The 72089-nt window shown below is 36.9% G+C and overlaps 1 pseudogene; it reads right to left on the bottom strand.

The window, feature by feature from the left end:
- Nucleotides 1–30583: 30583 nt before the first annotated feature.
- On the bottom strand, nucleotides 30584–33220 carry LOC138155061 (receptor expression-enhancing protein 6-like; annotated as a pseudogene).
- Nucleotides 33221–72089: the final 38869 nt, after the last annotated feature.

The following is a 72089-nucleotide window of genomic DNA, read 5'->3' as shown; positions in this document are numbered from 1 at the left end:
AATTTAGGAGAATTTAGGTAATTTGACTGAGATCATACAGATGATTAGCCTCTGAAAAAGGACTAGAACCCAAGTCTCCTGATTCTAAAGGCAGGTAAGTAGTATGGTAGATATAGTGCTGGGCCTGGAATCAAGAAGACTGGAGTTCAAATTTGTGTTGGATACTTACTACTTGTGTGTCCCTGGTCAAGTCACTTAACCTCTATCTGTCACAGTTTCCTCAACCATAAAATGGGGATAGTAATAGTGTCTACCTCTCAGAGTTATTGTGAAAATCACATGAGCTAATATTTGTAAAGTGTTTAGCATAGTGCCTGACCCATAATAGGAGCTTAATAGATTCTTATTTCCTTCCTTCTAAGTTTGCACTCTGTAAAAGATGTCCTTTTATCTAAGAATCCCTTGCCTTGCTTTAGAAATATGACCTTTTGTATGTAGGTTGGTGTTGAGGCACAGAAGGGAGATGGTAACAGTCATGATTTAGTAAGATATTGCCTTCACAATAATCCACATTGATCATTTCCAGTGAAAAGGTATCACAGTTCAGATGAAGTTCATATCTGGTGTGAATATTCTGGCCTATCTTTGGAGGGGTTGATGCTGAAAAGTTTCCCATCTTTTTTCTAGTCTTTTTCATTTCCACATGCAAAAAAGAATCAAATAAAATCAACATATAAGGACTAGAAGAGTAAAAAACTAATATAAGGAATGGTCCTTTAAAAAGGAAACATTTTCCAATGTTCCAATACAGCAATTAAGATTTCACGACAAAATAGAAAGCACCCTAACATATTTAACTGTAAAGGACCTCAGAGATGAATGATTTGGACCTTCTTCTATTTGTTCATTCATTTCTCCACTTTAAATATGAGGCAACTCAGGCCCAAGAAGGTAAAAAAAAAAACAACACACGCCTCAGGTAAAACTGGTAATAAGTAGCAAAACGGGTATTCCAATATTCCTCCTACTATATCACATGGATGTTCCGGGGTGATCAAAAAGACATAGGAGAGGGGCAGCTAGATGGTGTAGTAGATAGAACACCAGTCCTAGAATGAGGAGGACCTGAGCTCAAAAGTCACCTCAGACACTTGACACTTACTAGCTGTGTGACCCTGGGTAAGTCAATCCCAAATACCTTGCAAACAAAAAAAAAAGACATAGGATTTTAAAACTGGAAGGAAGAGGTCTATTTTTTTTAAGAAAGCTACTTTAGCTTGGCATGAGGGTAATCCATTACAGTGATATGACAAGGGGCTAAGTCTTTGTCCTGGTTAATGAAGAGATCAGGGCCTACCACCTTTGATATTTGTCAGTAAAAGAACCACAGTTCCCTGCACAGAAACAAAGCAATATTTACCATCTTGATATGGCCTTGGCATACTTCAATTCAGTAACACATTAAGGATATTTGCACACATGAATATTTTAATAAGGTTGAGATCTGGCTATTTCCAGGTACTACGAGGTTGTGGTTTTTAGTTCCCCCTATAAGTAATGTCTTCCTGGCCTCTGTCAGTCAATAGCAAGACAAGACAAAACATGCATCCACAGACAGAGAGACTAAGGTTCAAGTGGCCATCTCTGTAATATCATATTTCTGGAGGCCTTGTTTTTGTGGTGTTAATTTTTATACATCATTATAAAATCTTTGATTTTGGGCCTTTTTACCTCACAAATGGTTGAAGGGGTCCCACATCTGAGATATTTTCTTTATCCATCTCTCTCCCCTTGGAGATTAATGCCTTGGTTTTTGGTGCATACAGTTGGTTGAGAGTGAAAGAAAGTAGACCCTACTCATGGTTACCAATGAGAGCATATAGCAGAGATGTAGGACTGGCCTATACATCACGTTGGAGTCATTTACCATCTCATTCATGCACCATATTCTATAGGGTAGTAGAGGAGGCCTTATGTGGTAAGGACTCCTAATAAAATCTGGACATATAACAAGTGTAAGCAAAAATGACATTATACATATATGTGGACCTCTGTCCATTCATATATCTTTGTGTGTGTGTGTATTTAGGGAGAATTACATATCTACATATATCTACACACATATGAATGAAATATATGATATATGCATATATGTGCACATATATGTGTGTGTGTGTGTCTATCTCGCCTTTTTAAAAGAAATAGAGGGGAAAATGTAGATTCTTTAGGGAAAATAACATTTTCCCACCCATTTTAAAGTATTAGGACAAATGAAACCCAAAGAAGTCGGAGCATTGTAAGTTTAATTTTCCATTAAATTTCATAGACCTCCCCCAAATAAGAGTTCAGCTAGAATATTTATATCTATGCAACATATTTTCAAATTTCACCAAAGAAAGCAAAAATTCATCCTATTTTTTCTTCTGTATGCTATTGATTGAATTTTTCTTTTTAATGAACTCATATTTCACAGTCACAATCTAGTGATCTAGGGGTTTTCTCTCTCTGATAGTCAAGAGAGAAGAGATTCTGTTAAGTAGAATACAGCACCCATTCTTTTTGGGGGTGGTTACTGCTCAGAATTTACAGATGTTATACTTAGAAGGATTTTGCTCTCTGTTATGGGTTTAGCATAAGACTTGGAGTTACATAAAATATAGATTATTTCACTAGTTATTTTCTTTTAACCTTTAGAGAGGCAGAGTCATTTGGAGGAAAGTATACTGGGGTTGGAGTGAAAAATGCTGGGTTGAAGTCTTGGCTCTATAACTGTAACTCTGTTATCTTAGTCAGATTGGAATCACTTCAACTTAATTCAACAATCATATTTTAAGCATCTATGAAGTAAAAGTAACTGTGCTAGACACAGACATTATAAAGATTAAAAAAAATTAGCCTCTGACTTAAAGGAGCTAGGAGAAACAGCATGTACATAAGTAAATTATACACAATATATGCAAAAATACAGTTTTATCAAAGCACAAGTAAAACATAAACAATTGGTATATCAGGAAAATTTTTGCATAGGAAATAGTACCTGAACTGACTCTTGAAAGGACCTAAGGACTCCAGTGAGTTAAGGCAGAAAAGTAAAGCATCTCAAATAAATAGGACATGACCCAGAGATAGAATGAATAGTGTAATATGGGGACCAATAGGTAGACAAATTTTAATTGACAAATTTTGAATTAAATTAAATTTTAAAATTAAAATTTAATTTAATGCATGAACACAGGACAGATCAGAGTGTAAAATTAAATTAGAAAGAATCTATGGAGTCAGATTGTAAAAAAAGCCTAAATTACAAATGAAGAAGTTTGATTTGGTCCTAGAGTCAATAGGGAGCCCCTGAAGCTTCTTGAGCTGGTAAGCTATATGATCAGATTCAAGTTTAAGGAATGCCAATTTAACAACTCCAAGGATAGGCAGGGACAGCTATGTGACATAGGGGATAGGGCATTGGGTCTAAAGTCAGGAAGACTCATCTTCCTGAGTGCAAATCTGGCCTCAGTCTCTTAATAATTTTGTGTCCCTTGGAGTCATTTAATCCTATTTACCCCAGTTTCTTTATCTATAAAATGAGCTGGAGAAGGAAATGGCAAATCACTCCAGTATCTCTGACAAAAATATCCAAATGGGTTCATGAAGAGTTGGACATGACTGAAATGACTAAACAACAACAACAACACAGATAGACCAGGGAGTGGAGAGCCTGACTTCAGTGGTTGAGGTCCACTATTAGAAATAAAGGGACTTCAGGGAAGATGCAAGCAAGCCAGAGAATGAATGTTCTGATGCTGTATTGGTGGAATCCAAAAGACTTGACAAACTAGTGAATATGAAGGTTGAGGGGAAATGAAAAAACAATAATCACTCCAAAATCTTAAACTAAGGGAGAGGTAAAGAGTTTGGCCATGATAAAAGATCATTTTAGATGCCTAAAATATCAGGATTCTTGCCACCTATTGATTTGCAACATGCTATGTAGTTAACTGCCTAAAGTGCAGCAAAGTGTGTGTGTGTGTGTGTGGGGGGTATTACTAAGGAAACTTCTACATTTTTACAAATTTATGTATTTCAAATGTCAGAAAACTCTTCTCTTTGTGGTATATACTTATCCATGTTTAGATTAGTCAAGTCACAAGTTATATTGAAGTCTCAGGGCCTTCAGAAGACAATGACCGACCTTTAGAAGAATATAACATTAAAAGAAAATCTGTTTATTAAGGATTACCCTAGATGATTTCTTTTAGAAATCTCTTAAGAATTATCTTTAGATGATGTGAGCACTCAGTGCTCCCAAAAAGTCATAAATGCTTCTGTAAATTCTTTTTCCTGTTGGGATCTTTTTTCTTTGTGAAAACAAAGAAGGATTTCAGATTTCTGCAGAATATAGTGGGTTATTAAAGGAGAAACTTATGCTTTTCATCTACAAAATATTGTGAACTTTCTCCTTTTATTATCTAGCACCAGCTATTGCTGAGTGTCAAATAATTATCTAAGTACTCTTTCTCATGTTGGCTCAACAACCTATTTTATACCACCATCATTTAGCTCATTTCCATTTCTGCCAATAAAACCAGATAGTGCCAAATTGGAATATTTATTTTGGCCATCATATGATGAATACCATTTCTATATACAAACTTATATGGGAGCTAAATGAGAGAGGTATTGAATTTGTGGATGGGGGGATGGTGTTCATTTGAAATCATTGCCCTCTGAATTATTTATGTAATAGGAAAAATTAGAAAAAAATACCACCACTTTTTCATATTACTGGATAGTCACTTTGGTTGTAAAATGGAGTTGAAACAACCACTTGGTGCTAATTTAGGAGAGAGAAAAAGATGAGACAAAAAAGAAGAATCATTAAGCTTGTAGCCATGGGAAAACTTAACTAGATTAGAATAATAGTTTCTCTGAGTTAGAAGAGACATCAGAGGTCATCTTATCCAATAGCCTCCTTATTAAAAACTTCAGAGAGGTGAAGATTCAGCCTCCATTCTAAGATCTCTTTGAAGGCCACTTTTCTAATATTCTGTTGATCTTATACCCTCCAAAAGATTGGCTTCACCATCATAGACTTCTATTTTTCTAATCTTCAATCTCTCATCTACTGATCCATTTCCTCTTGTCCACAAAAATATCTCAGTCACCCCACCCTTAACAGACCCTCATTTGATCCTCCTATTCTTTCCAGGTATTCTCCTGTATCTTTTCTCCCTTTAACGAATTCTTGGAAAAAAAGCTTTCTACACCAAATTCAACTTCCTTTCCATTCACTAATTTCTTAACCCCTTGTAAACTGATTTCTGACCTCAATACTGAACTAAAACTGCTCTCTAACTAAGTTTGCAATGATTTTTTAAATTGTAAAATATGATAGCCATTTCTCCATCCTCTGTCATGACTTCTGCAGGATTTGACACTACGGACCACCCTTTGTTTCTGTAACACCATTATTTCTTGGTTTGATTTCTACATTTCTGATTGCTCCTTCTCAGTCACCTTTCTTGAATCATCATTCATATCATGTTGCAGCAAGAATTGCGAGTTGAGACCATTAATCAATTTAAATGGTGTTTATTAAAATGGGGACTGCAAGGGTCCTGTACCCCAATCATGCAGCCCTGAGACATACACACTTAGAGTTTATATAGACCAAAACCACAACACGATGGTAGCTAGGGGAAACTACAACTTAGAGCAAGCAGAAAAATACAGAAACCAAAGGATGGCATTGATTAATCGACCTGTCAGTTACTCAAACAGTAAAAGTCCCTTGATTGGTTCCTAGGTAAGGGTGAGGGGCTGTGGTGTTCTGCTTGGTGGGTTTTTGTGGCAGTTGGCAGGCCTTTCTGGTGGGCTTGGGCAGGCCTGACTTGGGCAGCCTTTCTGGCAGTTTAGGTCTATTTTGTTGGTGAGTCTCCTAGCAGACTGGGGGTACAAGTGTATCTTCATGGGGAGGGGGGTTGGGAAGTGTTCCTAAAATGGAGGTTACCACAATCATATCCCCTATGTGAGGGTATACCTCTGAGCTTGTGCCATAGGTCTTTAAAAAAAATATTCCATATTTCTGTAGTCTTCATTTGATAACCCATTGACCTCAGATAAGTTTAATTATTACCTCTATAAAGAAGTCTCCAAGATATGCACACGCACACACACACACACACACACACACACATTCTGTCATAATCTCCCTACTAAGTCCCAGTCCCAAATCACCAATTGCTTATTAGACACTTCAATATGGCTGCCTATTAGCTCAAACCCAACATAGGAACTCACTATCTTTTCTTTCAAGCCCATCTTTCTTCTGGACTTTCCTTTTCTTATTTAGGACATCATCATCCTTTTAATCATCCAGTTTTGCAATATCAGTGTCATACTAAACGCATTATTCTCTTTAGCCCCCGACATTAAATTAGTTGCCATACCTTGTCATGCAAACTTCCATAATCTCTCTTTAGTGACTAACTTCTCTTTACTCACATGGTTTCCTCTCTATTTTAGGCCTTCATAACTTCTCATTTAAACTAATGCAATCACCTTGTAATTGGTTTTGTTGATCTAGGCTCTCCCTTTATAATCCATTCCACATATAGCTACTGTGGCAGTATCCCTAAAGTATATGTCTCACCATGTTACTTAACTTCTCTTAACTTCAGTAGCTTCCTATTGCCTCCAATATAAAATACAAACCCCTACATTTGTATTTAAAGTTCCTCATAACCTCGTTTGAGCATATCTTTCCAAGCTCATTTAATATTGCTTTCCTTTTCACATCCTTTGGCCTAGCCAAACTAGTCTTTTGATTATTGTACCACTAATTCCTGTGACTTTGCACAGGATGACCTCTCCTGCCTAGAAAATATTCCTTTTCTCTCCTTTGTGATTTGGAATCCTTAGTCTAATTGAAAACTCATCTCAAGCTTGACTTCCTTCAAGAGATCTTTCCTGATTCCTGCAGCTATATAGACCTCCATCCAAACTGTCCCACAGTTATTTTGTACATACCTATGTTGCACATGAGATATAGTTTCCCCTTACAGAACATAAACCCCTTGCGGGCAGAGTCTGTTCCATTTACTTCGTTTTTTTTTTATCTCCAGTATCTAGGACAGTTCTTGGAACAAGCTTAAAAATGCTTATTTATGGTTGAGTAAAAGCAGGAACTTGCTTGAGCTACTGTCCCCCAATCACCTCCAAATACCAAAAAAAAATGACTCTAGACAAATTTTAGAGCTACAGAACCCACAAAATGACAGTGAAACATATCTCCAGCTGTGGACAACCAAGCAGGCAAACAGAAAGGGTCTATCACACCTGACTGGAAATGGAGTGCAGTCCCGCAAGGGCTGCAGCAGCACAGACCAGGCCAGAGCAGGCCTCAATCACTGGCAGTTGTGGCAGTTTCCTGACTTCTCAAATCACAAACTTCAAAAACAAAGTAAAAGATCAGTGGGGAAACTCTGTTGCACCTGAGTGAGAGAAGACAGTGGTCTGGCCCCAGCTTTTGGGTGATTGGAGGCAGCAGCTGCAGTAGCAACAGCAGCAGCAATGACTGCTTCCTGAGCTTCAGGCCCATAGATGGTAGGAGGATCAAGTGGTTGATCAGAGGGCAATTTCAGATATCTCTTTGTTGGTGCTGAGGCAGGATTCTCTTCCTTTGCCCTGCTTAGATCTGGGTCATAGTGTTGGGTGGTGGTCCTGGGGTGAGGAGGAGGACTGGCATGGCAGAGCTTGTGGCAGCTGTGGAAAGGGAGTGCTTCTCGTAGTTATGAGACAGAAAAGATTGTTTGTGGTTACTCACAGACCAGATCATGGGCCAGGAGAGGAGTAAACACACTTCCTTTGATTATATCACCTTAGAAGAACTGAAAAATTACTGGTGCCTACCAGTGTCAGAGTTACAGCAGGTATGCAAAACCCCAGAAATTTAGGACAGAGCACTCTCCACTCTGGAAAGAGTCCTACTTTGTCAAAGAGCTCAAAAGTAAAGTAATTGACTGGGATAATGAGCAAACAGAGGAAAAAATCAGACTATAGAATATTTCTTTGGTGACAATGAAGAACAAATCATAAAACCAGAAGAAGACAACAAAGTCAAAACTCCTGCTTCCAAAGCCTCCAAAAAATATGAATTGGTCACAGGCCATGGAGGAGCTCAAAAAGAATTTTGAAAATCAAGTAAGTGAAGTAGAGGAAAAATTGGGAAGAGAAATGAGAGTGATGTGAGAAAATCATGAAAAACAAGTCAACAGCTAAAGGAGACGAAAAATTCTGAAGTAAACGACACCTTAAAGAAAAGACAAACTCAAATGGCAAAAGAGGTCCAAAAAGCCAGGGAGGAGAAGAATGCCTTAACAAGCAGATCTGGCCAAATGGAAAGGAGGTCCAGAATCTCACTTAAGAAAATAAATCATTCAAAATCAGTATGGAGCAAATAGAAATTAATGACTTTATGAGAAATCAAGATATTATAAAACAGATCCAAAAGAAAGAAAAAAATAGAAGACAATGTGACATCTCATGAGAAAAACCACTGACCTAGAAAAATAGATCCAGGAGAGATAATTAAAAAAAATTGAACTACCTGAAAACCATGATAAAAAACATCATATTTCAATAAATTATCAAGGAAAACTGCCCTGATATTCTAGAACTAGAGGGTAAAATAGAAATTGAAAGAATTTACTAATTGTCTCTTGTAAAAGATCCCCAAAAGAAAACTCCTAGGAATATTTTAGTCAAATTCCAGAGTCATCAGAACAAGGAGAAAATATTACAAGCAATCAGTAAGAAACAATTCAAGTATTGTGGAAACACAATCAGGATAACACAAGATCTATCAATTTATACATTGAGGGATCAGAGGGCTTAAAATATGATATTCTGGAGGTCAAAGGAGCCAGGATTAAAACCAAGAATCACCTACCCAGAAAAACTGAGTATAATACTTCAGGGGAAAATATGGATATTCAATGAAATAGAGGACTTTCAAGCATATACATATATACACATATGTATGTATGTGTACATACACATATACATGTGAATGTAGACATACATGTGTGTATATTTATATGTGTGTGTATATATGTATGTAGGTGTATACATTTATATATGGACAGAGGGCACAGGGTAAGTTCAATATGTAGGGATGATATCTAAAAAATAAAATTAAAGGATGAGAGATGAATATATTGGGAGAAGGAGAAAGGGAGAGATAGAATAGGGTAAATTATCTTGCATAAAAGAGGGAAGAGAAAGCAGTTACAATGGAGTGGAAGAACAGGGAGGTGAAAGGGAATGATTCAACTCCCATTGGATTTGGTTTAAGGAGGGAATAACATACACACTCATTTGGGTATCTTACCCTACAGAAAAATAGGGGAAAGGGGATAAGTGTCGGCGTGATGATAGAAGGGAGGGCAGATTGGCAGAGGGGTAGTCAGGAACACTTTTGAAAAGGGACACAAAGGAGAAAATAGAATAAATGAGTGGGTGGGATAGAATGGAGGGAAATATAGTTAATCTTTTACAACATGACTGCTGTGGAAAATGTTTTGCATAACTACACATGTATAATCTATATTGAATTGCTTGTCTTCTCATTGGAGGGTATGAGGAAGGAAGAAGAGAGCAAATCTGGAACTCAAAGTTTTAAAAACAAATGTTAAAAAAAAGTTTTATTTACATGCAATTGGGAAATAAGATATACAGGCAATGGGGTATAGAAATCCATCTTTCCCTACAAGAAAGTAAGTGGGAGGGAGAATGTGGGGGATAGAAGGGAGGGAAGACTGGGGGAAGGGGTAATCAGTATACTTGCCATCTTGGGGTGAGGTGTAGGGGAGAGTTGGGGAGAATATTTGGAACTCAAAAATCCTGTGGAAATGAATGTTGAAAACTAAAAATAAATAAATTCTGGGGAAAAATAAAAATAAAATAGCAATGTAAAAAATCGTATTTATTCATTGAAATAATGAGCAACTCACTATGTCTTGAGCTTGCTCAATCCACTTATGCACTTATTTTGTATTTACCCAGTATATATTTGGTTCATACATAGTTATTTGTATGTTCTCTCATCAATTATAGTATGAATTTTGAGAGCAGGGATGACATTTTTTTCCTTCTTTTACTTTTATTTTTTTGCCTTTCTTTCTATGTCTGTTACTTGGAACATAGAAGGTGCTTAATAAATGTTTGTTGCCTAGATGATTATAAGTAGAATTAGAAGTCAATGGAAAAAAATAGTCAAAGAAGAACATTTTTTGTTGTTGATGAGTATCAATAAGGCAACTCATCAGAAAAATACAGAAATTTCTTTAAAAATAAATTTTAAATTATTTAAAAAGAAATTGTTTTTTTTTTAAAGAAATTCTTTAAAAAGCATTTTGAAGACCATTTTTGGGGTGTACATGTCTGTAAAAATAATGAATCATTTAGGAATTCCAGTCTCCAAATTGTAAGTCTCAATGAAAGGGGCCTTGTTCATATTATAGACTTAATTAGTAATCATAATAGGGCATTCAATGAGACAATCTGTCTCAGATCTCTTCATTGTTTGATGCTTGGAAGGGATTAAGGTACTTCATTAGTATAGAAAGGAAATACTCTCCTGGAAACAGGGAAAAGGGTAAGAACTAATGACTGGACTGGGTCAGGAATTTTTGTAATAGAAAGGTAAGCCAGATTGGAGTGTAGAGTTTTGATTCAGTGGCCTGTGTTGGTTGTTGTTCTTCATTCTTGAAGGACCAAAATGACATTACTATACTGAAGTCAAGGTACGGTGTGTCTGATCATGGCCGATCAGACAAAATATGACCACAGGTCAGGCACAAGTAGTTGACATGAACATTTGGAGTGGAGATGTTTCTAAACTTGTCGATCTATCACACATTTCTTTTGATCTGCTGCTATTCTGTTTCGCTTATAGAGCACAGCACCTTCTTTGATGTGAGCACACCATAGTGGCTTATCCTTTTCTAGTATCTCCCATGTCACAGGATAAATTCCAAAATTCTTCAGAGAGACCTTGAGACTGTCCTTGTATTACTTCTTCTGACCTGTCTGTACACTTGCCTTTTGTGAGTTTTCTGTAAAATAGTCTTTCAGGCAAACAAACATTTGGCATTCATACAACATAGACAGTCTGTAGGAGTTGTTCTCTTTGTGGTAGAGTTTGAATGGTTGCGAGTTCAGCTCAAGAAAGGACCTTAGTAGGGGTGGCTAGGTGGCTCAGTGAGTAAAGTGCTGGCCCTGGAGTCAGGAGGACCTGAGTTCACATCCAGACTCAGACACTTAACACACAAAAAACTAGCCATGTAACCTTGGGCAAGTTACTTAATCCCAATTGCCCTCCAAAAGGAAAAAAAAAAGAAAGGACCTTAGTGTCCATTACCTTATCTTGCCAGGTAATCTTCAGAATCTTCCTAAGATAATTGAAATGGAAGTGTCTCAGTTTCCTGGCATGAAAGAGACCTCTTTATGTAGAAGGGGACGCATTACCAGAAATGTCAGTGAAATCAGTGTTGGCCTGACATAATTTTTCTTCAAAAGTGTCATCATTTTATTGAAGAGTTAAATAGCCCTTATCTCCATTTAAATTCAATATGTAGGTCTATGGCTATGCAAATATTTGTGTCAATACCCCATATATCCCCACTGCTTTAGTGAGAAAAATGACAAAGATGTAACCAAGTAATCATAGTTCAACTCTGTTGAAGAGTACTCTATTCTTATGTAGTAAAAATAAAGTTTAATTTTTTTTCAGGGCTGATATGAATCATAGAAGTGACGTTCTGCAATAAACTCATTAGAATTTGAACTACTTTCTGGCTCTGCACATTGATTAAACTGAATAGAGCTATAAATAGCTTAGCTTTGAAATATGAGAAGGATCTTAATGATCAGGATTTCTGTTTAGATGCAGTGAGGTTTAAAGAGAAGGGGCAAAAGAATGCCTCACATGGAATCAGTGACAACTCTCAATCTTTGTATTATGACGTAGGACTCTTGTGTGCCACTAGTAAAATTACACCTTTAAAAAATCTATTACTTTCAAACCAAACCCACCTTTCTTCCTAACTTCTTTTATTATGTTGAGCATCTTTCCTCTTAAATCATCCAGGTTCATAACCTCAGAGTTAGCTTCAACTTCTTGCTCTCTTCTTCCCCTTACAATCGTTAGTTTGCCAACTATTAACAGTTCCAGCAATACCACACCACTCATACTAATCAGTCAACCAGCAAGTTTATTATTACATTCCTACTATAAACAAAGAGTATATTATACCTTGGGGATACAGATAGAACAAAATAGTCCCAAGGACCTTGCATTGTACTAGAGGAGACAAGTAAATATATAAATATGAATAAATGAATAAAACTTGTTTTAAAGAGCTTACCATGCACCAAACACCGTGTTAAGAACTGGGAATACAAAGAGAAAATAGAGTCCCTGATATCAAGGGGATAACATTTTAATAGGGGAGATAATACATATGGAAATTTTCAACTCAAGACAGATGGAAAAAATCCCATGGTCCTTCTTTAATGCCACTTCCATCGACAAAATCAAAAATGTACAGTATAAATACAAGTTTAATAAATACAAATGTAGACATAGTAGCTAAATACAAGGTTGTTACTTTATTTTTGTTTTGTTTTGTTTTGTTCTTAAGGAAGGTGCTAGGTAACTTCATGAAAAAGATGATGCCTAACCTGCAATTAAAGAAAGAGAGGGAATTGTGCATTGTAGGCATTTAGGATGGCTAGTGCAAAGGTATGAGAACAGTAAGTGAATTATTGTTTATGAAGAATGGAGAAAAGGTCAATTTGACTGAATTGCTGAGTCTAGGAGTAAGAAAATTGTCCCATTGGACTAGAAAGACAGAATTTGATCAGTTTTTGTAGGGCTTTAAAAGCTAAACAGAGAAAGTTTATATATTATCTTAGAGGCTATAGAAAGCTGCTGAAACTGAGTCAGAGAGATACGTTGCACCATTAACAACTATTGAGTCTCATCATCCAACCCCTTTAAATTCTACCAATTTTATTATTGTCTTACATATTCTCTAAAAGAATAGTATAAAGTACTTTATCAAAAGTTTTGCTAAATAAAATTTATGTAAACTATGTCAAAAGTCATCTCCTCATTTACTAGTTTAGTAATCTTGTCAAAAAAGGAATGATCTTAATGTTATGACACATTCTTTTAAAAAAAATTTTTGGTCTTTATTAATTTGTTTACATTTAGTTTACAAGATTCATTACCACAATTCCTTGAGTTTCAAATTTTCTCTCCCTCCCAACTCACCCCCTCATGGAGGCATACAATCAAGTATAGTATATGCAAATACTTTCACATTAGGCATTAGTCAGGTTATAGAGAAGGATTGTATCAGATGGAATGAAGAATTGGAAAGAGGAAACAAAACCAAACAAGAAAAAGAAAAAGGGCAGGTAGTTTGCTTCAATATGGGTTCAAAGTTCTTTCTCTGGATGTAAACATCTCTCTCCATCATGAGGCTTTTGGGGTTGATTTATGACTCTGGATTGCTGAGAAGAGTCCAGTTTATCAAAGTTCGTCGTCACACATACAGCATGTCTGTAATTGTGTACAAATTCCAAGCCTCTCCAGGTAAATATGAAGCCCATCTGCTCTTCGTTTCTTATTGCACAATAGTATTCCATAACATGTATATACCACAGCTTGTTCAGCCATTCCCCAATTGATGAGCAACCCCTTAATTTCCAATTCTTTGCTACCACAAAAAGAGCTGCTATAAATATTTTTGTACATATGAGTCTTTTTCCCACTTCTATGATCCCTTTGGGATACAACGCTAGAAGTGGTATTGTTGGGTCAAAGGGTATGAAATTATTTATAACCCTTTGGGCATAATTCCAGATTGCTTTCCAGCATGGTTAGATTAGTTCACAACTCCACCAGCAATGCATTAGTGTTCCAATTTGTCCACATCCTTTCCAGCATTTGTCATTTTCCTGTTTTGTCATTTTAGCCAATCTGACTGGTGAGATGTAGTACCTCAGAGTTGTTTTGATTTGCATTTCTCTAATCAATAGTGATTTAGAGCATTTTTAATATGCTATAAATATCTTTAATTTCTTCCTCTGTAAACTGCCTGTTCATATCCTTTGACCATTTATCAATTGGGGAATAACTTGTATTCTTATAGATTTGACTCAATTCTCTGTATATTTTAGAAATGAGTCCTTTATCAGTGACATAGGTTGTAAAAATTCTTTCCCAATTTTCCACTTCCCTCCTAATCCTGGTTACATTGGCTTTGTTTGTACAGAAGCTTTTCAATTTAATGTAATCAAAATTATCCATATTGCATTTTATAATGTCCTCTAATTCTTGTTTGGTCATAAAGTCTTCCCCTCTGTACAAATCTGGCAGGTAAACTATTTCTTGCTTTCCCAGATTGCTTAGAGTATCAGCCTTTATACCTAGATCATGCACTCATTTAGACTTGATTTTGTTATATGGTGTTAGATAAGGGTCTATGGCCAGTTTCTGCCATACTATATTCCAGTTTTCCCAGCAGTTTTTGTCAAATAGTGAGTTCTCATTCCCAAAACTGGGTTCTTTGAGTTTATCAAACAGTAGATTACTATACTCATTGACTGCTGAGTCTCGTGTACCCAATTTATTCCATTGATCCACTACTCCTTTCCTCAGCCAGTACCAAGTAGTTTTGAGGACTGCTGCTTTATAGTACAGATTAAAATCTGGTATAGCTAGTCCACTATCCCTAGAATTTCTTTCTATTAATTCCCTTGATATTCTGGAACTTTTGTTCTTCCAAATGAATTTTGTTACTATTTTTTCTAGCTCTATAAGGTAGTTTTTTGGTAAACTGATTGGTATGGCACTAAATATATAATTTAATTTAGGTAAAATTGTCATTTTTATTATATTAGCTCGACCCGGCCACAAGCAATTGTTGTCTTTCCAATTAGTTAGACCTAACTTTATTTGTGTGAAAAGTGTTTTGTAGTTGTGTTCATATAGGTCTTGGGTTTGTTTTGGCAGGTAGATGCCCAAATATTTTATAATGTCTACAGTAACTTTAAATGGGATTATTTATTCTATCTCTTGCCATTGAATTTCATTAGAAATATATAGGAATGCTGAGGATTTATGTGGATTTATTTTATATCCTGAAACTTTGCCAAATTTATTTAGTCTCGAGTAGTTTTTTACTTGATTCTCTAGGATTCTCTAAGTATATCATCATAACATCTGCAAAGAGTGATAGCTTGGTCTCTTCTTTGCCTAATTTGAATCGTTTGATTTCTTTTTCTTCCCTAATTGCTACTGCTAAATTTCTAATACCAGACTGAATAAGAGGGGTGATAGTGGACATACTAGTTTCACCTCTGATCTTATTGGTAATTCTTCTAGCTTCTCCCCATTACATATAATACTTGCTGATGGCTTTAAATAGATACTACCTATTATTTTAAGGAAAGCTCCATTTATTCCTATTCTTTCTAGTGTTTTTAATAGGAATGGATGTTGTATTTTGTCAAAAGCCTTTCCTGTATCTATTGAGATAACCATGTGGTTTTTGCTAGTTTTATTGTTGATATGATCAATTATACTGATGGTTTTCCTAATATTATACCATCCTTGCATTCCTGGAATAAATCCTACCTGATCAAAGTGTATTATTCTTGTGATAAGTTGCTGTAGTCTTTTTGCTAATATATTATTTAAAATTTTTGCATCTATATTCATGAGGGAGATTGGTCTATAATTTTCTTTCTCTGTTTTAACTCTTCCTGATTTAGGCATCAGTACCATATTTATGTCATAAAAAGAATTTGGTGGGATTCTTTTTTCACTAATTTTCCTGAATATTTTGTAGAGTATTGGAATCAATTGTTCTTTAAATGTTTGATAGAATTCACTTGTAAATCCATCTGGCCCTGGGGATTTTTTCCTAGGGAGTTCACTGATGACTTGTTCGATTTCTTTTTCTGAGATGGGGTTATTTAAGTAATTTACTTCCTCTTAAGTTAATTTGGGCAACTTATATTTTTGTAAATATTCATCAATTTCACTAACATTGTCAAATTTATGTGCATACAACTGGGCAAAATAATTCCTAATTATTGTTTTAATTTCCTCTTTATTGGTGGTAGGTATACCCTTTTCATTTTTGATATTCATAATTTGGGTTTCTTCTTTCTTTTTTTTCATATTGACTAAGGGTCTATCAATGTTATTTTTTTTTCATGAAACCAACTCTTAGTTTTATTTATTAATTCAGTAGTTTTCTTAATTTCAATTTTATTAATCTCTTCTTTGGTTTTCAATATTTCTTTTCTAGCTTTTTCAATTGCATGCCCAATTCATTGACTTCTCTTTTCTCTAATTTATTCATATATGCACTCAGGGATATAAAACTTGCCCTAAGAACTGCCTTTAATGCATCCCACAAATTTTGTTATGTTTGCTCATTATTGTCATTCTCTTGAATGAAGTTACTGATTGTTTCTGTGATTTCTTGTTTGACCCACTCATTCTTTAGGATTAAATTGTTTAGTTTCCAATTAGTTTTTAGTCTGTCTTTCCATGGCCCTTTTTTGCATATGATTTTTATTGCATCATGATCTGAGAATGATGCATTTATTATTTCTGCACTGAATTGTGAGTTTTTTATGTCCTGGTATGTGGTCAATTTTTGTGTATGTGCCATGTAGCACTGTGAAGAAGGTATATTCCTTTTTATCCCCATTCAGTTTTCTCCAGAGATCTATCATACCTACCCTCTCTAAAATTCTATTAACCTCCTTAACTTCTTTCTTGTTTATTTTGAGGTTGGATTTATCAAGTTCAGAGAGGGGGAGATTAAGGTTTCCACTAGTATAGTTTTGCTATCTATTTCTTCCTCTAATTCCCTTACCTTCTTCTCTAGGAATCTGGATAGTGTACCACTTGGTGCATATATGTTAAGTAATGATATTGCTTCATTTTCCATGGTGCTTTTTAGCAGGATAGTTTCCTTCCTTATCTTTTTTAATTAGATCAATTTTTGCTTTTGCTTTATCTGAGATGAGGATTGCTACCCCTGATTTTTTTTTACCTTAGCTGAGGCATGATATATTTTGCTCCAGCCTTTTACCTTTACCCTGCATATATCACTCTGCTTCTGATTTCTTTCTTGTAAACAGCATATTTTAGGATTATGATTTTTAATTCATTCTGCTATCCACCTCTGTTTTATGGGAGAGCTCATTCCATTCACATTCACAGTTATGATTATTATCTGTTTCTTTCCCTCCACCCTATTCCCTCCCTTGTTAATGCTTATATATTTTCTCCCCTTCTCCCTTCTCCTCCCTAATAGTTTTCCTTTTGACCACCACCTCCCTCAGTATTCCCTTATCCACCCCCTTCCCTTTTCCTCCCCTTCCCCCTTACTTCTTCCCTCCCTTCTTACCACCCCCCCCATTTGTAGCCCTTCCCCCCTCCTACTGGCTATAGGATATTTTTATACTTAATGAAGTATGTCATTTCTTCTTCGCACCAAGAGTGATAGGAACAAATCTCATGCAAAGCTCCTCTCCCTCCCCTCTTTCCCTCTAATATGATATGTTTTGTGTCTTTTCTCCATAGAGTCCTATGCTTAACTGGTTGTTATTCCCTCCTTGCACCAGACCCAATGAGGGAAAAGCTCATATAATACTCATCTCCCTCCTTTCTTTTCCTTTGCTATGTTGTTTTTATGCCTCTTTGTGTGGCATAATTTACCCTTTTCCACTTCATTCATTCCTCTTCTTCCATTGCATTCCCTTTGTAGCCCTTAATAAGATTTTTTAATCATCATTTTGTGTAATTTATACTCATATCCTCTACTTGTCTATAAACAGTTTGCTCTTATTAAATAACAGTGTGTGTGTGTGTGTGTGTGTGTGTGTGTGTGTGTGTTTTCCTTGTTTACCTTTCTATGCCATTCTTGCATCTCATAATTGGAGGTTGAATTTTCCACTGAGCTCTGGCTTTTTCATCAGGAAGGTCTGGAAATCTCTTATATCACTGAATGACTATCTCTTTGCCTGGAAGCATATGATCAGTCTTGCTGGGTAGGTGATCCTTGGTTGCAACATGAGCTCTTTTGCCTTCTGGAAAATTGTATTCCATTGCCTCTGATCTTTCAGTGTAGAGGCTACCAAATCCTGTGTGATTCTCACTGTGGTTCCTCAATATTTGAATTGTTTCTTTCTAGCCACTTGAATTATTTTCTCTTTTATCTGGTAGTTCTTGTGTTTGGTCACAACATTTTGAGGACTTTTCAGTTTGGGATCTCTTTCATGAGGTGTCCAGTAGAGTCTCTCGATTTCTATTTTACCCTCAGGTTCTAGTATCTTAGGGCAGTTTTCCTTAATGAGCTCTTGGAGAAGAGCTTTTTTTTCATCATAATATTCTGGTAGGCCTATGATTCTCAGATTATCTCTCCTGGATCTGTTTTCCAGGTCAGTTGTTTTTCCATTGAGATATTTCTCCTCTTTTTCTGGTTTTTCATTTTTGTTGTTTTGTTTGACTAATTCTTGGTTCCTCATAGAGTTATTTGTTTCAATTTGGTTGATTCTAGATTTTAGCGAATCATTTTCCTTGGTTAGTTTTTGGGACTCCTTTTCCATATCATACACTTTTCTTTTTAAGGAGCTGTTTTTTTTCATTATAATCTTTTTCTAATTCTGCAATTTGGATTTTAAGAGAATTATTCATTTTGTCTTCTGTCTCTCTCATTTGGTTTTCAAAGTTCCTTTTGAGCTCATCTAGGAGAGCATTCTGTGCTTGGGACCTTTTCCCTGTTGATGTTTCAGCTGTGGGTGTCGAGTCCACATTGTCTTCCTCTGAGTTTGTTTCCTCCTTCTGAGGTTAGTAGGACTCCAGAGTCTTTGTGGTCTGCTTTCTACCCTTTTTGAGATAGGGCGCTAGCCATGCCATTCCTCTAGGTTCCCCAAGCCTTTACTATTGAGGGTTTTGCCCTGGTGCAATAGTTACTGTGTTTTCAGGGGCAGGGGTTGGAGCAGGCGGGGTTCACTCTGCCATCCTGGTCCTTGGAGGTCCTGATAGGGGCTTTTTAAAAAAATTTCTGGGCTATGGAGTAGTCCCAGGAGTATTTGCTGTACTGGACAGCGGCCCTGCATTTGTTTCTTACCTTGCTTTTTCCAGTCCCAGCCCTTTGGTGATAGGCCTGGTAGTGGCCCTTGTGGTTGGTGGGATGATTTGCCTCCCTCCTTGATCAGGCCTCTGCCCGCTGCCTTCCTGGCCTGCCTCTGAGGGTTGTGCCTTCGCTTCCCAGCCTGCCTCTACCATGCCTTCACTTCCTGGCCTGCCTCTGCACGCCACATTTTCGCTTCTGCGCCTGCCTCTGCAGGCTGGGCCTTTTTGCTTCCCAGCCTGCCTCTGCGTTCTGTGCCTTCACTTCCCCAACACATTCTTAATGAAGACATTCTGTATATATGTAATAATCACTTCCATATCTAGATCTTCATCAACTATCACTTTGTTGATCCAAGCTAGAAATTTCAAAGGAGTCAAGTTCACTATTCACATCACAATTTCTAACCTCTCAATTGTCTCCCAGGCTATCACCCTTGCACTAGTCACTCTCACCTCCTTTTCCACTCTTGGCCACTTGGTAAATCAGTTCAGCTATATGTTATCCTCTTCATCTTTATCCTAACCCCTTATCATAGTGTTGATTGTGCCCTGCCAAGCCTCAGTCTTGGATTACTCCAACTATCCACTGCCTTCAGCTCCAAATATATGCTGCTGAATGAAGGTTGGGAAAATCATGCAACTATTCTGACTTGAGTCCACTATAAACTTATGTTTTATTATCTCGACTGGGCCATCACTACTGCTAGACAATCCTTCCACATCTCCCTTATCAACGCACTATCACTCTCTATAGCAGTTCTTACAAACCTTTTTGACCTAACACATCCTATAGATTCCCCTGTACTCTTATCCTCTCAATGAAGAACCTTAGCTCCTATTTAACTGGAGAAATGAGGCCATTGACTGAGAGAGCTCTTTGTCCTTCCTTCCTCCCCTTCTGATATCACTCAGATGACTTCTGGCATTATCTCCTCCTCTACTCCATCTCACATGAGGCGGTACCCTTGTACTCCTTGCTTCCAAGGCAAACCCTGAACAAAAAATCTGAACAATTGATTCCATTCCATCCTATTATCTCAAAAATTTTGCCCTCACTTTCATGCTTCTCATTTAGCTACAATCTCTCCTTGTCTACTGACTGCTTCCCTACTGCTTGCAAACATGCCCATGTTTTCCCCATCCTAAAAACAAATAAACAAAAAAACTTACTTGATTCTTCCATCCCTGCTAACCATTGTCCTATTCTTTGCTTTGTGGTTAAACTCCTTTGGAAATCCATAAGCAGTAGATGTTTTCATTTTCTCTACTTGCATACACTTTTTAACTCTCTATGATCCAGCTTCTGAGCTCATCATTCAACCAAAACTGCTCTCTCCAAAGTTAACAACAATCTCTTAATTGCCAAATCACATTACTTTTTGTCATGACCTTGACCTTTTTGCTGTCTTTGGCATTGCAATTACCCTATTTTCCTTGATACTCTCTTCTCCTTAAGAAACCATTTTCACCTGGTTGTCCTCCTTTGATTACTTTCTCAGTCTCTTTCATTTGATTTTCAACCAGGTTAATCTACTTAATGGTTAATATTTTACAGGGTTTTGTTTTAAGACTTTTTTCCTTCTATATTTGTTCACCTGATAATCTCATTAGCTACCATGGATTTAGTTTTTATATTTATGCTGGTGATTCTCAAATCAACTTATCTAGTTCTAAACTCTCTGCTGACCTCCAGTTTTGTATCTTCAAATGCCTTTCAAATATCTCAAACTGGACTTCTTAGGTTTAATATGTCTGAAATAAAACTCACTATCTTTCCCCCCCAATTTTCCCCATTTCCAAACTTTCTTATTGTAATCAGGAACACCACTATTCTCCCAGTCACCCAGGCTAACAACATAGATATCCTGAACTCCTCACTATCTCTCACATCATAACCTATTACTTGCTAAGATCTGTAGATTTCCTTTGTAACATGTCTCAAATATGACCCCTCCTCTCCTTTGATACTGCCTGGTACAGGTCCTCATTTCCCCTCACACCATAATTATTGCAATATCCTGCTGATTGGTCTGCTTACCACAAGTCTCTTCCCACTCCAGTCTAACTTCAATTCAGTTGTCAGTGATTTCCCTACATCTTAAGTCCAACCACATCTCTTCCCCTCTCAATAACATTGTACTGGCTCTCTATCACCTCTAGGATCATACACAAAATTCTCTGATGTTTAAAACGCTTCAGAATCTAGACCCCCTCAGTGATCTCCCTCCCTTCTACTCTTTTTTTTTTACCAGTGACATTTGTCTCTTTGTAATTCTTCAAAGAAGATACTCCATCTTGGGCAAGGAATAGTTTACCTGTCAGATCTATGGGGAAGGGAGGAATATATGACCAAACAAGAGATAGAGAACATTATGAAATGCAAAATGTTTAATTTTGATTATGTGAAATTAAAAAGGGTTTGCACAAGCAAAGTGAATGTAATTAATATTAGAAGAAAAGCAGAAATCTGAGAAACAATTTTTATAGTCAGTGTCTCTGATAAACACGTCATTTCTAAAACATATAGAGTACTTAATCAAATTTATAAGAATACCAGTCATTCCCCAATTGATAAATGGTCAAAGGATATGATCAGGCAGTTTTCAGATGAAGAAATTAAAACTATAGTTATATGAAAAAATTCTCTGTATCACTATAGATTAGAGAAATTTAAAGTCAAACAACTCTGAGGTACTACCTCGTCCTTTTCAGATTGACTACTATGACAAAAAAAAAAAGGAAAATGATAAATGTTGGAGAGGATGTGGAAAATTGGAACACATGCATTATTGGTGGAGTTATGAACTGATCCAACCATTCTGGAGAGCAAATTGGAACTATGTTCAAAGGACTATAGTACTGTGCATAATCTTTGATTCAGCAATATCACTACTGGGTCTGTATCCCAAAGAGATCATAAAAATGGGAAAATGACCCACATGTACAAAAATATTTACAGCCTTTTTTTCCTGGTGGACAAGAATTAGACATTTAGATGTATTAAGTTCAATTGGGGAATTGCTGAACAAGTTGTAGTATATGTATGTAATGAAATACTATTATTCTGTAAGAAATGATGAGCAGATAGATTTCAGAAAAACCTGGAAAGATTTATGTAAACTAATCTAGAGTGAAGTGAACAAAACCAGGAGAACATTGCACATAGCAACAGCAGCATGGTGTGATGACCAACTTTCATAGACTTAACTCTTCTCAGCAGTGCAATGATCTAACACAATTCCAAAAGATTCACAATGGAAAATGCTATCCACATCCAGAGGAAGAACTATGGAGTCTGAATGCAGATCAAAGCATACTATTTTTTCACTCTCGCTTTTCTTTTTTTTTTTCTTTCAGGATAATATTTAACTTTGCAGGGTATGATATTTTTTTTAATTAATTTGTTTCCTTTTAGTTTACAGGATTCAATTCCTTGAGTTTCACATTTTGTCCTCCTCCTTCCCCTCCCTCCCATGGCGGCATATAGTCAAGTATAGGATCTGTAAATACTTTCACATTATACATTAGTCAGGTTGTAAGGACGGATTGTACCAGCTGGAATGAAGAATGGTAAAGAGGACATAAAACCAAATAAGAGAAGGAAAAGGATCAGGTGTTTTGCTTCCACCTGGATATAAACTCAGTTCTTTCTAGTTCTTTCTCTGGATGCACATATTTCTCTCCATCATGAGATTTTTGGATTGACTTATATCACTGTTTTGCTGAGAGGAGTCCAGTCCATCAAAGTTGGTCATCACACATATGTTGTGTCTGTAATTGTGTACAAATTTCTCCTGGTTCTACTCTTCTCACTCAGCATCAGTTCGTATAAGCCTCTCAGGTAAATATGAAGACCATCTGCTCCTCGTTTCTTATAGCACAATAGTATTCCATAACATGCATATACCACAACTTGTTCAGCCATTCCCCAATTGTTCAGCACCCCCTTAATTTCCAATTCTTTTCCACCACAAACAGAGCTGCTATAAACATTTTTGTACATATGGGTCTTCACTCTAGCTTTTCTTTCTCATGGTTTTCCCCTTTTGTTTGGATTCTTCTTTCACAACATGACTAATTGTGGAAATATCTTTTAACGTGATTGTACATGTATAGCCTATCTCAGAATGCTTGCTGTCTTGGGGAGGGGAAGAGAAGGCATGGAGGGAAACATTTAGAAGTCAAAATCTTATAAAAGTGAATGTTGAAAGCTATCTTTATGTGTAATTGGAAGAAATAAAATACTATTAAGTGCAAAATCTTTTTTTAAAAAAAAGAACACCGTTCATCTCATGACTAGATGTTTCCTCTGTCCCCTATGCCTGTGATGCTTTTCCTCCTTATCTCTTTCTCCTGGCTTCTTTTAAGTACCAGACAAATTCCTACCTCCTAAAGGAAACCTTTCCCAGTAAATTTTTAATCTAGTGTCTTCTTGCTGTTGATTGTTGCCTATTTATACTGTAAGTGGCTTATCTGTATTTTTTTTGTCTCCCTTATTATGAGCTCCTAGGGCAGGGACTGTTGCTTGTTCTTGTTTATTTTCTAGCATTTAGCTAGCACAGTGCCTGGCACACAGTAGGTGCTTAATGACTGATTGAACTATGGCTCCCTGACTCTTCGGCTTCCATTTTTGAAAATTAGGACAATATTTTCTCTTCACCATTTTTATGCTATCTCTGTTTTCCTTGATTTTTCAAATATCACTGATAGTGCTTCATTAATTATATCTGCCATTTTTTTCAGTACTAGATCTATAGTTTATCTGGGACAGTTTACTTAAATTCATCAAGGACACTTACATGCCCTCTTACAGTTCCCATAAACTGTCTTTTAAATAAAATTTTCTGGAATTTTTCCAGGAATCAGAGTAAAACTAATTAATCAGTCTACAACAGGAGGACTCCTTTCTAGGAGGACTAGATCTGTCATCAGCCTGATTACACCACTCTCTTGCACTATGGTTGTTCAAATATTTTTAACCTTTGTTTGGTAATTACCTGTCAGTTCCTATAGCACCTTAATATTTAGTTTATTATAGCCAGGTAGAAAATAAAATAAACTTGAGTTTTCTTAATATTTCTTCACTTATCCTAGATTTCAAGTGCTTGTTAAATATTTTAGTCTTATTCTTTCTGTCCCCAAAACTTGTCACCTTTGTGGACAAAACAGAAGCAAAACAGGAATCATGCAGTATAGCCTTCTGAACATTACCCATTATCAGCCTATGTATCTTGGTCAGTGTCCTGATTCCTCCTTTTGTGTGTAGGAAAGACATGATAGACACCTTTCCTAGCTTAATGAATATTAGTTGAAAGGCTGACTTGTATCTTTCCTGTCTGCCATATAGGTACAGGCATCTTTTTGTTATCCTTAGCTTATCATGATTCCCTGTAATGTTTAGTCTAAAACATGACTGTCACTAAAGAAAAGGAATGGACTGCAGAGGATAGAGGGATTTATGTATTTTTTATATATTTTAAAAGTTATTATAAGACTATTCTGTGATCAAATGATTAATGTTTATCTAATTATTCTCAAAATTATCTCATGATAGAAGATTAAAAAAATAGATATATCTGAAAATTCTTCCAGTTTTCAGGGTATATCCTGCTAGAGGGTGTAATTTGATGATATAGTCTCCAAGAACCCATAGTAATTTCCACTCCACATTAAGTAACTGGAGTATGAATTATGTAACATTGCCAACTGGAGTTAAAAATGATAATCATCATAATAATGATGATGATGCCAAGAAAAAATAACCACATAAGAAAAAACTTTGCCTTATATAGATTTAGCCAATATGCTTTTCCATTCATTTTACATTTTTTAAACATAGTTAAAGAATCAGATGTGAGAAGGGAAGACATGAATGAATTTATGATCTACAGCAATGGGAAGTGTTCAAATTGATATTGAAATAACATGGAAGTAGTGAACTAAAGAAAAGAGAGAGAGAAAAAAGTCAGTAATGAATGAAACTCATACATTGACCTATTTAGGGGATTTTGTATTGTTTTTCATGCTATAAAATTTTGGAAGATTTTAATTGATTTTCCTCCCCTCCACCCCTGAAGGAAATAAAGTCCTGTTTGATTCTCTAAGACTCATTTCCTATAATTATTTTTATAACCACCAATCACAAAATTTCCTTCAAATGAGCAGGAATCAGCTCATTTCCGTTTATATTAATCATTTTATTTGGATGTAAAAAGGGAAAAATAAGCTGTTAATGATTGACAAGATACATAGTGATTCTTTTTGGTTGTTCTCTGTCTCTCTCTCCATCCCTCTGCAACCAAACAATACTGTAGATCTTGAATGAATTTTGTATCAATGAGACTTCACATACTAATCATTTGGTCTGGTTTGCTAATGCCAATGTTTATCCTTCATTTATTTTTATACTGAAAGAGATCTTTTATGATTTTCACATGATATGTTAGGATGACTTCTGGGACTGTAAGTCATATTAGTATTAGAATATAGAAGCCTGTGACAAACTAACTCAAGATAATAAGTCATATATTCAGTAAAACATCTATAGTGACAAATGTGAAATGAATGGAAGTTATACCTCAGCCACGCAAATAATTGATTGTTTCCTAGTTTTTGATCTTTGAATTTTTACAAATTTTTCCTCATTACCAGGTACCGCATTACTTAACTCTCTAATTCTATTTTTGGGGGTTCCATTTCATATAACTTTTCATACTATATATATATATAATGAAAGAAGAATGTACAGATTTGTGTTGGAAGTGATAGAAAAAAAAAAGCATAGGCACCTCTACTGAGAATTATACAGAAATCAAGTGAAAATAACTATTTCATTTGATTCCAAAACTTACACAGGGAAGATCAGTTGGGAAAATAAATACCTGTCATGTTAAATTAGTGAATGTTTTAGTTAGGGCAGGACACGTTGTCCATATTTTGGACCATTCTTTTGGTAGTCTTCTGTGGCCCAACATTCATATTTAAAGGGTTCTTATTTGTAAAGTCCATTACTTTGAAGAAATGACCATCACAATTCACATAATCAAGCTTCATATAACTTGTCAGGTTATTTTTTTGATGTTCAAAAATAACATAAATCTTTGGTTGATTTTTTTCTACAAGGTGAATTTACTCAATGAATTGGTCATTACATGCCCAACAAAATGGAAGATGTAGGACCACTCAGCCAAGGGTATATAGTAAATGCTCAATAAATTTTTCTTGGCTTGATATGAATATTCTCTACAATCTCTCCTTATTTCTTAGGTTCCCCAAAGTCATTTGATCATAAAGGAGCTACTGTGGCAGAACCTCCATGGAGTCTTTTGAATATAAGCTATGAAATACAGTATAGTACTGCTCTTCTGGCCAACAACCCTTTTCTTTGCCAATCCCCCACTCCATAACCCCCTTCTCACCTTGCCTTAATAAGTTCTATTGTTCAGGAAGCTATTTTTGTACACAATAGATCTTACACAAGCCTGTGCCATTGCTGAACTACCGGTGTCTAACTGGAAAGTGCTCTCTAATTAACTTTGCTTGAGTAGCTGGGCAATTATGCTGCAGGTATTTTTAGAACAACTTGAAATAGGAGAAGTCTGATTAAACATTACTCTTTGGAATGAGTGGTATCATGTGGAGATGAGGGCATTTTCTCCCCCTTCATTTTTTTTAAAGGACCTTAATATGAGACTGCTAATAGATGTCTATGAATGTTAACATCTGTTTACATGAATTGTTCATGGTTTTAAGGCTGGCCTAATTCTCAACTGAATAAACAAGACCTATCTGGCTTTCCTTTTCTTAGTGGAATTGCATAAGAATTGAAATGAGGCATAAGAGGATTAAAACAACAACTTAAAAACAAAAACAATCCCAAACCAAGCATCCTTGGTGAGTAGCTTTAAGAAGGCCCTGTCTTTGGGGAGAAAGCTAGAAAAAGCTGATTATGTTTCCAAGGGCCTATGCTCAGGGTCTAATTGCTAGCTGTGCCTGAGTGCAACTACAAGCAAGTTCATGATGTCAATAGACTTTAATTGCAGCTTCTCAACATATTGGCTTGAAGAGGCCGACACAGAAGAGAGCTAGGAAATAGCAAATGCAGACACTATCCCTGATTATTAATTTCAACTAGTTAAATTTCTATGTAAGCCTTTCTTTCTGTCACTGACTTTATAATGGCTCAAAATTCTCCTGCATTAGCTCAGGAATTGGGCTTTGTTGAGTAGCAATGCTCTCCCAATTTAAAGAGTGCCATTTGACATTTTGGGGTTACCTAATAATGGAGCTGGCCAGGCAATCAGTTTTAGTGTGATGCATTTTGCGAAAGAAAAGGAATGAAATCTTAAAGGACAGGCTGGCTGAGTTTAATGTCATTGAGCATTAGCATTTTTTCCCAAAAGGGAAGCAGTATTCATTATGGTAAGCAGGCTAAATCAATGTTGGTGTGTTAACAAGCAAAGGTATATCTCCTCCACCCCCACCCTAAGGGACAGCTATACTCACTAAAAGATCAAGCTGAGCAAAGTAATAAAATAGTCTTGTTCTCTGCCGCTCTTTCTCACTCTGAATTGGATTCATTAGGAGAGGAGGGAATCATGAAAGAATTACTGACATTAAAATGAAGGGCTGGAAAAGAATCAACTGTAGCTGTGTAGGTGAAAGAATGAAGGCTTCCTCATTACTGCGTGGCACAATGATGAGAGAGAGGGAGGAAGGGAGGAACATTGCAATGGGTTATAGGGCATATTTTGAGTTGGGAGTCGGGGGCAGGGATAGCTGGAAGTGCTAACTGCTATCAGTCATATCAATCATTTTAGCCTATTCAGAAAATTTCACCTGTTCATCCTCACTTAAGATAACTTATCCCATAGCCTTTCTGTTTTGATTGTTAATTGTAAGTAGTAACTAGGAATGTGATGCATGAATTCAAGAAACTCTTCTCCAGAGGGTTAAAGTCTCTTCACCATGTCAACTCTGGCTCACATGTGAACCTAGACCCTAGAGAATGAGGTCACACTGAGTTATTCCTAGGGGAATTTGTGGAGGGAGAAGCTAAGTTACTAAGTAACTTAGTATGACCTAGAGAGTTGTCGTCAGTGAAACATCAGCTCAAATCCTACCATAGATACTCATAAGCTTCAATGACTACAGGCAAGTCCCTTAGCTTCCCTTGGCCTCAGGTTTCTCATTCATAAAATGGGGATACAGTGTGGTTCTGAGGATCAAATGAATTAACAAATAGAAAACATTTTACATACCTTTAAATGCTTTAGATATGTGATTTTTCCCTCTGAAATTTGACTTGTGATCTGATTAGCACATTAAATTCCTAGATTAGGAATTTAACCAATGTAGTATAGTTTTAGAAACAATGGGATGACACTGAAAGGTTACATGATTTGCTCAGCATCTCACCACTAGTATGTTTCAGAAGAACTTGAATCTAAGTTGTCCAGATTTTGAGACCTATTCTATATCCGCGTCAGACATATGTGAAATTTGTTCTTTGTTTTACACAGCAATTGATGACTTCTGAAGCATGAGCCATTAATTACATTAACTTAATAGCCTTGTTAGTTAGACTTTATTCTTAAAGCTCCACTTTTATGAGTGTGCATAAATGTCATTTAAGAAGCAACGCCTGCCTGCCTGCCTACCTCCCTACATGGCACATTCAGAGCAAATTGTCAACATCTTCTGGGTAACAGATTTTTGACCTTTGTTGGATCTGACACCGTCTGTCTGTGTGGTCTTTACTCATTCCTTTCTGTGAGGTACCACATATAATCAAATTCAGATTATATGCAGCAAGGGAAAAGAAACAGAAGTATAGGTAATCCATGACAAAATATAATGTAAGAATATTTAATTTTACATTGCATTTTATTATTGGGGAGGGGAGACTGTCCATTTTCCTAATTGTGTTGGTTTTAGGTTATCACTGAAATTAATTAACTTTCCCTGAGCACACATACACAGCAATTGGAGGGAAGAGAAAGGGAATGAGAGCAGAGATAGCCTGGAAATGTACTGGGTGGGAGAGAGGGGAAGCCCAAGCTAGGGGTATAAACTAGCTGCAATTAACCCACAAAGTCAATAATCCATATGCAGAACATTGATAATTTGCATTTGGTTAAACTCAGGTCACTGGGTTTCCAGAGGAAATTCTCTGAGCGCAAGGTAGAGGAGGGATATGAGGGTGAGGAATGTGGGGTAGAGTACTATAGTGGAGTCAGAAAACTGATTCAACTCCTAACTTAGTCACTAACCAGCTGGATGACTTTAGACTAAGTAGTTTCATTTCTCACAGCCTGATTTTCATCATGTCTAAAATGGGGACAATAATATCTGCTCTACAAATTTCATAGGTTTTTTTGCATAATGGGATCATGAGCTCATATTATTTAGAGCTAAAAGAGACATTGGAGGACAGTAAGTCCAATTCCTGCATTTTACAGATGAAGAAATTGTGGCCCAGAGTGGTTAAATTACTTGCCATGGTTTTACACAACTAGTAAATATCTGAAGCAGGTTTGGAACTCTGGTTGTTTTCTCCTTCTCCTCCTTCTCCTTCTCCTTCTCCTTCTCCTTCTCCTTCTCCTTCTCCTTCCCCTTCTCCTTCCCCTTCCCCTTCCTCTTCTCCTCCTCCTCCTTCTCTCTCTCTTCCTCCTCCTCCTCCTTTTAATATTTCAACTCATTATTTATTTTTAATATCATTTTCTTTTTAAATTTTGAGTTGCAAATTCCCCCCTCCTTCCCATAACTCACTGAAAAGGGCAAACAATAGGATGTCAATTACATATGTGAAATCATGCAAAACACATTTCTGTATTAACCACATTTTCAAAATAAAAAAAGCAAGAAAAATAAAGTGAGAAAATTATACTTCAAATTGAACTCAGAGTTTGTAAATTCTCTCTCTGGAGGTGGGCAGTATTTTTCCTTCCTTCCTTCCTTCCTTCCTTCCTTCCTTCCTTCCTTCCTTCCTTCCTTTCTTCCTTCCTTTTCAAGCAAGTTTGACCTGTGTAGGACTTCTTTTTAATACATGGGCAGCTGGAATGACCAGGGCACATCAAGAGTCCTGTAAGAGGCTAGTGGTAGGTGGAGGGGGCCAAAGGCAGATGGTTAATGGTATATTTAGAACAGTCTGAGTGGCAGCAAGGCCCCTTAGCACATGATGGTAGAACCTAAATGGGCGGAGGTCCCCCCTTGCCCATCCCACCTACCAGCCTAGGGAGACTTCTCTAATGCCCTGAAGCCCAAGAAAGTGGAGTTGGTTGGAGCTGTACAGCTGGGAAGGGTCAGTTTTTGAGACATGGGTCAGGATTGGGAGCCAAGGTCCCTTGATGCTGGGTGGGGGGGTCCTGGGAGAAGGGTGTTCAGTCATTCAAAGCCTCTGGCTCTGGAGTGATCTCTTCACTTATTCTTCTGGAGGCAAATCATGCCTGCCTTGGTTGCTTCCTGGGTCATATTGACGGCTGTGTCTAGGGCTCATCCACTCAGGGAAGTAGTCACTGGGCTGTCCATGGAAGCCTGGTGTCTCAAGAAGATGGAATGGGGGGCAGAGTCAAGATGGTGGAATAGAAACAGGACTTCCGTGGGGATCTGGCTTCCACCTCCTCCAATTAATGTAAAAGGTGACTCTGAACAAACTTTGGAGCTACAGAATCCACAAAATGACACAGAGAAGATAACCTCCCATGGAGGAGAGCCTGCCAGACTGGCAGGAAGGGGCCAGCTCATCACTCTGGGAACCAAGTCCAGCCCAGCCCAGCGGGAGCCTGAGGTTTTAGCCTCAGGGCAGGTCTGAACAGCTACCTGGAGAGACTTCAGATCACCAGCAGCTGTGGTGGTTTCCAGAATTATCAAACCATAGAAGCTAAGGACAAAGTGAGAGGTCAGTGCAGTGTGGACTTTGGGATCTGGCAGTTTGGGAGTGTGGTTGGCCTTTATCCCCTAGAAGGAGAAGCCACACCGTGGCCATACAGCCACTGCCTCATAGCAGCTTCAGTTCCTAGCCTGCAGATTGTAGGGGGACCAAGTGACAAGTATGAGGGGTAATAAAACAATTTGAATATTTTGGAAACACAATCAGGATAACTCAGGATCTGGCAGCTTCTACACTGGGGGATCAAAGGGCTTGGAATGTGATTTTCCATAGGTCAAAGGAGCTAGGATTAAATCCAAGAATCACCTACCCAGAAAAACTGAGTATCATGTTTCAGGGGAAAATATTCAGTGGAATAGAGGACTTTTAAGCATTCTTGATGAAAAAAACAGAATTGAATAGAAAATTTGACATTCAGACACAAGAAGCAAGAGAATCATGAGATGGTAAACAGGGAAAAGAAATCATAAGGAACTAACCAAAGTTGAACTATTTACATTCCTACATGGAAAAATGATAATTGTAACTGATAAAACTTTTCTCACTATGAGAATGGTTGAAGGGAATAGAAAGGTATACACACACATATACATACATACAAACATACATACATACATATCTCTATATAGGAGGGTATATGGGCATACGAATACATATGTGAATGTGTGTATACATAGATAGAGGTATACATAGATAGAGGGCACAGGACCAATTTAATAGGAAGGGATGATACCTAAAAGGTGAATTTAAGAGGTGAGAGAGGAATTTAATGAGAGTATATGGGGAGAGACAGAATGGGGTAAACTATCTCTTATAGAAGAGGCGAGGGAAAATGGTTACAATGGAGGGGAAGAATAGGAAGGCAAAAGGGAATTAGTCAACCTTATTCTCATTGAATTTGGCTTAGGAAGGGAATGACATACACACTAAATAGGTATCTCACCCAACAAGAGAGTAGGGGGGAAGGGGATGAGAGGGGAGATGATGGAAGGGAGGGTGGACTGGGGGGTGGAAGGAAATTTGGAAGCACCCACATTTGAAAAGGGACAGGATAAAAGTAGAGAACAGAACAAAAGGGAAGTGGGACGGGAGGGAGGGAAATACAGTCAGTCTTTTACAATATATCCACTATGGTGATGTTTTGCAAAGCTACACATGTACAACCTATATTGAATAGCTTATCTTCCCAGTAAGGGTGGGTGACAAGGGAGGAAGGGAATGAATCTGGAATTTAAAGTTTTAAAATAAAATTTTTAACATATATATGTATATATACTGTTATTAATATTATTTTACATGTAACTGGGAAATAAGATATATAGGCTCTGGGGCATAGAGATCCACCATGCCCTATTGGAAAGTTGGAGGGGGTATGGGAGAATATATGGGAGAGATCAGATCGGAGGAGGGGATATACTGTGGGACTGCTATTTTGGGGTGGTGGGTAGGGGAAAAACAGGGAGAAAATTTGTAACTCAAAATCTTGAGGAAATGAATGATGTAAACTAGAAGTTAATAAAGCATCTAATAAAAAAGGAGAATCAGAACAAAGGGGAAAAATAATGAGAAAGAAAAGACAAAAAAAGAGCAAATAGTATGCTTCAATCTGCATTCTTGATGTGGATAGCATTTTATATCATGAGTTCTTTGGAACTGTCTTAAATCATTGTATTGCTGAGAAGAGCTAAGCCTATTAAAGTTGCTCACAGCACAATGTTGCTATTACTGTGTAAAAAAAGAAGATGGGATGAATCAGGTGATGGTACAGGATCTGGGATCCATTTTACTGGAAGTATGCACAATAGCAAGAAAACATACTTTCTTACATAATAGAAGGGGAATCAGAAAAGGAAGATGTCAGAGAAAAACTCAGTCAGACTAAGTATGCCATATACCACCCAGTAGGTTAGCCAGATGGTATCATCATCTTTTTGGGGGCTTTCAATAGCTTTGATGTAGGTATATGCTGGGTAGATGAATCCGATGAGATAGCAGAGAAGGGAGGCCCCATAGCCAAATATGAGATAGAGGACCAGGAAAGCGATGGAACCTGTAGCCAGGTAGTACTTTTTGACACCAGAGACCTCCTCCAGCTTCCCAAGGACATTGGTGACAGTGTTTTTCTGCTCCAGGAACTACTGTGAGCACTGCCTCAAGCTACCCATGACTCTCGGGACCAAGGGGGTAGGAGAGAGGTGGAGGATGACTGGACCTGGGTCGAAGGTGCAACCTCTAGGTCTTCCTTGTTGCTTTTCAGCAGTGCTGGTGGCCAGCATTTTTTTTTAACCATGAGTCCTTTGGAATTTTCTTGGATCAGTATATTGATTAGAGTAGTCAAAACTTGTAGTGTGATCATTGTTACAACATTGCTGTCACTGTGCACAATGACCTTCTTGTTCTTATCACTTCACTTTGCATCAGTAATTAATAGTTCTTGCCATGTTTTTTTTCTAAAATATCCCCCTCATCATTTCTTGTAACATAATAGTTTTTTTATCCCAATCATAAGCCACACATTTTCAATCCATTCCCCAGTTGATAAGTATCCTTGCAATTTCCAATTCTTTGCCACAAAAAATAGCTGCTTTTAATATTTTGGACATATAGGTCCTTTGCCTTTTTCTTTTATCTCTTTGGAATACAGAATTAGTAGTGGTATTCCTAGATCAAAGGGAATGGACAATTTTATAACCCTTTGGGTCTAGTTCCAAATTGTTCTCACGTTGTTTGGATCAGTTCACCCCTCCACCAGTTCATTAGTATACCTACCTATTTTTCCCTCATCCCCTCAAATATTTATCATTTCAGATAGGTATGAGGTGGTATTTTAAAGTTGCTTTAATTTGTCTTTCCCTAATCAACAGTGATTGAGAGAATTTTTTTCATATGGCTAAAGATAACTGATTTCTTCTTTTGAAAACTGCCTGTTTATATCCTTTGATTATTTATTAATTAGGGAATGAACCTTATTTTTGTAAATTTGACTCAGTTCTATGTTCAGTATATAACTGAGAAAGAGAACTTTATCAAAGACACTTGCTGTATTTTTTTTTCATATTGCTTCATTGTCTACAGTACTTTTTGGCATAATATAGTTTCCTTGATTACCTCTTTTAATTAGATCTATTTTTTGTTTTTGCTTTGTCTGAAATTATGATTGCTATCCCTGCCTTTTTTACTTCAGCTGAGGCATATTAGATTCTGATCTAACCCTTTATTTTAACTCTGTATGTGTTCTTCTGTTTCAAGTGTGTCACTTATAAATAATATATTTGTGGATTCTGGTTTCTAATCCATTCTGCTATCTGCTTCCATTTTATGAACGAACTTACCCAATTCACAGTTATGAATACTCCCTGTATGTTCCATCTATCCCACTTTTTTCTATTACCCCCCCACCCCTTTATATACTGTCTCTCCTCAAGAGACTATTTTTTCTTGAAACCACTGTCTCCTTTAATCTGCTCTCCATTTTATCATACCCCAACTGCTTTCTCTTACACCCTTCCCCTCCTTTATTAGGCAAGTTACATTTCTAAAAACAATTCGGTGTAAACACACACACTGCATTCTCTCTCCTCATATACATTATATGTTTATTCATTTATTCCCTTTTTGAACCAAGTCTGATGAAAGTGAAATTCACGCATTGCCTATAGCTACCCCCAAATTTCCACCTCTATTATAAAGAACTTTTCCTCATGTTCCTCTTTCTTTCCCATTCTCCCAGTGAATTTCTCTTTCTCATTCCATTTTTTTTTGGAGATCATTTCAACATAATTGACTTACACCTGTACTCTGTGTCTACACAAACTCCTTTTAAATGACCTCAAAATGATACAGTTCTTAGGAGTTTATGAATCATCTTCCCATGAATATAAACAGTTCAACTTTACTAAGTTCCTTATGACTTTTCTCTTTCATGTTGACCTTTTTATGCCTCTTTTGGGTCTTTTGTTTGAATGTCAAATTTTCTATTCAGCTCTTAGCTTTTCATTAGGATTGCTTGAAATTCCTCTATTTCATTTAACATGTATTCCCTTCATCGCTCCCTGAAATGATTACACTAAATTTTGTTATGGGCATATCATTCTTGGTTGTAATCCTAGATCCTTTGCTTTCCAGAATATCATATTGACCATCTGCTCCTTTAATACAGGAGCCACTACATCTTGTGTGATCTTGACTGTACCTCCACTATATTTGAATGGTTTCTTTCTGGTTGCTTGAAATATTTTTTTCTTTGACCTGGGAGTTCTGGAATTTGGCTGTAAAATTCCTGGGACTTTTAACTTTGGGATCTCTTTCCAGAGGTGATCAGTAAATTCTTTAAATTTTTATTTTGCCCTTTTTTTGTATTTTGATTCATGTGTAAATTAGATTTAAGTGAGACAGAATTGCATGAAGTTGTCAGCCTCCTTCTCTCCTCCAGAGTCATCATAGTCCAATAGCAGGATAGCATCAAGATGATTGATGATGGCTCAAGATACAGTGGATAACCTTGGCATCGTCAATGTCTAACCAAGCTCTAAGCTCTCCATAGCTCCAGCTTCAGCTGCCTTTGTGGCCATTGGAACAAATTGTTTTCATGCACCCATTCTACCAGGGGAAGTCTTTGTATGCTTGGGGTAAACACCCCCATTAACTCAACAATGGGTTTGAGACCCCCTTGATTACCCTCAACCTGGTTTAGGCCATATGACAAAACAGTTTACTGGGGTGTGGCCGGTGCACATACTACATCTTCCTGGAGTTATAAGTGAGAGTTGGGTAGAACAGGTGGACACCAAAAGGTAGAAAGCAGCCCTGAAAACCACTTGGCAGCCATTAGACCAGAGCTATCAGTCCTCCCTGAACACACCCTACACCCCAATTTATTTTATCCTCTGGATCTAAGATATCAGGGCACCTTTCTTTGATAATTTTATTGTAATATGATGTCTAGGCTCTTTCTTTAAGCCTTTCAGGTAGTCTAATAATTCTTAAATTATCTCTCCTCCATCTATTTTCCAGGTCAATTATTTTTCCAATGAGATATTTCACATTTTCTTCTATTTTTTCATTCCTTTGACTTTGTTCCTTTGATTATTGATGCCTCATACAGTCATTAGTGTCCACTTGCCCAATTCTGTTCTTTAAAGAGTTCTCTTCAGTGGATTTTTGTACCTATTTTACCCTTTAGCTAATTCTGTTTTTAAAGTGTTATTTTCTTCCATTTTTTTTGTCTCTTTTACCAAAAGGTTAATTCTCTTTTCATAATTTTCTTGCATCACTATCATTTATTTCCCTAATTTTTCTTCTATCATCCTTATCTATTTCTTTCACTCTTCCAGGAGTTCCTGTTGTATTTAGGTTCAATTAGCATTTTTATTTGAGGCTTTTTTGGTGCTTATTTTCTTCTGAGTTTATTTCTTGGTCTTCCCTTCCACCATAATAGCTTCCCCCCGCCCCAGTCAAATTCTTTTTCTTGTTGTTTGCTTATTTTTCCAACCTAATTCTTGACTTTGAACTTTATGTTAAAGTTGGGCTCTGCTTACATTGGGGTGGGTGGGCACTGTGCCTAGTTTTAGACTTTTACAAGATGCTATTTTCAGAGCTTGTTCTCGGTGTCTGTCTGCAAGTTTTTTTTAGTGCTTCCAAGTCACTGCTCTTCTGGTCTGTGCTCTGAATCTTTACTCTAGAAGGGTCACTGGTCCCCTGCAGCTGCAAGAGCTAGGACTCCTCTTTGCTTTGGAACTGTGATCAGGGCCTCTGATCCCTTGTGACTCACCACCAGCACACCTTTCTGCCTTGGAACTGTGATTCAGTGTATTTTTTTTTCCATTTTGTCAACTGTATTTAAAAATGTTTCTTCTACCTCTCTTATTTGACTTTTAAATTTCTTCCTGTGCTCTTCCAAGAGGTCTTTTGGGCTTGAGAGCAGTTCATATTCCACTTTGAAGTTTTGGATGTGGGTATATTGACCATATTGTCCTCTCCTGAATTTTTGTTTTAATCTTCCATGTCACCTAGATATTTCTCTATGATCATTGATTTTTTTATTCTTCTTGCTCATGTTGTTTGACTTTTTTTTACTTTTAAATTTGATGTCTGCTTCTGGGGCCCAGGGGTCACTGTCCCAGACTTCTTGTGCTTGGGAATAGGGGCTTGTTTTCTATAGTGGGATCTCAAGTGCTTGCAGTTTTATGTTGTAGTGGTCTGGTATCTTACCCAGTGCTGAGCTAGAGACAATGGGTGCCTGGTGGTGGTAGTTGCCTGCTCTTCCACCCTGGGGCTCAGGGTGGTCCACTGAGGTGGGGTCTGATGCTGGCCTGCTGAGACATCTCCCATGTTTTACTGGTCCCCTTGAGCCACAGCAAGAGGGAAGTTTCCCATTCTCCCAAACTAGAGCTGAAAGACTGCTGAACATTGACTTTCTGCTTCCTCCACTATTCCAAGGATTTTTCCTGGGGCAATATTCTCTGGGTTTTGCAAGGTCAAGGGTGGGTGAGAGCAACTTACTGTTTATTCTGTTATCTTGGCTCCCAGAAGTTTAAATTGGTGACTTTCAAACATTCATTCTGTGGATTGATAGCCCCAGGAGTAGCTGCTTCTGCCTCATTTGCTGGGCCCCCAATCCACCCCCTTCCTGCCCTGTAGGACTAGGTCTATCTCTCACCCATCTCCAACAGACCCCTCTCCTGTACTGAGAGGTCTGGGAGTTGCCACTGCTGCCAGAGATTCAGTCCACTGGGGTCTGCTCCAGACTCACTATGTTCAGGTCTGTGCTGGTGTAGCCCCTGAGCCCTGGGCATTTCTCCCAGACTGGTGCAACAAATCCTTCCTGTCGACTCTCGAGGTTGTTGTGGGCTGAAAATCTGCCACACTCTGTCTCTGTGGATTCTGCCATTCTAAAATTTTTCGGATTTACTTTTTAGAGGTATCTGAAGGACTCTGTTGGGGAGTTGAGGTGAATCCCTGCTTTCACTCAGCAGTAGCTGTTGCCATTGCCACTTGTACGGACTTTGGACAGGCTTCCACCCTGGTGTTACAGATTTCTTTTTTTTTTTTTTTAAGCAATCGGGGTTAAGTAACTTGCTCAAGGTTACATGGCCAGTTATTTCTGGGTGTGGTGCTAAGTATCTGAGCCCAGATCTGATCCCAGGTCATCCCGGCTCTGGGGCTGGTGCTCTTACTCACTGTGCCACCTGGCCACCCATGGTGTTATAGATTTCTACTACTGACTTCTCAAGTTTTCTTAGGTCAGAAAAAAATGTCCCATCCTGACATTTTGTTGCATCTGATGCTCCAAAATTTGATTTGAGGAGTTATTTAAAGTTGTTTGGAGGGTAATATTAGGAGTGTTCAGTTGGGTGGGTGCCCCTAATCCACCATCTTGGCTCCTCCAACTCCAGTCTTACTCCGAATTCAGCATATCACCACACCATTTAGCTGTCAACAAACACATGCACACTCCAAATGGAGATCCTGTATCCTGACAGCTCCAATTCAGCTCCAAAAAGCTGAAATGATTTATTCAATCTAGACTCTTCTAGACTCATCTTAGAAGAATCAATAATATTTTCCCCATTTTTGTCATCATATTTTTTTTTTTTCTGGAGGGGGAAAGGTAGAGCAATTGGGTTCAAGTGACTTGTCCAAAGTCACATGGCTACTGTCCTCATATTTTGCATTTTATAGTAATTTGCATATGTTGTAATATTACCCTCTTTCCCTCCAAAATAAAAGATTCCATGGGCAGAGATGTCTTATTTAATCTAGTTACTGCTTCCACTACTATGTTCAAAGTTAGAGTTTAATAAATGTTTTGAAACTTAAATGAGCTAAACTGACCTAAAAACTCAAAGGAGTAAGATGTTTTCAAGTATTTGAGCATCTGCCACATGGAAGAGATATATAATTTTCAACCACAAAGGGAATTACTAGGAATATCAGGAAAATATAACAGAGGTAAATATGGTTCTATGTAAGGATAAAGTTAGCACAGTGAGGCGGTATAGTTGATAGATTACAAGACCTGGAATCAGGGGGACCTGAGTTAAAATTTGGTCTCAGACATTTCCTAGTTGTGCAACCCTGGGCAAGTCATTTAACCCTGTTTACCTCAGTTTCCTCATCTATAAAATGAGCTGGGGAAGGAAATGGCAATCGATTCCAGTATCTTTTTTAAAGAAAATCCCAAATGGGATCATAAAGAATCTGATATGACTGAACTGGAAGGATAAAATTAATAACAATTAGAAATGTCCAAAATTGCAATGAACCACAATGTGAAATACAGAACTTCACCCTGATTAAAATTTTTGTAGTAGAAACTGGATTATTAGGTATACTGTAGTTCAGGTAGGAGTTGAATTAGCCAGCCACTGCATTTCTTCGCAATTCTGAAATGTTGCCATTTTGTGAACTTCATTTATCTAAACTGAACTGACTTATTTCAATCATAATTTAGAAAACAGGAATACATTTATATTTTTCTTTCAAGCTTACTTTAAGATGCTGAAAAGTTGAAAAATGTTCATTGTGCATATATTACAGCGTTCGTGCTATAATGTGTAATGTGACACATTTACAATGATGAAAGGAGGCAATGGAATTGTCCTTAACAATTATAACCATGACTTTGTGCTATAGTTATGGGGAGAGAGGGGAATGGGAGTGGGTAAACCACAACTATGTCCCTGAATGAATTCAATCTGTGGTTTATTCACATTCCGTGTTTCTCTTGTTTACTACAGATACCTCAGCCTTTAAACAATACTCTAGAGTGGGGTTATAATGAATCATATGCCTTTCTTTAGGACTCCAAACATCTGGTTAGTTATACAGGTAAATAACTTTCTTCTTAGAGAAACCTGTGCTTTAAAAAATGATTGTTAAGTTACACTTTTATTTTCTGAAATTTTTTTTCACAAAATAGGCATAATTCTTGGGAAGGTTGTTATTAGGATCAAGAAAATTACAAATGTGAATACTAGTTCTAGCAAGGTCCCAGTGGTCAATAGTAGTAGTTGTAGTCACCATCATCACGGATATTTATACGGTGTTTTACAATAATATAACAATTTGTATACAATATATACAGCATATATGTATATATACACATATATGTACAAACACACACATATATGTATGGCCTCTGTACGTATGTGTGTATGGACATGCATACATATACATGTGGGTATATATACATGTATATTTATCTGTAGTCATACATATGTGTCTATTTGGGGAAGGCTAAAATATGAATGAATTTCAATAGCATTTTGTTGAATCACAGAGAAGATATATTAGAGGCTAGTCTAGTGCCCTCATTTTGCAGAGGAGGCAACTGAGACCAAGTAAAGGGAAGGGACTTTGCAAAGGTCACAAAGGTAATGTCTGCCAGAAGTAGTAGCCAAACCCAGATCCTTTCACTCCAAAGTTAGTTTTCTTTCCCCTATGCCATTTTCAAAGGTATTATTTTCATTTAAAAATGGGAGGAGGATACTCCCCAACTGTAACCCACCACTTTTTCTAAAAGCATTTGTTTTGTTTAATCACCCTGATATTGGGGTAGCCAAGTCTCCAACATTTTTAAGCTTTAATTTCTTTCAAAAATTCATCTTGCATATAAAGCCAAAAAGTGACCTTATGGATAGAGTGCTGGATTTGTTATTAGGAAGTTGTAAGTTGGAATCCTGTCTTAAGTATGCATTAGTTTTGTGATTCTCCATAAGTTTTTTTAACCTCTTTCAAACTCAGTTTCTCATTCATAAAAATGGAGACAATAATAGCATTTACCTTGTAGGATTGTAGGAGAGGATTAAGTTTAATAAATCCTGTAAAGTTCATTGTAAATCTTAAAGCACTGTATAAATGTCAGTTATTGTTATTTTATATGATGATTATACATTAATTACATGTTATTATGACAAAAAAAGAATTTTGAGAGTCACAATATAACTTTACCTATCCATCCCTAATTAATAGTTGAGATGTGGTCACAGTCTAGGTTCATGTTTATTTTTTTTTAGCTTAGTATCTTCAAGGAAATAGGTTAGATATTAGGTTACTTTTGAAATAATTTTCAAAGATGAACATAATCTAGTCAATTTTATTTTAAGCACTGCATTATATAACGTTTCTGTGTCATGAGACCAAAAGCTTTAAGATAACAGTTGTTATAAATTTAGTAAATAAAAACTCAAATTTGTCTTGTAACTTATAAAGAAAAAAAAGAACTAGACTAATTTTCTGTTTGTAAAGAAAGCTTATCATAGCTGTAAAATACAAGTTTAGAAAATACCACATCACTCTAGAATAAAAAGGGCAGAGAAGCATATGCAAACATCTACATGTGAATTAGCATCCAATTTAATAAATGTCAAATTAAGTTCTTTGATTCTATGTGGTTAATGCACTATTGATTTGTAGGAAAGATGATAATGATGACTAAAAGCATATCTATGCCTTTGCCTCCCCAGGATTAACTGTTTCTGAGGGAGAATAAATAGATTTTGCCCTGGAAAAAGTTGGAGCACTTTTCTCTCTGTCTTAAAATCTTCCAGCCTGGGGGACAAGAGCCTTTTTAGCCTGGCAGACATGACATACAAAACCTGTGCATGCCCATCTGACGAGGGAGGCTCTAATGAGGAAGAGCTCAAAATAGCACATACCAAAGAGGCAGCAGGACCTCTAACAGGCGACCTGTTTAGAATTTAGTTTCAAGAGATGGCAGTCCTTGCTTTTCTCCATCACAAAAGTAAGGATTTGAAACCCCACTTTTTTCCTGGATTAAATGTTCCGCTGATGATGGCAAGGTCATTTCTTTCTTGTCTAGATAATTTAGCATGGTAAATCTGACTTTGGTTTGAAATTCCTCCCATGATTTCTTTTAATCTCTTAGACATTAAAGAAAATGTGAGAAATATCATGGTTGGGATGTTATTTTATTCATACCCTGCTAATTTTTTGCAGACTTTTTAAAAGTTTCATTCATGTAATTACTTGTACTTTCTATAGAACAGGAATTCTGTCACGCGTTAACTAACATAAGCATTTTGCTAAAGCTGTCCAGTTGCTAATCAGTTCAGTTCATTCTGAAGGAATTGGTTAATTAAAAAAATATTCATTAAGAAGTGCATATATGGGAGTAATACTATGCAGTCCATCTGCTAGGTTCTGGGGAGAGATATGACATAAGTAAGATGTGGTCCCACCCTCACGGAGCTTATAATAGAATAAAACATATATACACACAAACACATAAATATGTATGTGTATGCATGTGCATAAGCATTTATGTAAACTATAATAAAATGAATGTAAGTATAAAAGTAAAGTGAAAGAAAAAATTTAAAAAATACAATGTCATATCCAAATGATAAATATTGCCAATTCAAACCTGCTATGTGTATATAGAAGTGTCATTTGGCTAAGCACAGAGATGATTGCTCTTATACAGCCCTATTATAAGGCAGGGATTCTAGAAAATTTATTCTGTCTCTAAAGGATGTTACAGTTCTTCCCTTGGACTTGCTGGCAGAAAAAAGAAATAACAATGGCTTATACTTTATAGGTAATAAGCACTTTCACATACATTATCTAATCCTATTCCCATAATAACCTTGTGAGAAGAAGATAATGCAAGTATTATTTTCCCTTTACAGATGAATACATTTAGGCTCATGATGGTGAAGTGGTATGCTTGACATCTTTCTGTTATAACATTATGCTTCACACAAGCAGGTGTATATGTTTGGAATGGGGAAGGGTGTGGAGAAAGACTAATCCTTCCAATCATATTATGTAAATCTTAACAGAACTTCATTCTAAAGGCTTGGGAGAGCTTAACTAGTAACCTTCAAATCAGAAGATTGGAATTAATGGCTAGTGGAATGGAAATAAAATATGTAAATATTTCTCCTCTAATTCTATCCCTATTTCTATTTGATAGGCAGGTACATTGTGCAATGGTTAGAGGCACTAGGCCCAAAGTCATAAAGACCTGAATTCAAAACCAGTCTCAGATATTTAGCAGCTATATGAATTATCCTGGTTTGAACTTAGTATCTTAGTTTTCTCAACTGTAAAATTAATTAATATTTATTAAGTGCCTACTACGTGCTACACACTGTGCCAAGTTTTGGGGATACAAAAGAGATAAAAGGCAGTTCTGCTCAAGGATCTGAAATGGGGGGACATCATGTAACTGAAATATACAAAGGGAGCTATATATATATATATATATATATATGTGATGAATAAGAAATAATTAAAAGAGGAGGCACTGGAATTTAGAGGGGCTAGGCAAGGCTACCTGTAGAAGGTAGAGTTTAGTTAGAACTTAAAAGAAGCCAGGAAGGTCAGTAATCAGAATTGAGTAGGGAGAGCATTCCAGGCATAGGGGAACTTTAAAAACAAAAACAAACAAAAATCAACCAAACAAAAAAAACATGCTCAGAGCCTAAAGTTGAAGTGTCTTGTTCATAGAACTGCCAGGAGGCCAGAGTTACTGGATGAAATAGTACATGTTAGCATTCAACCTTCAGGACTGTTGTAAGGATCAAATGGAATATTTGTAAAGTGCTTAGGTTAGTTCCTGGAACATAGGAGGTATTTAATAAATGCTTGTTCCCTTGAAGCAGCAGTATGGCATAATGAGAGCTGATCATGGTATGAGGAAAACCTGAGTTTCAATCTTGCTTCTGACATCTACTGGTTGTGTGATCTTGACGAAGTTACTTAATTTCTTAGTACTCCGGGGGAAAAAAAACTTGGAATATGTCAACCCATTTAAAATTATATTATAATGATTCTTATTGCAGCATCACTCCACTGGTCCAGAAACTGAGAAAGTGCCAACGAGTGATTGAGGATCATTTGGGCAAATATTGCCAAAACTTCATCCAAACAAGAGTATGCTACCTCTTAATTTTATCTCCTATGATTCCCATAATTACAAACAAGATGCTACAATGATTTTCTTAATAGGCACTTCATCAGGAGGCCAAAGGGTAATTCATCTTGAATTTGTCTGCCAATCCAACATTAGATACTTATTCTTTTTTGACTACTTCCAAGCAATGAGTTTACTATTAGGTAAAACTTCAGAGTTACCTACAGTTCTACATTAAAAAATGCCTTCTTTAAAATATTGAATTAGTATTTACACTGTAGTCCAGCAACTAGGGGTTAAAAAGGAAAGCTTCATCTTGAAAGTATTTCCTTTAGGTTCAAGACTGTTTAAGGAAAAAATTGGCTTTCTACTACAGGATAAGCTGGGTTGTTGTTATTATTAATATTAACAATTGAGTCTCTCTATCTTACCCAGGATGCAAGAGCAGGAGACTACCCATTGGTCTGAAACCACTATTTCTAGGCATGGGAGCTCTTACAACTATGCTAGTTCATTCATTCCTCAGGTAATTTGGTGGCGTTCCCTTCCCTGCATCCCAGAGGCTCATCGTATTAATTCTGAACTTAATGTGGACACCTGCTGTTCATAGTTCATTGCAACTCAGAACTCCTGAGGTCAAGAGGTCTGCTATATTCAGCCTCCCTTATAACTGGGATTAGAGGTATATGACACCATGCTGGCTACATGGTTCATTATTTAGAAACCTGTGGCAGGAAAGAGAAAAAATGACTTGTTCTCTTTACTCTTGAAATCAGAGTGAAAGTGATGATGCAGTGCTACCTGACCAATTTTATACCTCTACCATAGAGGGGAGCATCACTGGGACTTGGACTTGGGACCATTCATCAGAGGGTGCTTCAAGAAACTTCATTTCTCCCCTTTGCCCACTTTGTTTATACAATCCAGTTTAAGGGTGGCCTAAATTAAGCTCTGGTGTTTTAGATAATTGCAACACCAGTGTTTAATGGTTCTATTTCTATTTAATAAGCCTTACTGTAAGCCTCTAATTTTTATGTCAGACATCTTAGTACTTTCAATGGAGCATTCTTGTCAGTGATAGATTGAACTGATTTCATTCTTTGTCATAGAAGAAAAGCAAGTAGAAATAGATTGTGAAGAAATAATGGTCAGCTCTCACATCTGGTGGTAATTCACATCACAATTTATATGTTTTTTTGGTCTTTTTAGAGTATGTAGTCCTATATGTGGGATGATGGAATCCCAATAACTTTTTTTGGCCCCTAAGTTTTTGTAATATTGCTCTCTCCTGTTTATTATCCTACCAGTCTGACAAATCATCATCATGCAATGACTTGAGTAATAATACAAGTCAATATTCATGATCAATGCCTGACTCAGTCTGTGTGAGTATAATCTTGGACTATGTCCAGGACCCTCCTTTCCTTACTTTCTATACATTTTCTCTTGGTGGTGCCATAAGCTCCAGTTGGCTCTCTCATAATTTCCATGTACATTTCTCTTACATCTACATATTTAGGAAATGGAAATGAATAAACATTTATGAATTGCCTATGATGTGCCATTCTCTGTGCTGTGTTTCAAAAATATTACCTCATTTGATCCTCACAACAACCTTGAAAGGTAGGTACTGTTATTATCCCCATTTTACAGTAGAGGAAACAGTCATATATAGAGAGGGTAAGTGACTTGCCTAAGGTCATATATTAGTAAGTATCTAAGGCTGGATTTCAACACAGGTTCCTGACTCCAGACCTAATACCATGTCAACTTTGACAAATGGTTTTCCAGGCTCTTTAAGTATTACTCTCTGCTGGACTTTCTTACCTCTAGCCAATGTGGCCTATTTACTGCTCCCTCTACATGCCATTTCATTGCCCACCTCTGAGCCTTGACATATCCTGTTATCAAGCCTCAAATACTCCTCTCCCTCTTCCTCTATACTTATTAAAATCTCTAGCCACCTTCTGTTCTGATTCTCTCCAGTTGTTAGTGCTCACACCAAGATTTCTTTAGATATACTTTGTATGCATTTCATATTTACTAATCTATATTCATGTCATTCCCCCTGAAACAGAAGTTCTCTGAGTGCCGGGATTATTTACTTTTTGTTTTCATATCCCCATTGCCTTACTCAGTGCCTGATGCATAGAAGATAAATAAATGCTTGTTTAATTTAAAATTCTTACAATGAATAATCTCTTTAGATTTCAAAAGTTCTCATTGGAACAGTTTTCAACAACATGGAGTAGTAGTCAATGTTTTTTCATTCAAGCTAGACCAATTATCAATTCAACAGGATTAAATGTGACTTAATCACATTCTTCTACCTACCAAAACAATGATTTATATAATCACTAATTTCTGGTTTGTGAAATTATCAATAGGTAATTGAGACAAATAACTAATCAATTTAGTCAATCAAATTCTAGTTGTTCAATGGAGCAGACCAGTTGACTTAAATGACTTGTCAATTGAGTTGTAACTTATAAGCCAGATGCATGTGTAGCTATAGAGCAGGTTATTATTCTTCTTGTGAACTTTAATAGGACCTATTGAATGCTAAATGAAGTAAACATAATCGTGACAAGGCATTTTCTACCCAAGAGTCCCTCAAGAAATTTTTTCCTGAAGAAAAAATGTAGTTAGTTGATATAAATGTGGGAAATTTCTCAAGAAAAGGGACTAGTCAATAATAAAAAGAGAGTAGTAAATAGTTTTTTTAAGTAGTTAATAAAAATAAAGTTACAAAAGATTCTTCCCTAATGTCCTAAAAGATCTGTGTCACTTTCCCAAACTCTGAATTTAAATAAAAAATAGTGAGGCAATTAGAATCATTGACGCCTCATTCATAATTTAATAAAAATGTATTATATAATGTACATAAGATCATGATGTAGGATATTCCCTGTTTAGACTTCAGAAAAGTTAAGCATTAGAAAGGTTAAAGCCAAAAACACTGAAATATTGTAATACGAATGTAAATTTTAAAGATCTTTCCTGCCCCTAGGCTAATGTGCACCTGAAGCCTGGGGTTGGAGGCTTGTTTTTCAGTAGATACTTCTTGATTGGCCAGTGAGTCAATAAGGTTGTTACATTCTCTGAGCCAGGAGAAGGCTATATAAGCCCTGATGTGTAGCTTTGTTTTGGGACTCACTTTGAGAAGTGTTCTGTGATTTGATCTGAATTCTGGGAAGCCGTTTGTCGAGAGTCCCCCGGCTTTGAAAAACCCAGATGTGGAAACCCAGATGTTGACTGGGTATGGATGTAATGGTTGGACAGTTTGGAAAGCTGTCTACTTGATCTGTTAATGTCTTGATAATTCTGTCTGTATATTTTGACGTTTGGGGTGCTGACCTTTTTCCCCTGAACAAGGTAAACGATATATGTCTGACTGATTATAGTAAGCTTGTTAACCCATTTTGAGTTGCTTTCCTTTAACAAAGCGGATCCAAGAACCTGTATTGCTAGCAGCCACCCTGGGAACACTGGGGTGCTTGCTGCTACAAATATGTAGAAAAGTAATTTTAGGCATAAAAGAAGAATTTCATAACTCTGGTAGAATCTGAGGCTTGAATAGCTCAAATGCATGTAAAAAGTATGGCAAAGAAAAAGAATATGCTCTGGGGCACAAGTTGCCTTCATACCTTGTCATTATTCATGCATTTCCATAAGACAATAGTAGGAATATGGGAATATGACTTGCTCATCTCAATAAGCAAGGTTGGAGAGGCAACCTTGCCTTAAATCAGGAAGAATTTTTGAACAGGAGAGTTTAGATCTCTATCACACCCTTTCTGGACATCATAAACCTCAAATCCAAGGTCTTGAGGCATTCAAAGAGGAAAAACTTCTACCAGTCCTAGGCAAAGGGTTGCTTCCCATTTTGAAAGAACATATCAATATTAGCACTGAAAGAACACTGTAATAGCCAGATGAGCTAGAGACTGGAAATGATGGACTCTACAGTCATCCATTAAAATGTGAACTGAATAGAGATAATATACTCTTTTAAGAACCCAGAAAATGAGTATACTACTTGGCCTCTTCTAGCAGCAGTAGCTTAGTGACCAGTTTGATAGCAACAGTGGCTGACTGACATGTCTAGACTGATCCAGAAAGAGATGTGTTCAGAAGCCCAGTGACCTACTTGGACCAGCCCATGACCAGATTTACCAGTAAGTTGTACCCTGTGGCCAGCAAACAGTTTAGAAGGTCAGCAACTTTTCCATCATTGACACTTCCCATCCTTCTGTTATGTGAGTGCAGTGAGACACAGCAGCTCTAGAATTGTGAGTTGCTATTCTCTACCAGTGTTTCTCATCACCATTGTGTTTTTAGTTTATGCTCATTTCCCCTGGGACTTTAAACTCTCTGTTTTTTAGGGATAGTATTTTTTGAATGGGAGGATGCTTTGTTACTATTGCTTTACTATGCCATTTGAGAAATACCTCTTCTAAGAGAGTTATTTGAATCTATTGACTGATTGGTAATAGCAAAATCACTGGTGGGGACTTGTGAGTTTCCAAGTTATGAGTAGTCCCACACAGGGTTACCCTAGAATTCAAGGCAGACATCATTCCTCTTGGTTTTCAATCTTACAGTGCTAATGTGAAATGATCCTAGAGACAGCATAATAATAATAATATAGATTTAGAGCTAGATGGGGCCTTAGAGTTCCTCTAGATTGCCTTATTTATTTAACTTGCATGCAGAATACATCATGCAAAATGCCAGGATGTATGAAGCAAAAGTGAGAATTAAGATTGGCTGGAGAAATATTAACACTCTTAGATATGTAGACTATACCACTCTAATGGCAGAAAGTGAAAAATAATTAAGCCTCTTGATAAGGGTAAAAAGATAAGAGTTTAAAAGTTCCCTTTAAGTTTAACATTAAAAAACCTAAGATCATGGCAACTAGTCTTATCACTTCCTGACAAATAGAGGGAGAAGAAATGGAAGCAGGGTCAGGTTTTATATTCTTTATATTATAAAAAAGTGACTGCAGCCATGAAATTAAAAGGCACTTCTTGGAAGGAAAGATATAGCAAATCTGGATAGTATACTAAAAAGCAGAGACATAACCTTTCCAACAAAGGTCCATATCGTCAAAGCTATGGTTTTTCTGGTAGTAATGTCCAACTGTGAGAGTTGGACCATAAGCACTACAGAATTGATGCTTTCAAATTGTGGTGCTGGAGAAGACTTTTGAGAATCTCTTGGACGACAAAGAGATAAAATCCATCATTACATAGAGAAATTAATTTAGACTAGTCGTTGGAAAGACAAATACTGAAACTGAAGCTTAAATACTTTGGCCACATAATGAGAAGAAATGACTCAATGGAAAAGACCCTGATGTTCGGAATGATTGAAAGCAAAAGAAGAAGATGTGAAAGGATAAGATGGATATGCAATGTCATGCAAGCAATGAACATGCACTTGGAAAGACTTTGGGAGATAGTGGAGGATAGAAGGGTTTGACAAGGTATGGTCTGGGGGTCTGATATAATTGAACAAATGAGCAACAAAAGATCAAGCTCCTTGTTTTACAATTGATGGAACTGAGTTGAAGAGAGATGACTTGTCCAAGTTTGTGTTGGTGATAAATGGCAGAACTTTGTTTTGAACCAACATTATCAGACCCTAAATCTGTAGCTATTTCCACTGTATCATTCTTACTATTTTCATGTATAATAGCTGGTATTAAATAATAACATCACATTTCAGATACCATCATTATTATGTTGGGATCAGATAGTTATAATTAATGTTTTTAAAGTGCTTAGAGATCAAGAACTGAAAGGACATACGAAGTACAAATTATTTATAATTCATTACAGTTATTACTTGATTAGATTGTCCATTAGCTTAGATTAGTACTGTGTCTGTGCAAGAGGCCTCAGCATTATCTCATAGGATCATACATTAGCAGAATGGAAAAGGCTCTTAAGTCACATAGCCTTTTCAGTGCTTTAGCCAGTTCATTTTTAAATGAGTCTTCCTCCATTTTCCCTGGGAGATTGTTCCAATATCTAAAAACTACCAACTTCTTTAAAAACTAATATTACAAATAAAGGTTATTTATTTTAGTTTAATGGAGTCAATATCAGGAAGATCTACAACAAGCAATATCTGAAATTTTCATTTCATCTTATATCTCTCATTGATGCTCTAGCAAGATGCCTGGCACACAGTGGGTGGTAAATACATTCTAATTGAATTTAATTGACTTGAGAGTCCTAGAATTAGGGGTGGAAGAAAATAAGAAGAGCCACCAACCCTATTCTAAAATAATATTTTATTATTATCTTTTATAATTTCTTTAAACTGTACTTCCATTCCAGTGTGTTAGCAAATTTAACTTTCATTTGCTACTTTTGATAAGTATAATTTACAGCTAAGTGGGGTGGTGAGTTTGTATATGTTAGAGGAAGGGATATATTCTGTGGTGTGCTGGTAAATGTTTTGCAATTTTTTCTCCAAAAAGGTATGAAACACTTTTAAGTTTAGTCTAAATTATTAAAATTTTTCCTTTAATTTCTTAAATCCTAATGATCAATATAATATAATTCTGGACTGATTCAGCCATCAATTTCCAAGGTGTAAATGCTCACATTGAAAATTTAACAATCAACTTTTGTGAGCTGGTCCAGCTGGCTCCAGTACATATATGATCTGATGATATTTTTTTGGATCAGTCATGTGATTCCATTGGCATAAGGAAAGCTTGGTGAGGAAAACCATTTATACCAATACTCATTGGCAGTTGCTCTACAATTTATCATTTTGGAGATTTGCCTGGAACTGAAAGGTTAAGTGACTTGCCCAAGGTCACAAAACCTTTATGTGTTAGAGCCAGATACTGAGTCTAGGTCTGCCTATATAAAATAAGGTGTGTTTTGCATAAAGTGGTGATAGATATTGTCACTACCTTTCTGGGTATCATGGATACTCACCAAAATATCAGGGTACTCATATGTATCCCTAATACAGATATTCTTTTTATTAATTAATTTAATTTTTTAGTTTTCGACATTCATTTCCACAAAATTTTGAGTTACAAATTTTCTCCCTATCTCTCCTCTACCCCAACCCCAAGATAGCAAGCATACTGAGTACACCTATCCCCAATCTTTTCTCTCTTATATCCTCCCCTCCCCTTACTTTCTTGTAGTAAGAAAAGCAGCAACATGCCTTGCACTGTTCCCTCTTTTGCCCCTTGACTTATGCTATACCTGAAATTCCCCTTTCCCCCACCTTGCTTGCATATTCTACCTGCCAAACTTCCATAGATGCCTCAAGGGCACCTTTTCCTAATCCCCCAAACTGAAGATACACATAATGTCTTCCTTTTCATTTCTTCTTCAATCTCTCTCTTAGCCAAAATTAATGGCATTCCTATCTGAAACATCAAAGTCCCCTATCTATGACTTTCTTATAACATGTTTCCCCTGCTACTTTATAATCTTGCTGCTTAGATACAAGCCCTACCTTCCCAAATATGCTATGTAGCAGTGGTGACAAGCATAACAGCTTGCTGTACTGATGTAATCATGATGTGGAAGATGCCAGGCAACTCGCTTCTGAGAATGGTGGATAATGGAAGTGTCCCTGTTCCTTAATTTGGAGCATGTGCAGCCTTTCTGCTATTGGTTCCAGTATGAAGAACATATGATGAACAAACTGTTTATTCATTGTGTACACAGACATAGGGTGTGTTCCAAAAGAAATAATTGACAAAATCAAGGGATGATCCTCTTTTCTGCCTGCCTGTTCAAGGGAGGATGTAAGGACTTGAGCCATTATCTGTACCAGGGCCAAAAGGCCTAAAAGTTCATGGCCCTGTTTGCTCTTTCCTGTTTTTAGGGGAAAGAGATTGTCAATGACTATGAAAATCAGAAGAGTGAGGCACTAGAATCCTGGGAGCTTGTAAGACATGAGAGGATTTAACAGAAGCAAGGAATAAAGTCCCAAGGCATTTGCTTGACCCAACTAAGCACTAGCAGAGATTCAGATTTAACTATCCATAATCTATGCCACATTTGGAAGTGAACTTGGTGGGGGTGAATGCTATGTATATAGTCTAGTCCATTCTCCTCAGGGATCAAGGTGGTACAGGGGCTAGTGTACCCTCAGGTGTTAAAAGGGGATAGTTTTGACTTTTGACCTTGCTATATGTGTCAACAATACAATATTGACAATGCCTATGGCAATTATAAATATGCTGATGTGGTTATTAATCACAAAATATACCAGGCTCTCTACATGGGGGATAAAGCTAGAACATTATTAAAATACCAGAAAACTAAGTCTGAAAACCAGAAAGTAAAAGCCATCACAGTAGTTATAAAATTGGCACATGTAGTTGACATAGTAAACAACCACATTTTCAATTCTTCAAAACAGAACAGGCTGCCTCAGGCAAAGGTCCTCCTCTCCCCACTCACAGCAACTGCTCAGCATCCAGGAAGTGTCCTCCCAGCAGCTCTGGCCCCACTCAGTTCTGGTCCCTGGCAGTCCTCAGCAGGAGACCTTAGCAGAAATTCTGGCTGGCTCAAAAAAGGGGTTCATGCCTCTGCCTCCCCCTCAGCCGCTACCACTATTGCTGCCACTGCTGGTCTCTGTTGCTGCCAGTCACCACAGGAACTCCAGCTTGGCTTCTGCTTCCTCTTGCTCCACCCTTTCCTGCTATGTCACCAAGTCCAATGGGGCATGGAAAATCTTTCAATCCCATAACCCTTACATTCGGCCCCAAGATCTTTCATGTCCCTTACTTGGCAAAAATACATTAGGAATAACTGGTGTCAACAGAATTTTACAACAGTATAACAAGGATAGCACACAAGAAACACAGAAAACAATATTTTAGGGTGGGGCTTGAGCACAAGCTCCCCATCATTCCCCTGGAATAAATGGGGTGTCAAAATCTTAGGCTAAGGGGCGGAGGTCTCTTCTTCCACTGCTACTTGATGCTGACATCGGACATAGAGCTGTCCCTGTCCCAAGGGTTCCCATTTGAGAGGTCAGTTCTTAATGTGCTTGATGCCAGGTCCATGGGTGACATATCACAGTTGCAGACAAGGGGTGACATCCAGCTTAAGCTATCAGGTATCTACAGGTGGAGGGTACCAAACCTGTGGAAACAAATGTAGCAAACAAGGTGAACAGACAAAAAGTCAAGAAGAAGCAAAGAGACAATAACCAGACTATTGTAGCCTCACTCATGGTTGAATATATGAGTTAAGGGTACAATTTTTTAACCATCTTCTCTGGAATAAACAATAGTTACAGTGTTATCCCTCTTATGTGCTATAATCTCTGCAGCCTTTGGAACATCATCTGGCTTCCGTTTTGCCCATACTTGAGCTCCCAATTTTATTCTATCAGTAGAATCAAATCCTTCAGTTCCTCTGACAGTTATTTTGGAAGAAGGGTCAGTTTTTACAAGTGGTATTGTTTTACAAGGAACCATAATCACATGAACTATCCTATCATTTTTCTGAATCTGTATGGGCCCTTCACCTAAATTATGGAATGTGACCTAAGAGATTTTAGTGCTAATTCAAATGTAAATTGTCTATGCTATAGGCATGAAAGATCTTGGGGCCAAATGTTATAGGAATGTAAATTTTTAAGATCTTTTCTGCCCCTAGGTTAAGTGTACCTGGAACCTGTAGTGGGAGGCTTGTTTTTCAGGAACGCCCACACCTTGGCACTTTGTGATTGGGTAGTGTGTGAAGAGGGTTGTTACATTCTCTGACCCAGGAGAAGGCTATATAATCCCTGATGTGAGGCTTTGTTTTGGGGCTCACTTTCAGAAGGGTTGTGTGATTTGACCAGATGAGACTCTGGGCAGCTGTTGTTGAGCCCCCCGGGCTTTGAAAAACCCAGGTGTTGATGCTTCCCTCTCTGGTAACTGTGATTTATTATGGATGAAATGGTTGGACAGTTGGAGGCCTGTCTGCTTGAAATGTTTCTGTCTGTATACTCTGAAGTTTGGGGTGCTGACTTTTCCCCTGAACTAGGTAAATGATACATTTGATTGATTAAAGCAAGATTGTTAACCCATTTTGAGTTGCTTTCCTTTAGAAAAGCAGATCTAAGAACCTGTTTTGGCAGCCACCCTGGGGACGCTGGGGTGTTTGCTGCTACATTATACCTTAGCAATCCATAACCTTCACAAACTCTCATTGCTTTGAATTGGCTAAATAAAACTATTTACCAATCACTTGTGTGTAGTGATGGGGAGAATGAAGCCAAATGGGTAGTTGAACCAATAGCACTGGAGAAGAATCATCCCAACCCCTCAGGTCTATGCCTAGAACCCTGAAGGGGAGATGTAATTAGTCCCATTCTGTGAGAATATATCCAGAGTATGACTGCAATTCTAAGTGACTTTAGGACAACAACTTATCTTTTGCATCTTCCTGTGCTCCATAGCACTATGCACAGTGCTTTGAGCAAACCAGTAGCTCAGGGAAAACTCCATTGAATCAAAATATAATTTAGTTATTCAATGCAGATTTTATTGGCTAGAAGAATTTTTAAAATTCCAGTCATAAGTTCTTTTTAGTTCAAGTATTTTGCTTTTCTGATCTTTTCATTTTTTTTAATAGATTCAGAATTGGACTCATCAAAATTCTCTTACCTGTTGCTATGCTACAGGAGTCTGATTTTTATTATTTTCCTCTGTGACATTTATTTAAAGATATGTTCATCTGGTGAAGGTATGTGGGTATCATAAGCATTTGTGTTCTGTTCCCTCTGCAATATGATTTTATGGTTTCCTTTTGTTTGTCTTTGATCCCTGATAACTGTGTGGTCTCAGTAGAAGTTCAAATCTATAATCATGATGCATTATTCACACAATGTTGAATATGTATATATATGTATATATATATATATATAAATTTTCTTTAGAATTGGCTAATATCCTTCACATTTAATATCATATTTATTTTCACTATATGTAAGAATGAGGGGAAGTTAAAATTCCCAATTTGCAATAGAAGAAAATTGAGAAACAAAATAGGCAAGTCATTCAGTCAAAAAGCGTTGTAACCACTTATGTACAGGCACTATGCTAAATTCTGAGAGAATATAAAGAATGACAAAAATATTGTCTTCAAAGAGCTCGCACTGTGGGAAGGCACCATAGAAATCATTAGGTACTATATACAGCATGGATGGAAGTTAATCTCTGAAGGGAAGTGACTAGCATCTGGGAAGAGAGGGAGATCACTGAGTAAGGCCTCCTACAAAAGCTGATTTTGAACTGAGCTGTGAAGGAAGTCAAGGAGACTAAGGGCAGAGGTAAGGAAAGAGAGTATTACTGCAAGTTAGCCAGCCAAAGTCAAGGCACAGAGATCGGAGATGAAGTGTCGTGGGTGAGAAACATCACAATGTAGATGGGCATGTAGGATAAGGCCAAGTTAGCAAGAACTTGAAGTGACAGAAGACTTTATATTTAACTCTCCAAGGTGTAACATAACAAGTGACTGCATGTGGTCCTGAAATTAATTTCTCAATATGTTGTCTAACACCCATTACATTATATTTTACATTAAAAAAGAAACAACTTGGATTTTCATGCTATTACTAAATTCTAAAGTCTGTGGTGGGCATTAGTCAGTGTAAATAGTAATAAAAATGTGTCTCTGGGGATCAGTATGATTTGGGGGAATATCGATGAAAATCATCATGAAACATTAGCTCAGTGCTATATATATCCCCCTTTTGAAGAGTTATGATAAATATTATCTCATATCCTACTAAGTGCAACTGTAATCTCTCAACATCTAAGCACACATTTAATTCAAGTCCAAAAAAGCAAAAGGTACTGAAGACAACATGGACATTAACTAAGTATCCTTCTACCTCAATATCCATATGTAAATCACTGACCATATTTAAACATGCCACTATGGACAATAAATGTTCTCAGTCTATATAGATGCTGCAGAATATAAAATATATAATTAACACCCCCTCACACATGTACTCATATAGGCTAACATATGGCTCCAGTCACTATCTGTGACTGAATAGTAGTCTCTTATGTTTCTTGGTATGTTTTAGCAGAAACAAACATTTGTGATAACCATATCCCAAAGTGATCTTTTTGCCTCATTTCTTTCCCAGGAATTGAAAGATAAACTACATAAATATAATTAGAGTGTGATCCCAATGATCACATCTTATAGATATTATTTTAACTCATTATAACTTCTGCATGTTTCATGTACTATGTTTCAGCAATCAGATTTTGTAGAACTAGATTTTGACTGATATACTTTCATAAAGAACAATATGGAAATGTGTGTAAAGGAAGTCAGCAGGATAATATTGACTTCCACCACAGGCATTTTTCATTACACTTCTGTTTTCAAAATCTTACATTATCACCCTCCATATCAGATTCCAGAGTTGTCTGGACAATCAGACTTGTCAAATTAACCATTATGAAGGAATTGACTAGTTTGTTCAGGGGAAATTGTCATGACAACTATTTTTTCTTCTTCCTACGTACTTTAAATATACTGACTCTTTCAATGAACTGACCAAAATGACTTCCTGTTTGACTTAGTAGAAACATAGTTGTAGTCACTATTATTTGGCTTGGGAGTCTTCTAGTGTTTTTTTTTCCTCAGTTTCTCATTTCTAATTTCATACTATTCCTTAGTAGCTATGAATGGCAGCTCTAGATAAGCAAACTTACTCTGAACCCTTTATTTGCAATCTTTTCATTTCATTCCCTGATGTGTTTACATATTATTAAATGTTTCCACATATTACTAAAATCATGGATTGATGGTGGTCAATTCAGTCTGTTATTTATTTTAACAAAAACAATTCAGTCAATTTGGAGGAGTTGATTTGTAAATTAATTCAAAAGAGGTCAGTACAAACATTTTGTCTTTTCTTTAGCTCAGACAATGGCCTGGGATAAACATTCACATTATGTGGAGAGTTATCTTCTTTCTTTTTTGAAACACACCGCATTTAGGAAGACTTCTCAGTAAGACACCTCTTGTAGACCTTATCCTTTGTTTGACTTTAATCTTTATTTGGACATTGCCTTTTCTGATAGCATGTCTCTGGAGCATAAGGGGATTTGCTTGGGGTACAGAGGAGGCTTGCTCTGAAGTTTCAATGTGTGTCAGGCTCATGTTTGTTCCTGGAGGGAAAATAGGCTCCTGCAGGGAAAGAAAATAGGAGGGCTTAGCTAAGCTAATTACTTTTTTTTTGTAATTATTAGTGTATGTTTAGGGATCTTACTTAAGAGAAATCCAGTAAGCATGTTGCTTTATGTATTAAGGGTTAAGATGGTGCTTACATTACATGTCATGCAAATTTATCCTTATGCTATATTGAATCTTTTTTTATCTTAATCTTTTATTTTTCCACAATTATGTGTAAAAACAATCTTAACCTTTTTTTTTTAATTTTGAGTTTCACATTCCTCCCCTCATCTCCCTGCCCCCGTCATCGAGAAGGCAAGCAATTTGACTAGATTATACATATGTAGTCAAGCAAAACACATTTCTATGTAAGCTATGCTGTAAAAGAAAACACAGGGGAGGCCAGGTAGCACAGTGAGTAAGAGCACTGGCTCCAGTGTCGAGATGACCTGGGGATCGAATCCCAGGCTCAGACACTTAGCACCCACCCAGGAACACCTGGCCATGTAACCTTGAGCAAGTTACTTAACCCCAATTGCTTAAAAAGAAAACACAGACCAAAATGAACTGCAAGGAAAAATAAATAAAAGTATCTTTAATCTGCATTCAGTCTCTACTAGTTCTTTCTCTGGAGATGGGCACCACTTTCATCATAAGTCCTACAGAATTATCTTGGATGATCATATTGCTTATAATATTTATTTATAGTAGATCATCATATGATATGGCTGTTACTTGTACAATGTTCTCCTGGTTCTGTTCATTCACTTTGCATCAATTCATGGGAATTTTTTAATATTTTTCTGAGAGCACCCTGTTCATCATTTCTTTTTTTAATTTTTTTTCATTTTTCAAATGCTTTATCAACTTCTGATTTTCATCATTCATTTCCACCAGATTTTGAGTTACAAATTATCTCCCCGTTTTCCCCTATCCACCACCCCAAAATAGCAATCCCACAAGATATCCCCTCCTCCAATCTGCTCTCTCCCGCATTTTTTCTCATAACCCTTTCGACTTTTCCAGTAGGGCATGGTGGATCTCTATGCCCCATTGCCTGTATATCTTATTTCCTAATTATGTGTAAAATAGTATTAATAATAGTGTATATATATGTATATATATATTTAAACATTTCAATTTAAAACTTTGAATTCCAGAATCATTCCCTTCCTCCCTTCTCACCCATTCTTACTGGGAAGATAAGCAGTTCAGTATAGGTTGTACATGTGTGGCTAATGCAAAACAATGACATAGTAGATATATTGTAAAAAAATGAATATATTTCCCTCCCTCCTATCCCACCTCCCACTTGTTCTATTCTCTACTTTGATGCCATACCTTTTCAAAAGTGGGTGCTTCCAACTTCCATCCCCCCCACCCTGCACTCCCTTCCATCATCTCCCCTCTCATCCCCTTCCCCCCACTCTCCTCTAGGGTGAGATACCCTATTTAGTGTGTATTTTATTCCCTCCCTAAGCCAAATTCAGTGAGAATAAGGTTGACCCATTCCCTTTTGCCTTCCTATTTTTCCCCTCCATTGTAACCATTTTCTCTTGCCTCTTCTATATGAGATAGTTTACCCCATTCAGTCTCTGCCTATCTCTTCTCATTATATCCTTCTCTCAACTCTTAATTTCACATTTTAAGTATCATCCCTTCCTATTAAATTGGTCCTGTGCCCTCTATATATGTATACCTGTAAACATATATATATACACATTCACATATGTATTCATATGCCCATATAATCATATATATGTGTGTGTGTGTATATATATATATATATTTGTATTCCCTTCAACTATATTGATACTGAGAAAAGTTTCATCAGTTACAATTTTTGTTTTTCCATGTAGGAATGTTAATAGTTCAACTTTGATAAGATCCTTATGGTTTGGTGTAATACTAAATTTTTTTAAAATTTTAATTTCATTCAGAGTTACTTAATTTCTCTCATCAATAGTGATTTAAAGAAACTTTTAAAATGTGAGTATAGATAGCTTTGAATACTTTGAAAACTGCCTGTTCATATCCTTTGATCATTTATCAATTGAGTATGGCTTTTATTTCTATAAATTTGTCTCAGTTTTCTATATGTTTGAGAAATGATATCTTTATCAGAGAAATTCACTGTAAATTTTTTTCACAGTAATTATTACCTACTACATATTTCACTGTATCCTATTTCCATCTGTTTATCCACCTCTTTCTTTCCTTTTACCTTGTCCATTCTCAAAAGTGTTTTGCTTTTGACATTTACTTCTCTGAAACTGCCCTCCCTTCTATCAGCTCCCACTTTTTCTTATCCCCCTTCCTAACTACTTTCCTCTATGGTAAGCTAGATTTCTACACACAGCTGGGTGTATATTATTCCCTTTTTGAGTCAATTCTGATGAGAGTATATGCTCATATGCTCCCCTACCTACATTTCCCATTTACCCCTCCACTGTAAAATCTCTTACAGGCCTCTTTTATGTAAGATAATTTATCCCATTCTATCTCTCCCTTTCCCTTCTCCCAGTGCATTCTTCTTTCTCATCCCTTAATTCTATTTAAAAAAAAAAAAGATAATCATATTGAACTCATACCTCTTCTTTCTATGTATCCTCCTTCTAACCATCCTAATAATGAGAGAGTTTTTAGGAGTTATAAATATGATTTTCCCATGTAGGAATATAAACAGTTTAACCTTATTGAATCCCTTATTATTTTCCTTTCCTGTTTACATTTTTATGCTTCCTCTTCATCTTATATTTGAAAGTCAATTTTTCTATTCAACTCTGGTCTTTTCATCAGGAATGCTTGAAAGTTCTCTATTTCATTTAATATCCATTTTTCCCTTGGAAGATTATACTCAGTTTTGCTGGTTAAGTGATTGTTTGTTTAAATTTTAACACTTTTGCCCTCTGGAAAATCATACTGGGAGCCCTCCAATCCTTTAATGGAAGCTGCTAAATCTTGCATTTTCTGACTATAGCTCCAGTGTTTCTTTCTGGTTGCTTGCAATTTCCTCTCCCTGACCTGGGAGGTCTGGAATATGGTTATAATATTCTTGGGAGTTTTCATTTTGGGATCTCTTTCAGGAAGTGATCAGTGGATTCTTTTAATTTTTATTTTAATCTCTGGCACTAGACCATCAGGGGCAGTGTTCCTTGATAATTTCTTGAAATATGATGTCTAGGCTCTTTCTTTTGATCATGAATTTCGGAGGTCCAATAATTCTTTAATTATTGCTCGTGGATCTATTTTCAACGTCAGTTGTTTTTCCAAAGAGTTGTTTCACATTTTCTACTCTTTTCTCATTCTTTCCATTTTGTTTTATTGTTTCTTGATGTCTTATGAGGTCATTGGTCTCTATTTGCCCAAATATAACTTTTATGGAATTATTTTCTTCAGTCAGATTTTCTACCTACTTTTCCATTTGGCCAGTTCTACTTTCTAAGGAATTCTTCTCTTTAGTGAATTTTTGTATGTCTTTTTTCCATTTGGACAATTATGCTTTTTAAAGAGTTTTTAGGAGGTTACTCCTTTTTATTTTATTTAAAAAGTTTAACAGTATTTCATTTTCTCCAAGTTATATCAAGAAATTTTGTATTCATTTTTATAATATTTTGAGTTACAAATGTTTCTCCCTTTCCTCGCCTCCACTCTTCTGAAAATGGTAGGCAGTTTGATATAGTTTATACATGTGCTATCCTGTAGAAGTATTTCCATATTAGTCAGGGATGTGAAAGAAGATATAGATCAAAAATGAAAAAAAGCATGAAAAAGAATAAAGTGGAAAAAATGCTTCAATTTGCAATCAGAGCTCATCAGTTCTATCTGGATGTGGATAGCTTTTTCCTTCATGAGTTCTTTGTACTTGTCTTGGATAATTGTTTTGCTGAGAAGCACTGAGTCATTCATAGTTGATCATCACACAATGCTGTTGAAACTGTGTACAATGTTTTCCTGGTTCTGTTCATTTCACTTTGCATAAGTTAATACCAGTCTTTTCATGGTTTTCTGAAATCTGTCTGTTTCTCATTTCTTATTGCATAATAGTATTCCATTACATTCAGATGCCACAGTTTGTTCAGCCCCCCAATTGATGTGCATCCCCTCAATTTCCAATATTTTGCTACCACAAAAAGGGTTGCTATAAATATTTTTGCATGTGTATATTCTTTTTTGCTTTAATATATTATCTATATAATATTTTAAAATACGTAATATTTGTATATTATAAAATTTTCTTTAATTTCTTCTTTACTGGTATTGATTTTACCCTTTTCATTTTTGATGCTGTATTTTTGGTTTTATTTTTTAAATTAAATTCATCAATGTTTTATCTATTTTATTGTTTTTTCCCATAAAATGATCTCCTAGAGTTATTAGTTAAGTACTTTTATTTTTACTTTTAATCTTATTAATCACACCTTAGATTTTCAGGTTTTTCAATTTAGTGCTCAATTGTGATTTTTAATTTTTTCTATTTTTTTAGTGGCATGCCCAATTCATGGATATGTTCTTTTTTTCCATATTTTTTGATGTGAGAATTTAGAGTAATAAAATTTCCCCTAACTACTGCATTCACTATATTTAATAAATTTTGGTATGTGCTCTCAATGTTGTCATTCTCTTTAATAAAATTATTGATTGCTTCTATGATTTGTTCTTTGACCCACTTATTCTTTAGCATTAGATTATTTAATTTCCAATTAATTTTCAATCTGTTTCCACTGACCTCTTTTGAATGTATTTTTATTGCATTATGATTCAAAAAGAATACATTTAATATTCCTGCCTTTTTACATTTGACTTTGAGTTTTTGTGCCCTATTATATGGTCTTTTTTTCTTTAGTTGCCATGTGCTACTGAAAAAAATGTATTTTTCTTTCTGTTTCCACTCAGTTTTTACCAAAGATCTGCCAAATCTAACTTTTCTAATATTCTATTTACTTCCTTAATTTCCTTCTTGTTTATTTTTTGGCTGTATTTATTAATTTCTAAGAAGAGACATTTGAGGTCACCAACTAGTATAGTTTTGTTGTCTCTTTCTGTAACTCACTTAACTTCTCCTTTAAGAATTTGGATGCTATACCATTTATACATATATGTTTAGTGTTGAAATTGCTTCATTTTTTACATTTTAGCACAATGTAGTTTCCTATGTTATTTCTTTTAATTAGATCTATTTTTGCTCCTGCTTTGTCTCAGATCAGGATCTCAACTTCAGGTAAAGAATATATTCTGCTCCCTCCTTTTATCTTTACTCTAAATGTGTTTTTCTGCTTCAAGGGCATTTCTTGTAAACAACATATTGTAGGATTCTTGTTTTTGACCCTTTCTGCTATCTGCTTCCATTTTGTGGGAGAGTTCATCCTATTCTCATCCACAGTTATGATAACTCATTACATATTTTCCTCCATACTATTCTTCCTTCTGTTTGTCCTCTCTCTTCTTTCATGTGTTCCTTTCTCACCGACATTTTACTCCTGTCTACTGCCTCTACAATTTACCCTCCCTTCTGTCAGTCCCCTCATTGATCTCATTTCCTACTTCCTGTTGTATAAGAAAGATTTCTACATTCAACTAATTGTCTATATTATCCCCTATTTTCCCAATACTGATGAGAGTGTTGTTCATGTGATGCTTACCATCCACCATTCCATCTTCACGTCCAATGTAATAAGTCTTTCATGCCTCTTCATGTGAAATAATTTACCCCAGGGGGTGGCTAGGTGGTGCAGTGAATAGAGCACTGGCCCTGGAGTCAGGAGGATCTGAGTTCAAATCTGGTCTCAGACACTTAACACACACATAAACTAGCTGTGTGACCTTGGGAAAGTCACTTAACGCCAATTGACCTCCAAAAAAAAGCAAAGGCAAAAGAAATAATTTACCCCATTCTACTTATCCCTTCCTTTTTGCACAGTGTATTCCTCTCTCATTCCTTAATTTTTTATGTCATTCCCTCAAATTTATTTTATATTCATATGCATATCATATATTCCTTCTAGCTATACTATTAGTACTACAGTTTTGAAGAATTATAAGTATCATATTCCCATGTAGGGATATAAGTCATTGTATCAGCAATGCCATATTCACAATGCCTATAGAGATTACAAATATGCTGATATAATTATCCATCACAAAATACGTCAGGTTTGCCATTTGGGGAAATAAACTAGAAAATTTATTAAGATACCAAAAGACTGAGTCCCAAAACCAGAAAGTGAAAGCCATCAGAGTAGTTATGACATTGGCACAGGTAGATAAAGTAGAAAGCACCCACATTTTCAAGCCTTTAAAACAGAACAGGCTACCTCAGGCAAAGGTCCTCCTCTCCCCACTCACAGCAACCACCCAGCGTCTGGGAAGCGGGCTCCCAGCAGCTCCGGCCCCTGGCAGTCCTTAGCAGAAAGTCCTGCTCCCAGCAGCTCCGGCTGCTGGCAGTGCTCAGCAGGTCCTAACTCAAAAAAAAAAAAAAGGCAACTGCCACCAACTGCCAACCGCAGGACCATTAGCTCGGCTTTTCACTTTCTCTTGCTCTGCTATGTCAGCACGTCCATGGGGCATGGGAGATCTTTAAATCCCATAACCCTTACAGTCATTTAGCTATATTGATTACCTTATGTATTCTTTCCCCTTTTTACCTGTTTATGCTTCTCTTGGGTATGATATTGGAGGTCAATTTTTTTTTGTTTAGTTCTTATCTTCTCCTTGTGAAAGCTTAAAATCCTTCTATTTCATTGAATGACCATTTTTTCACCCTTCTTGTGTTATGCTTAATTTTGCATAGTGATTCTTGGTTGTAGTCCTAGGTCCTTTGCCTTCTGAAATATCATGTTCCATGACCTTTGATCTTTTATTGTTGCAGTTGCTAAATCCTATGTAATCCTGGTTTAAATTCCATGATATTTGAATAATTTCTTTCTGGTCACTTGTAGTCTTTTTTCCTTGATCAGATAGTTCTTGAATTTGGTTATAATGTTCATTTGGGTTTTTATTTTGGGATATCTTTCCTGAGGTAATCAGTGTATCCTTTCAATGTCTATTTTGCCCTCTGGTCCTGGGATGTCAGTTGAATTTTCCTTGATGATTTCTTGAAAGATTTTGTCCAGGTCCTCCTTTCGATTATGACTTTCAGGAAGTCCAATGATTCTGATATTGTCTGTCCTGGATCTATTTTCCAGGTCATTTATTTTTACCATGAGATATTTTATATTTTCTTCCATTTTTATTGTTTTGATTTTGTTTGATTGACTCTAGATGTCTCATAGAGTCATTAGCTTCTACTTGCCCAATTCTAACTTTTAACATGTTGTTTTCCTCAATTGGCTTTTGTACTTTCTTTTCTATTTGTCCAATTGTACTCTTTAAGGAGTTATTTGCTTCAGTGAATTTTTGTATCTTGTCTTTCATTTGGCCTATTCTACCTTTTAAGCAATTTGCCAAACTGTTGACTCTCTTTTCATAATCCTTTTGCATCACTCTCATTTCTTTTCCCAGTTTTTCTTCTATTTCTCTTATAAATTTAAGCTTCTTTTTGAGCACTTCTATGACTTCATTCTGGACTTGAGACCACTTCCTATTTTCCTCTGGGGTTTTGGCTACAGGTGTTTTGACATTTTTGTCCTTTTCTGAGTCTGTGTCTTGGTATTCCCTGTCACCATAAAACTTTCTATGTTCAAATTCTTTTTCTGTTGATTTTTTGCTCATCTTTTTTTTTGCCTTTTTCCTTTCTTTTAAATTTGATTTCTGCTCCCATTGTAATGGGCTCTGCCTCAAGCTTCTTGTGCCAGTGGCTGCAGACCTTTACTGTTTATTTGGTGCTGGACTGATATTGCTCTGAAGCCCCACTTTGGGCCCTCGTGTCTCGTGCTGTATTGAGGGGGTGGGTTAGGGAATGGCTGTTGCTGTTGGAGACCATAGGGGTATAGTAGCTTGCCTGGTGATAAGCTGGGGTCGTAATGGTGGTGTTTGGTGTATGCTGATGCCTGGTGGGGTTTTTCTGTGTTTCCCTAGGCCTGTGCCAAAGCATGTGGAGGTCTGGCCCCTGGAGGATTGCTGTTTGCCCTCAACTACACTGAAGTAGGTGGTGGTTCTTGGAACTGGAGTGTGCTGGTTCACCTGGTTGTGCTAAGCCATGTTGGGGGGGGGGGTTCCTAGTGTTTGAATCTGCCTGCTCCATCACCCTGGGGCTCAGGATTTCCTCACTGGTTTGCTGAGGTAGGGCTTTCTGGGGGTGCTTAACAGTCCTGGAATGTGCTCCCCTTTTACCAGAGTGTGACAGATCTTTCTTGGTGGTTCTCTAAGTCTTCTAGGCTAGAAAACCTTTTTACCACATCTTTCTGTTGGCCCTTCTGTTTTAGGATTTTTTCTGGGGTATTATTTTATGGTTGTTTCGAGGTGAATATGGGAAAGCTATAGGGATTTGCTGCTTACTCTGTCATCTTGGTTCCCCCAGTTCTACTTTTCAGGACATTATTCTTTTTGGATTTTTGTACCTCTCTTAAAATTTGACCTATTCTGGTATTAAGGTGTTATTTTCTTCAGTATTTTTGTGTCTTATTAATTAAGCTGTTGATTCTTTTTTCATGATTTTCTTATACCATTCTCATTTGTCCTCCTGATTTTTCCTCTACCTATCTTATTGATTTTAGAAATCTTTTTGGAGCTCTTCCATGACCTGAAACCAATTCATATTTTTCTTGGAGGCTTTAGATGCAGAAATTTTGACTTTGTTGTCTTCTGAGTATATGTTTTGATCTTTTCTGTTACCATAATAACTTTCTATGGTCACAATTTTTTGTCAATTTTCTCTTTTTCCAGACTATTTCTTGACTTTTAACTCTATGCTAAAGTGTAACTCTGCTTTCTGAGTGGATGCAGCTCTGTCCCAAGCTTCAGGTTTTGTGTGCAGATGTTTTCAGAGGTAATTCTGGGAATCTGTAAATTTTTGGCTCTTTGGAAAGCTATATGATCTAGAAAGAGGTGTGCTTACTACTCTCCTGTACTGTGTACTGATTTGTGAATGACCACAAGCACTTCTTTCTACTCTAAAACTGTGACAAGGGTCCCTGCTACCCTGCAGCTGCATGCTCTGCTATGCCAGTGCTCCTTCTTGCACTGGGACTAAGACCCAGGACTGTGATCCATATCTAGGCACAGTCATTACAACAGAATTCTGCCCCTGGTGCCAGCAAAAACACCCTATAACTCTCCTTTTGACCCATTTTCTGATCCCTTCCTATCTGTGGGCTAAGAGATTTGGAAACTGCCACTGCTGTCACTGATTCAGTCACCCTGAGACCTGCTCCTGGTATGCTGGGGCCCAGTCTGCCCTGGTGCAGCCTGTGCTGAACTGTTTTCCTCTCTCACCCTGGAACAACAGACCCCTCCTGCCAACCTTCTACATTGCCTTGGGCTGGAAAATTATTCCACTCCATATTTGTGTGGGTTCCACTGCTCTAAAATTCTTTTAGAGTCATTATTTAAAGGTATTTGGAGGGGTTTGGGGAGAGTTGATGTGAGTCTTTGAATTTTTTGCATCATCTTGGCTCTGCCTCTCTGCTGTATTGAAGCTTAAGTTGATATTTATGGTCTATGGTTTTAACCTAATGTTTATGATACACTATATTAATTAAACAAGATTTATATGGTTAGTGAGAAAGAATTACGGAGTCATATACTTATTGTTATGGAAAGGGCCAGTGTCATTCAAGACGATAGGAGATAGATGACCTCAATCATACATATGAATCATGGAGAAGGGTCTTTCAAGATAACTTATTACAAAAATAAACTCTTACTATATATCCCAAGCAACTCTACCCTAGAGACATTATGTAATGATCTGAATGCACAAGAAAGGGAGGGAAAAGAAAAAGGCAGAGAGATGATGATGTAATGTAGTGAATATAGTTCTGTATGCAGAATCAAAAGAGACTTTATTCAAGCCCTGCTTCTGACATATAGCAGATGAGAAATCAATCTTTATTGAATAAAAAAAAAACTTTCTTTTTGGAACTCAGTAGTTTCTTGCACTAATGAAATCACAGGTATGATGAAAAACTTAAAGGCTACAATATCAGGCTCATGGCCATGAATACATAGGAGAGGAGGAATATGCATGTCGGGGGTCTCAGAGGAAAGGAATTTGCGAGGGGGGAAGGGGACAGGAAATTACCAGAGCCTTGTTCCAACTCTTTTGAATAATACTGAGTTAATAGTTCCCTCAGCTCTGCATGGTTGATATGGAGAAGAAATGCCTGGAGATAAATTTTTAAAGCCCCATTCTCAAAATTTTCTTGTGGCCTGAACTTTCTATAGATTGTGTGTGTGTGTGTGTGTGTGTGTGTGTGTGTGTGTGTGTGATAGAAAGACAGAGATAGACAGATACAGAAAGAGACAGCTGTCATGATACCATAAGATCAAAATAAATAACATGAAGCATAGCATATGTAGATAAAATTAGTGAAACTAAATAAAAATGCCAAAATGTAAGGTCTTAAAAATGTGATGATATCCTTCCTATAAATGATTGTTCTAATGAGACCAAAAGCTGTTACCCAACAGGTAGTCAAAGATATTAACAAACAGTTTTCCAAGTAAAAATTGTAAACTTTTTGCAACCACATGACATATACCTCAGCTTTCATGTCACACTCAGAAAATTGTCAAAGATGACAAAAGACAGGAATAGTAAATGATGGAGAAGTTGTATAGAAAGAGGCACCTTAATTCATTCTATGTAGGGTTGAAAATTATAACTTCTTGAAAGTAATGTGGTATTATGCAAATAAAATGGTCAATATATTCTTACCTTTGATTAAAAGATTCCATTACTAGTCATAATCCCTAGGAAGGTTATTGAAAAAATAAAGTCGCCACATATACCAAAATGTTTATATCAACAGGGTTTTTTGCATATGTTCTAGCAAGCAGCTAGAAATAAGAAAAAGATGCTCATTGGTTTGGGAATAGCGAAAGAAATTGTGGTACATGAATATAATAATATGTGCTATAACGAATGATGAATATAAAGAAACATATAAAGATTTACAAGCACTTTTACAAAATGAAGGAATAAGAGCTAGAAAAACAATATGCACAAAGACTACAACAATGTTAATGGAAGAATCACAAACAGAAAACATTAAAAAAATTTTTATCTTTTTTATTTTACATCATTCATTTCCACAAAATTTTGAGTTACAAATTTTCTCCCCATTTTCCCCTACCCACCACCCCAGAGTAGCAATCCCACTGGATATCCCCTCCCCCAGTCTGCTCTCTCCCATATATTCCCCCATACTCCCTCCAACTTTCCAGTAGGGCACGGTGGACCTCTATGACCCAGTGATTTTATATCTTATTTCCCAGTTGCATGTAAAGTAATAGTAATAAAAATATATGAATATATTTTTAAACATTTTATTTTAGAACATTGAATTCCAGATTCTTTCCTTTCCTCCCTTGCAACCCACCTTTACTGGGAAGATAAGCAATTCAATATAGGTTGTACACGTGTTGCTATGCAAAACATTTCCATAGTGGATATATTGTGAAAGATTGACTATATTTCCCTCCCTTTTATCCCACTTCCCACTTGTTCTATTCTTTACTTTGATCCTGTCCCTTTCCAAAAGTGGGTGCTTCCAGCTTCCCTCCCCCCCCAGCCTGCCCTCCCTTCTATCATCCCCCCTCTCGTCCCCTTCCCCCCTACTCTCCTGTAGGGTGAGATACCCTATTTAGTGTGTATGTCATTCCCTTCCTAAGTCAAATTCAATGAGAGTAAGGTTGACTCATTCCCTTTTGCCTTCCTGTTCTTTGCCTCCATTGTAACAGTTTTCCCTTGCCTCTTCTATATGAGATAATTTACCCCATTCTGTCTCTCCCTATCTCCTCTCATTATATTCCTCTCTCTCCTCTTAATTTCACTTTTTAAGTATCATCCTTTATTAGTCAATTGGTCCTGTTTACTCTGTCTATGTATACCTGTACACATATATACACACAGTCACATATGTGTTCATACACCCATATACCCTCCTATATACACATAGGTATGTATGCATATATGTGTATATATACACACATATCTATTTCCTTCAATTATTCTCATACTGAGAAAAGTTTCATATGTTCCAATTATCATTTTTCCATGTAGGAATATAAATACTTCAACTTTGATAATTTCCTTATGATTTATTTTCCCTGTTGACCTTCTCATGCTTCTTTTGCTTCTTGTTTCTGATTCTCAAATTTTCTATTCAACTCTGGTGTTTCCATCAAGAATGCCTGAAAATTCTCTATTGCATTGAATGACCATATTTTCCCCTGAAACATGATAGTCAGTTTTGCTGAGTAGGTGAGTAGTGCTCAGATTTGCTGAGTAGCTTTCAATCCCAGCTCCTTTGACCTCCAGAATATCATATTCCAAGCCCTTCAATTCCTCAGTCTGGAAGCTGCCGGATCCTGTGTTATCTCGATTGTGTCTCCACCATATTCAAATCATTTCTTCTTGGCTACTTGTAATATTTTCTCCTTGATCTGGGAATTCTGGAACCTGGCTGTAATATTCCTAGGAGTTTACTTTTTGCGATCTTTTTCAGCAGGTGGATTCTTTCAACCTCTATTTTGCCCTCTGGTTCTAATATATCATGGCCATTTTCATTGAGAATTTCTTGAATGATGATTTCTAGGTTCTTTTTTTGATCATGGCTTTCAGGTAGTCCAATAATTTTTAAATTACCTTTCCTGGATCTATTTTCCAGGCAAGTGGTTTTTCTAATGAAACATTTCACATTGCCTTCTATTTTTTCATTTGTTTGGATATGTTTAATAGTATCTTGATTTATCTTAAGATTTAGATTTATCTAGCTTCCATTTGCTCTAATCTAATTCTGAAGGAATGATTCTCTTCAGTGAGCTTTTGAGATTCTTTTTCCATCTGGCAAATTTGGCTTTTTAAGACATTCTTCTCCTAATTGCCTTTTTTGAGCCTTTTTTGCCATCTGAATTAGTCTATTTTTAAGGTGTTATTTTCTTCAGTCAGGTTGTTGACTCTCATTTCATAATTTTCTTGCAATGTTCAAATTTCTCTTCCCAATTTTTCCTCCACTTCTCTTACTTGGTTTTCAAAATCCTTCATAAGGTCCTCTATGGCCTGTAACCAGCTCATATTTTTCTTGGAAGTTTTTGGTACAGAAGTTCTGACTTTGATATCTTCGTCCTGTTCCTTGCTTTTATCCTTTTTGTCTCCCGAACAGTAATTTAATGTAGGATTGCTCTGTTTGCTTTGCTTCCTTTGCTTGCTCATGTTGCCACTCAATTACTTGAAATTTGAGCTTTTTGCCACAGTAGAACTCTGATACCTGAAAGGAGAACTTTATCCCAAACCACTGGGGTTTTCCCAGCTGCTGGAGCCATTAGTTTGGTGCCCTCTCTGAAGCCTCCACATGCTCTGGCAAACTGTCCATGCAGTCCAGGACCTCCACCCTTGACAGTGATCCAGATCCAAGCAGGTTAGAGCAAGAGCAATTACCCTTCAGACTGGTACCTTTGTCCCCCTACAATCTGCATGCCAGGAGCTCTGAAACAGCATGCCTACCATGCATCAGCTGCTTTCACCCTGGGGTCAAAGGCCAGATCATACTCCCGAACTCCCTGTTCCTGCAAAGTCTACGCTGACTTCTCACTTTGTCTTTGGTATCTATGGTTTGATAATTCTGGAAACCACCATAGCTGCTGGTGATCTGAAGTTCCTCTAGCCAGCAGCTGATTGTGGCCACCCTGAGGCAAAAACTTCAGGCTGGCACAGGGCTGCATTTGGCTCTCAGAGTGCTGGTCTGACCCCTTCCTGCTTGCCTGCTGGGCTGCCTTCAGTGGGAAGTTTGCTTCTATCTGTCATTTTGTGGGTTCTGTAGCTCCAAAGTTTGTCTAGAGTCATTTTTTACATGAATTGGAGGAGGTAGAAGCCAGCTCCACGGGGAAGTCTTTTTTCTACTCCACCATCTTCCAGAAAACATTTTTTAAATGAAGTTGAATTATAGCGTGGCCCTGAAGAAGATATATTAAAAGACAGATTCCTCTACTCCTTTTCATATTTGGGCTGTCCAATGGTATGAGCCATTGATATATATCAAATTTTTTATGTATTGGCTGGGTTTGCTGATTTTCTTCCCTCTTTAAAAATGTCATGAGGAATGTCTCTTGCTAGAGGTGAAAAGAGACGATTACACAAGAAATCTAAGTGATAAAAGAACCATAATATATCAATGAAAACTATTTAAAATAAATGATGGGGGCTGCTAGGTGGCACAGTGTATAGAGCACCAGCCCTGGAGTCAGGAGGACCTGAATTCAAATCCGGCACTTGACACACTTACTAGCTGTGTGATTTTGGGCAAGTCACTTTACCACAACTGCCCTCCAAAAAACAAAAATAACAACAACAGCAAAATAAATGATGGCTATATATTCATCCATTAAAGTCTCATTCTGATGTTTTATCGGAGGCAAGTGTGACTTCTTAGATTATACAGCAGCAGCAAATCCTAAGATCTGGTTCTGCTCACAGCTGGAAAGACTTTGGATACTGGTGTGATGATGGGCCATGTGCTTGATGTTTGTGAATTGGCTTATCTCGAGGAAGAAATGCTCACCTCTCAAGAGCTCATCATAGCTTTTCCTTTTATTGTACCAAACAAGTCAGGAGGCCACAGTGCTAATGTAGAACAGGATTGTGATGTTTGTTCATGGACTAAAGATCACAAATCATATGAAACATAACAGACCTATGCACATACATACATACATATATATACATATGTATGTATGTGTATTTACATATAAATATGTCTATATATGTGTGAATATAAAGTATATATGTATGAAAGAGAGACAGAAATACATATGCAGAAGGAAAGGGAGAGGGAGAAGGAGAAGGACAGGGAGAGGGAGAGGTAAAGG

The sequence above is a fragment of the Petaurus breviceps genome, unplaced genomic scaffold (genome assembly GCF_028583685.1).
Source record: "Petaurus breviceps papuanus isolate PSGF00001 unplaced genomic scaffold, PetGlider_PUasm1.0 91133, whole genome shotgun sequence".
NCBI classification, from domain to species: Eukaryota; Metazoa; Chordata; class Mammalia; order Diprotodontia; family Petauridae; genus Petaurus; species Petaurus breviceps.
The sequence above is the reverse complement of the archived record's forward strand: the minus strand, read 5'-3'. Positions and strand labels throughout refer to the sequence as shown.